This window comes from Onychostoma macrolepis, chromosome 13 (assembly GCF_012432095.1).
Source record: "Onychostoma macrolepis isolate SWU-2019 chromosome 13, ASM1243209v1, whole genome shotgun sequence".
Taxonomy (NCBI): Eukaryota; Metazoa; Chordata; class Actinopteri; order Cypriniformes; family Cyprinidae; genus Onychostoma; species Onychostoma macrolepis.
Genome location: NC_081167.1, coordinates 7,766,326 through 7,838,414, shown reverse-complemented (window position 1 = coordinate 7,838,414; position 72,089 = coordinate 7,766,326). Strand labels below are relative to the sequence as shown.

Genomic DNA, 72,089 nt, shown 5'->3' with positions numbered 1-72,089 from the left:
AAATTTACACTGTCTATTGTCATTACAGTAGTAATGTTGGTCAACGTGGCAAATTTGTGTGACCAACATGAACCCAGTGCTGAATCTGCATGTGGAAATATTTTGTCCTTACGAGAAATTTCCAGTTGTGTGGATACCTATTTAAATGGCTGGGTTTTGCCTGCAACGATAAATGTGACCGTACCTTTGAACAGCCAGTTTAAACTAAACAGGTTTTTGAGCAAAGATAATCTGGGGTTACGCACAGTGTGAAAAGCCACATTCATTTTCACATTCATGTTTCAAAGGACATATGTCCCACAACATGGCATTACTATGGTAAATGTTTAAACTAAATGACTTATCATTCTCAAAATAGCATATGATAATACAATATTTTTGGGGTCTTTTTTTTTGTCATTGCTAGCTGACAGTAATGTGGTATATAGGACTAAAAGTTACATTTCTAGACTGTCAGACTGATCTGTTTGCTGTTTACTTAATAATCCAGTTGAAAGTCAAGTCAAGTCAAGTCACCTTTATTTATATAGCGCTTTTAACAATACAGATTATGTCAAAGCACTTAACAGTATCAAATTGGAGGATAGAGTGTCAGTAATGTATAATGATAAGATTAAACACTCAATTTTCATTTTCAGTTAAAGGCATTTCATTATTGAATTCAGAGATGTCATTGTCTAGCTCAGTTTAGTTTAAATAGTATCTGTGCAATCAAATCGACGATAATCGCTAGAAATTAAGTGTCCCCAACTGAGCAAGCCAGAGGCGACAGCGGCAAGGAACCAAAACTCCCTCTGTGACAGAATGGAGAAAAAAAAAACCTTGGGAGAAACCAGGCTCAGTCGGGGGGCCAGTTCTCCTCTGACCAGACGAAACCCGCAGTTCAAAAGATTATATTTCTATTTGAATTTTGTTGCAATTGCTAACAATAGTAGTATTATGTAGTTAGGTATTTTATTATATTTTTAGTTATTTTGTTATTTTTTTTAGTTTTTATTGTATTTTAATCTAGGTTTTCACTGGGGATATGTCTCTGGGGGTCATCTGGGTGTCCTGGTCTCCGCTGATGATCAGGGCCGTAGACATCATCTCTTGGTGCTGATCCACCATCTGATCGGATACGGACTGAGAAACAGAATAGGAAAGAAACAGACAAATATTAGCATAGATGCCATTCTACTTACGATGTAACGAGTACATCGTGTGTTATGGGGAGTGTTCCCGGGTCCGGTTGATCTAATTAATGCAGCCTAACAATCCTTTAACGGATTTGAATAATAGAAGCGTATTAGTGTGTTATGTGTAAGCCAGGCTAAAGAGATGGGTCTTTAATCTAGATTTAAACTGACAGAGTGTGTCTGCCTCCCGAACAGTGTTAGGTAGATTGTTCCAGAGTTTGGGTGCTAAATAGGAAAAGGATCTGCCGCCCGCAGTCGATTTTGATATTCTAGGTATTCAAACGGCCAGAGTTTTGAGAACGCAGTGGACGTGGAGGACTATATTTTGATAAGAGCTCGCTCAAGTACTGAGGAGCTAAACCATTCAGGGCTTTATAAGTAATTAACAAGATTTTAAAATCTATCCAATGTTTGATAGGGAGCCAGTGCAGTGTTGACAGAACCGGGCTAATATGGTCATATTTCCTGGTTCTAGTAAGGACTCTAGCTGCTGCATTTTGGACCAACTGTAGTTTGTTGATCAAGCGTGCAGAACAACCACCCAATAAAGCATTGCAATAGTCTAACCTTGAGGTCATAAACGCATGAATTAACATTTCTGCATTTGATGTTGAGAGCATAGGTCGCAATTTAGATATGCTTTTGAGATGAAAAAACACAGTTTTACAGATGCTAGAAACATGGCTTTCAAATGAAAGATTGCTATCGAACAGCACACCTAGGTTCCTGACTGATGAAGAAGAATTGACAGAGCAGCCATCAAGTGTTAGACAGTGTTCTAAGTTATTACATGTGGGGTTTTTAGGTCCGATAATTAACACCTCTGTTTTTTCAGAATTTAGCAGTAAAAAAATTACTCGTCATCCAGTTTTTTATATCGACTATGCATTCCGTTAGTTTCTCAATTTGGTGTGTTTCACCGGGCCGCGAAGAAATATAGAGCTGAGTATCATCAGCATAACAGTGAAAGCTAACACCTGATAATATCTCCCAAGGGTAACATGTAAAGCGTGAAAAGTAACGGCCCTAGTACTGAGCCTTGAGGTACTCCATACTGCACTTGTGATCGATATGATACCTCTTCATTCACTGCTACGAACTGATGGCAGTCAGATAAGTACGATTTGAACCATGCTAAGGCGCTTCCACTAATGCCAACAAAGTTTTCTAGTCTATTCAAAAGAATGTTGTGGTCGATAGTATCGAATGCAGCGCTAAGATCCAGCAGAACTAATAAAGAGATACAACCACGATCAGATGATAGAAGCAGGTCATTTGTAACTCTAATGAGAGCAGTTTCAGTACCATGATACGATCTAAATCCTGACTGGAATTCCTCACAGATATCATTTTTCTCTAGGAAGGAATATAATTGTGAGGATACTACCTTTTCTAGTATCTTTGACAGAAAAGGGAGATTTGAGATTGGTCTGTAATTAACTAGATCTTTGGGGTCAAGTTGTGGTTTTTTAATGAGAGGCTTAATAACAGCCAATTTGAAGGTTTTGGGGACATATCCTAATGACAATGATGAATTAATAATAGCCAAAAGAGGATCTATGACTTCTGGAAGCAGCTCTTTTAGAAGTTTAGATGGAATCGGGTCTAACATACATGTTGTTGGTTTAGATGATTTAACAAGTTTATACAATTCTTCCTCTCCTACAGTAGAGAATGAGTGGAATTGTTCCTCAGGGGATCTATAGTGCGCTATCTGATGCGATACTGTAGCTGACGGCTGCAAGGATACAATTTTATCTCTGATGGTATCGATCTTGGAAGTGAAGTAGTTCATAAAGTCATTACTGCTATGCTCTTGGGAAATGCCAACACCTGTTGATGCTTTATTTTTCGTTAATTTAGTCACTGTATTGAATAAATACCAAGGGTTATGTTTGTTTTCTTCTAAAAGAGACGAAAAGTAATCAGATCTAGCAGTTTTTAATGCTTTTCTGTAGGATAGGGTACTTTCCCGCCAAGCTAAACGAAATACCTCTAATTTAGTTTTCCTCTAGCTGCGCTCCATTTTCCGGGCTGCTCTCTTTAGGGTGCGAGTGTGCTCATTATACCACGGTGTTGGACTCTTATCCTTAATCTTCCTTAAGCGTAAAGGAGCAACCGCATCTAAAGTGCTAGAAAAGAGAGAGTCCATAGTTCCTGTTACATCATCAAGTTGTTCTGAGCTATTGGATATGCTGAGGAACTGAGATAAGTCAGGAAGATTATTTATAAAGCATTTTTATTTATAAATACATTTATAAAGTATTTTGCACGTTGTGTATACATATTCACCGGTATTCAGTTCACATAGCAAACAATTGTGCAATAGCAGAGCTTCAGGGTAAGCAGCCACACAAGCTAAACATGAAAATGAAAATTACTATGCATGTCAACAATATGATGTAAAAGTGGAACACGTAACACTTTCTGTAAGACTGCTTAACCCATCAGCTTCCTGTATGTTGGGTGTGGTTGCATATGTGTGAGAGCTTTATTCTCAGGTGCATTAGAGTCAATTTGCTTTTGCAGCACTGCACAGTCACAAGACAGTGGCCTGTCTCAGTAACACACACCCTTGCAAACACACACAGACGGTAAATCAAACAAGCATGACTAACCCCAGCAGAGATACCGCACTATTTGCTGATTCTGCTCCTTTGCGCCTGTGACCGGGGCAGGGGGCTTGCATGTCAGTAGGATGTGGTTGTGTGCGATACGGGCTGAGCATGTCATTAAAACTATGTAGCTCATGTCCTTGAAACTTTGGACATGGTCTCAGTCACAGACCTTTGAAGTCTCTAATCGCTTTTATTATGGGCTGACTGGCCAGAGGTATGAGTAAGAGTCTGTGAAAGTGTGAGACGCTGTCTAGAGCAAGTGGCTAACACACTACCAAATGTAGTCTGGGCAGTTTTGAGCTTACCGTTCGTAGGTTTAATCATGGTTATACGTGTTAGCGTTGGCCTAATTTGGCCCGTTGTAAACTCTCTCATGCTTACCTAACACAGCGTCAGTGCTGAGTCAAAACCGTCCTGCATTCATAATGTCTGAATTTCAGAAATACCCCCTGCTGGCCACACATACAAACACTAAACCATGATTAAACACCACTGTTTGCTCACCATTATGTAAACATTCAGTTATTCCTTTGTTTACTTTGTGTGTGAAAAACCATGAGATCATAAATACATCATGAGTGCATCAATACATTTTCCAAATCACATGAGCAACAAGAACTGCACTTCATGGCTAACATGCTGTAACTATATAGCTTATCATAACTCTTCTCAACCTCTCGATTTGTCATAATATATTTCCATCTATATCTGCAGATTTCTCTCCAAAATCAAAACAGAAAATATGAAAAAGCCGGTAATACTTTAGTATAGGCACCAATTCTCACTACTAACTAGATGCTTATTAGCATGTATATTATAAACATACTGGCTGTTTATTAGTACTTATAAAGCACATATTCTGCATGACCATATTCTACATCCCTAATCCAACCCAATATCTTAATTTAACAACTACCTTATACTAACTATTAATAAGCAGCAAATTAGGAGTTTATTGAGGCAAATCTTGTAGTTATTGGCTTGTTAATAGTCTACAGTTTTCATCTACTCGTGGTTATTAACTGTGGACGTGAAACGTTGAATCGTTTAGTGCAAGCCATTGGAGAGCATGAAGTGGATGTCAAAAATTCAGCATAAATCAGTTTAAACACGGTTTAAATCTCACAAATAAACAGATCCACTATTGTAGATCAAGCTGAACGGTTCAGTTTGAAATCGCAGTCCCACTCATGTTCAATGCTTTTAGCCTTCAAAATAATACTTTGGCTAAAAGTGCAAATGGTGCTAGATGGTTTTAGACTAAATGCAAAGAGTGAAAGATGCTATTTAATTCTATTTTATTCTTTGCACTACGTGTAAATAGTGTTGGATTTGATTTATAATGGCAGATAGGCCTACTATTTGCCCCTCAGTGTATTGTGGTACAGTAAAAAAATAAACAGTATGCAATAATAACATTCTGGGAATATTTATTAAAATCATAAATGGATGCATTGGATCCTTTTTCAATTATAGACCTATTGAATACTGTTAAACACTTTATTCCCATTATTAAATACCTGTTAGACTCCTTATTCCTATATTTTTTGAGCTGATTCTTGCGGTGAGAAAATTGAGAAGAATGGGATCAGAAAAGGTGGATTCGAATGCAGGTTGGTTGTGTCAAAAGCTAAAGCCACTGTCCTTACTTTCCCAGCTACTGACTTTGTTTAATTTGTAATTCTGCCTTACTCAACTAGAGAATGGTGTGGAAGAGTTAGAGTAAATAGATTTTGCTATTAAGACTGGCTATTTGCACTTAATAGAAGTATAGGTCACACTTTAGTTTAGGGACCAATTCTCACTATTAACTATTAACTACAACTCTTGCCTTAATAATCTTCTAATATGCTGCTTATTAATAGTTAGTTAGGTAACTGTTATATGGTTGTGAAGAATAAGGGATTAAATGAGCGGTCACACTTTATTTTAAGGTCAAATTCTTGCTATTGACAAACAATTAACTACGACTTTTGCCTCAATAAACTCTTAAATTGCTAGTTATTAAGTTTAGGTATTGGGTAGGATTAGAGATGTAAAATATGGTCATGCAGAATATGTGCTTTATAAGTACTAATAAACAGCCAATATGCTAGCTAATAAGCAACTAATTCATAGTAAGAATTTGTTCTTAATATAAAGTGTTACTGGAATTTAAACAGACACTCAAATGAAGGAATGTTAATATGTTAATAGTCAATATGACTATTATACAAATCTGTAGGCAGTGTCGTGGTTAATATGACAGCGAATAACAAAACAACTGAAAATGGCAATTTCTGGTAAAGACAACACAAGCACAGTGGGGGGCAATTACGTCAATTTGACATCATTTTATGCCGCCTAGACTAGTTTTCCCACAGCTAGACTTGACAGTCACTGGCCAATATGTAGCCTATGCTGTTCGTGACAAAACATTTAACCCTCTCATGTCTGACTCATAGTGTTTCATGATGCGCCCACGGACAGTGCAACTCTCAATTTCAGTCATTCACATGTCCCTGCTAATTCTGCGATAACCTGTGTGGATGTATATTCTCAGAAGAGTTTTGAATATGCAGTCGCTGCATCAAACACAAGGACGCTTTGGAGGTGTTTTTGAGGAGATGCCAGACTCCTGTTTCACCCACATACCATGTCAAATCACAACTGATGATCTAACTGGATGGAAATGTGAAAAAAATATTTTAACCAAAAAGTCCTACATTTAAAGTAAATGCCTCCTCTTCTTTCTAAATAACAATTTGTCAAGAACGAAATCCCATCAGCTTGTATTAATGGTTAATTCAGTATTAGCCTGTCACGCTAAGCCAGGGCTGGTTCTAGACATTAGGAGGCTCTAGGCAAAAATAATGCTGGAGGCCCCCCACCCACAATAAAAAGCACTTGAAACAAATATGATTCCTAACCTTTTTATTTATACAACATTTAACTTTAAATGGGACTTTTACTATTTTACTATTTTTTTTTTTTGAAAGAAGTCTCTTATGCTCATCAATCCTGGATTTAGCCTATTTGCGAAAAATGCTACCTATCAGATTATGCTTCCAGCATGATATTAATGTAGTGTGAGGCTTTATTAACGTGTACACCTACCCCAACCCTAAACCTACCATTACAGTAGGATAAATACAGTGTTGGTAGCATAATCTGATCAGGTAGCGTTATTTGTTAGAACACCGGCCCTACTCTAAGTTAATCCTTTTAAGCTATATTTCACACTTATAATTATTAAATAATAAAGCCTTAATTCACAACAGGTTTATCATCCCAGGTAACAAATTTAGGTTATAAAAAAGTTGTGGGAACAGAAATGTTTCTAAAACATTGAGTTTTCTCATTTTGATTAGAACGTTGCTTAAAGGTTACAAAAACGTTTCTTACAGTGTTCTACTAACTTTATTTTCACTCCAGCACTATTTGAACGTTTATTTTTTAAATGTTTTCTTGTCATGATTATAACGTTATTTAAAAGTTACAAAAAATATTCCTTAGAATGTTCAAGTAGCCTACAAATAACATCATAAAGACGTTTTAAGAATGTTGGGTAACACTTTAGAATAGGGAACACTTATTCACTATTTACCCTCAATAAATTACTAATTTGCTGTTTATTAAAAGTTAGTAAGGTAGTTGTTATGTTTAGGTATTGGGTAGGATTAGGGATGTAGAATAAGGTCATGTAGAATAAGTCATTAATATGTGCTTAATTACTACTAATAAATGGCTAATATTATAGTAATATGCATGCTAATAAGCAACTAGTTAAGAGACCCTAAAATAAAGTGTTACCGAATGTTGTTCTAAGAACATTTTCTCATGTTTATCAAATTAATAAAGTTATAAGAAAGTTCCATAAACACTGCTTGAAGAACGTTTTGTCCTAACATTTTATAAAACGTTAGTTAAAGTTGTTAGAACATACCCTGTTAGCTGGGATAGCTTTTTGCTACGCTAACACCAAACTGCTGTGCCACGGGTATACATATAAAATGTGGTACTAAAATGTAATGGCTAGTGGTTTAACAAACTGATAAACAATGATAAATACAACAATGTTTGCACCACATTGAACTTTCACAGGCTTTTCACATTTACAGCATTTATCACACACTAGCTGAGTATGAAATACTGCATACTGATACTGTTTACTTGTGTCTGATTAGTTATGTATTTAGTTATTAAAGTAAAGATAAGCAATGATTTCAGTGAGTTTTTTGTACAAATTTATAACCAGCCATACTGAATTTTAACACTAATAAGCATGCATGTAGCTCATCTTGAGATATCTCTGATGTTTGATGGCTTCCTGATCAGTTATTCAACCTCTTGTCTTAGATGTAATGATGTCTGCATACTTGTTGACCCCAATGTATGTGTGTGTTGGCCCACTTCTTAATGTGACACAAACACACACGTTTCAGTCTGCCACTGCCTCTGAGAGCTTCCCAGAAACTGTCTGTGACAATGAGGAAGTTTTGAAGATTTTGTGGTCACAGCAGACAGACAAGAGCATATGAAAACAAAGCCAAGTACATCTTTAGCCAAGGGCTAGACTGCACTGACTGCACACAGTTTTATCTGCTCCTCCAACCATGAAGAAGCGACTCAGAGCAGATACAAACACAAACAAATAGAAGTAATTTTCCTGTGAGCTCATAACTCACTCTGAGTCAGTCCTTTGAGATGGAACTGTTTCTATACATGGAACATTCTCAATCTCAGGTTGTGCAAAACAGGAAATAATTAAGAGCTCACGTTACAGTAAACCGCAAGACATATTTTCCCCCATTTATTCACACTTAATTTCCATTATTGTGAATTGATGAACTGATAAAGTAATAGTGTGTGCTATAACAGGCCTATTATTTCCTCTGTAATCTGCATTTCAGTGACTGTTCTGGTAAACCTCTGTCACAAATTTAGGTTATAAAACATTGTGGGAGCATTGTTTCTAAGACACTAACATGTGCAGTTTTCTTCTCATGATTACAATGCTATTTAAAGGTCACAAAAAGGTTTCTTATAACATTCTACTAGCTTTATTTTCACCCACAATGTAACATTACTTGAACATTTATTTTTAATATTCTAAGAATGTTAAAACATCCGGTGTTCTTATCGTAATTAGAACATTATTTAAAAGTTACTAAAATGTTTCTTAAATTATTCTGAGAACGTTGATCTCAGAATGTTTTCTTTCAATGTTATGAGAATGCTCATGAAATATTAATGATGCTACAAGAACGTCCCATAAACATACAAATATATGCACATACAAATATCTACAAAATACTTTTTAATGTCTAATTACACATGCAAATATGATTGTAGCATGATTAGAGCCATTCCCTGATAGCACACGTACATCTCGGAGACGTCTATTTGACGTCTGCAAGATATATTTTTGAGAGTGTTTGCTCATCTGCAATACGTCTTTAGGACATTTCCTTTTAGATGTCAAATAGACATCTATTAGATGTCTTTAAGATGTTTATGATTTAGAATGTATGTAAAACTGACATACTACAGACGTCTGTCAGACGTTTGTAGACAGCAGATGCTTTCCAGATCAAGAGATCTTTAATAACAACAGGACATTGTTCATAATGGTCCAGTTGTGGATCACACCCACTTTCCCATTCATGAATGTAAGAATACACACATGGGCTAACTATGGGCACTTTTGGCCCCTTAGACTTTTAGAAATTAAACTCTCTTTAACACTTCACTGGGTTATTTAGTTTGTTTATTAACAATGTCAGACATTACAGGAGATTTATGTGATGGGAAAATGACATTTTTTTACATTTTTGGAATTAACATCTATACGTCTTGTAATTTTAATTTCATTTTATGTGTCTAAAATTTACAATTGAAATATATTTTCACAATTTGGCTAATTTTACAGCTTTATCGGAAATAGCTAACAATACAAATATCCCTTATATGAGGCAAACATTTTTTTTTAGTACAGTATGATGGAAATGATGTAACAACTGAGGGACAGCCATAATTTCTGTAAATATTGATGTAAATCATTTTCACACAACAATATTGTTTATAAGTTCATGGATTGTTTTTATTCTTTGTTATGAGTTCTACAAATGTACGTCAAATTGATATTTTCATGTTTTTTTTTTAAATATTTTTATGATTTAAGAAAATCTATGTCTAGGGGAAATCTACAATAAAATATATACATAAAGCATTTGAGAAGTAGCGAGAGTCATGGAAAAAGTTTGCAGGAAAGTATTAATGAGACCTACAAGTAACACAAAAAAAGCTTATTTGAATCATAAAGTTCGAAGAAATCACGTGTAAAACAATGCATAAAAAATGTAAAAGCAGAGGAATGATCAGTTTTCAGCTAAAAACACACACTAGTGGAAGATTTATGAGTAATAACCACAGACACACACACACAGCACTGAATGCACTGCAACTGCAGGCATGCTGCAAATCTGAAGCGATAACCACCACAGTCACGTGAGTAACTGGACACGATCAAAGCTCCAATTAATTCAGAAGAGAACAAAATGTTTTGCTATCTATCACACCCCACATCAGTTTGAGTTGGTTTGAGTCCTTATTTATTTTTATTGTCTTTCTGTCAGCAGATGTGTTGTGAGCTTGCTGTTGACTCATCTGTTCACGTGATTGCAATATTCTTGTGTGGCATTTTCCTGTGCATGATGAAAACAAGAGTGACGCTTCCCTGTGCCTACAGTGCTAAGGTGATGAGATAGTTGCCAGGGTGTTGATGTGTGGTTGCTAAGGTGCACAGAGTGGTTTTAACCACGTTGCTATGCCTTCTCTGCAGTGTTCTAATAATGGATTCTTATTTGCTTAAATCACGTCTCTATGACATTCTGGCTTCTAGATATGGCACAGATTTCCTCTGTCCATGTAAAAGTGTGCCCGCATTAGTGAAATTTCTCTGGCAGAAAAGATTGAAAGGTTACCACTGTTGTGATGTGCCAAAGCACCAGTAATACTGAAGAAAAAAAATGGTGTAGCATTTACTTTGAAACAATTTTCACTCAGAAACTGCTTATAAAGTTCACAGATAATTATAGATATATAGCAAGTAAGACATGGCAAGTAAGGCATTCAATTAAACGTTACATTTTGAAGTAATGACTTTTTTTTTTTTTTTGGTAAAATGTACTCCAATTTTCTTTGTTTTATTTACAACTTGAAAAAGTCAATGAAAAAAAAAATATATATATAATTTTTTTTTTTTTTACAGTGCACACAGAAGTCATCAATCCAAGCAACATTTGTTGGTCAGTGCAGATCATTTCCATGAAAAGCGTTAACCTGATGCAACAACTGCATCAGGAAGTGCGTCGCCGTTACACAAAATTCCAGATCACGTGGATTCTGGTAAATTTGACACCTTAAAGGGATAGTTTACCCTCAAGTTGTTTCAAACCTGTATAGGTTTCTTTATTCTGTTGAATATAAAAGAAGATATTTTGCAGAATGTTGGTAACCAAACAATTTGATGGTACCCAATAGTATAAAAAATACTATGGAAGTCAATGGCTACCATCAACTGTTTGATTACCAACATTTTTCAAAATATCTTTTTTTCTTCAGAATATCTATGGAAGAAGAATAAAGACAATAGTTTTTGAAACATAAAGCATGCTGAATTCCACAAATCGAAAAAAAGATGCATTGCAATTAACAGTGCTTGAATTTTAATGCCTACATATAAGCAGCTTTCTCTACCACAAAGGAGATTATAATGCTCTTTTACCCAACGCTGAAGTACAGAACTAACATTACTTCTGAGGAAGACATATATTGCTTTCGGTTGTTTAGTTTCTGTAACTCTGTATCATGGCTTGTGTGACACTGTGCTGTAATACTGGGGTTCCCCTCATACCTCACACTCCAGGATTCCCTCAGTGAACTAATACAGTGATATAAGACCTCAGATCGCCAGAATACACTTTATTGATGATTATGCAAACTAAATGGACAGTTAAGCAGATGTAGGTTTCACACTGTTTCCCTCAGAAATCGGTTAAAGAAAACATATTGTGGCTCAGTAGTGCACTAACACAATGACAGCTATTAGACTTGTTTGAGATGCGCCTCGCCTGAAATGCAGGCGGCTGCAGTGAGGGGAGGAGTGAAATAAGCGCAGTCAAGACGGACAGTTCTGAGCTCTCGAAGTGGAACAGATACCTACGAGATTAAAGGCGGATATCGCGTTATTCTCACTCATGTGCTGTGCTGCTGATAAATGTGATATAATTTCAGTTCTGTTGCTTTTATATGAATATAAATATGATGAACAGGACACTCAAAGTGCTTGCTATTTAATCCCATACGAAAGGCGTATTTATCATCCATTCTACTTTAATACAAACGTGTATTTTAGATTTTTATAGAAATATGACAACAATCACATATCTCACACAGAGATAGCACTGTCATAGTGTTTGGGAATATTCAAGCATAATTTAAATACACAATCACATGAAATCAGATTTAAAAAAAAAAAACATTTTAGAAGAGAAAGCAGCATCACAGATGTCTGAACCAATGTGCATTAAGCTGTGTCGTCAGTCAGTCGCTTCCCATCATGCTTTTGATCAGCAACTGCGCGCGACTACTCAATCCGACACAGCCGCCTCGCCGTCACGAGAGTCAGCATGACATGACAACAAGGCGGACGTAACTCGGACACTTTTTATTTATTTATTTATTTTAAAAGATGTTTATGGCATCTATTATTTATTTGTTTTTCTCTTTATATTTCTTTTTTGTTATTGCTATTATCGAGGTACTGTTTTGTATTCTGGTTGTGTATGTATTTTATTGCTTTGACTGTATCCCCTGTGAATGTTATATGTTTAACCAAACCATTTTTTCTCCCATAGAAAACCAAGCGCGATATTATAGGTTTTAGGTTTGAGATTCACTCCATATTCGCCTAGGCTGCTTTAGGGACCGTCTGCAAATTTACCTCACAGTACAAAACGAAGTAATAATTTACTAAGTTATTTAAAAGTAATTATTAAATTCAAATAATTTATTCAAATTAATGTTTACAGTAAATTAATAATTTACTCAAACTGACTAAATATATATTGCCAATAACTCACCTTAGACAATAATTTCCCTAAGTATGTACACTACACAAATATTTTTAAGAATTTTTAATTCACCAAAATGGGATTCTTCGTGTTCCAAATGTTGTATGTCATTAGTGACCAGACTGACTTACTACAGTTGAAATTTTGCCAATATCTTCCTCATTGTACATACAGTATATAATTATTCTTAAGAAATTAATTCACAAAGGTTTTTTTTTGGGATTTTTCGTGTTCCAAAAGTTGTAGTACATTCCTAGTGACTAGACTCACTTACTATAGGTGAAATTTTGCTAATACCTCCCTTAATGTACATAAAGTACATCAATATTTTATACTACAACCTTTGGAAAATGAACAATTTTTGTTTTTGTTTTAAAAATGAAAAAAGTGAATTGTACATACAGTAAGGGAGATATTGGCAAAATTTCACAACGTACTACAACCTGTGGCACATGAAAAACCCTTTTGGTGAATTACTGTAGTTTTTTTTACCAACAATTACCAACATCAGTAATAATGATCACACAGTTGTTTTGTATCTAGCAATGTACTACAACCATTGGAACATGAAAAAAACCTTACCAGGGATCTTTTATATGTAAATAATTGTGTACTGTACATACAGTATATATATTGGCAAAATCTCATCTGTAGTAAATCACTATGAGCAATACAAGCTTTACAATTTGACTGTGTTATTTTAAATGTTAAAAGTCATTTTAATTTAAATACATTGGACGTTTTAACCCAGTTGGTGGAATTGTCAGACGGCCCCTTGGGTGCGATAGCGCGACAATGCTTTCTCAGGTTTACATTTGCTGCACAAATACACCTAGGCGGTTTTGAACTCCTTTTTTATGTCGATATAAAGTCGCTTACTGTTAAAACTAATCGTGGTATTGAAATCTTTGTAGGACTGTCGACTATAGATCAGTGGTAAGGGAAAGCAACGAAAATGCAGCGCGTTGCTTTCTTCTGACTTCATTTGCTTGCCTGTATATAGTTTGCATAATCATCAATAAAGTGTATTCTGAGATCTGAGGTCTTATATCACTGTATTAGTTCACTGAGGTGCGTTACACGTCGTTGGGGAATCCTGGAGTGAGAGGTATGAGGGGAACCCCAGTATTATAGCACAGCGTCACACTCACACAAGCCATGATACAGAGTTACAGAAACTAAACAACCGAAAGCAATATATGTCTTCCTCAGATGTAATGTTAGTTCTGTACTTCAGCATTGGGTAAAAGAGCATTATAATCTCCTTTGTGGTAGAGAAAGCTGCTTATATGTAGGCTACGGGAAACAGCGAAGATGTTAAATGAAACATACACACAATCAGCGTTTCCACATGTTTATACTGGCCCCGATAATCAAAACTTCTGCTAGCTCCATTTCTGCAAATCAGTTTTTGTAAATGAGTGACTTGATCCACATATGGCCTTCATCAACAGCCGCTTGCGCCACCTGCTGGTGAGCGGCTGACAGCAGCAGGAGATCATGCATCGGTGCTCTACTGCTATTCTTGCGGTTCCCGGATGTGCAACGCTGAATTTTTTTGCCGAATTTTAACCACTAAATTTGTGACAGCGAATTTGGAAAGTGAAATAAAATGACTGTAATTTGGCTGTCGAATATTATACATCATATTTTTAAACAGATTGAATATTTTGGAAGTGAATTCTGGAAGGTGAATATGAATTATTGAATTTTTAATTATGAAAATGTGTGTGAAATATTTTGAATTGAAATATCCACAGCTTAAATAAACAACTATGCTAAATTTCAGGACCTAAAAATGCAAGCCCTGGAAATACAAGGCATTAAAATGCAAGCACTGTTAATTGCAATGCATCTTTTTTTTTGTGGAATTCAGCATGCTTTATGTTTCAAAAACTATTGTCATTATTCTGCTTCCATAAATATCTTCCTTTGTGTTCAGCAGAAGAAAGAAAGTTCTTTGGAACAGAATGATGAACTATTCCTTTAAACCAATTCAATTTTTCACCTATTGTATCATCCACCAGGCAACATAAGTCATAAGTGCAGATCCACAGAAAAGTCTGCAGGGTTTGAGGAACCATCCATCCGGATGTAACACAAAAGTTGCTGGATGAGTTCAAACCACTAACACGAAGTTAGCACCAGAACGATCGAAGTGACTTTTACAGATAAACAGAGATGAGCAACACATCCTCACCAGCATCCTGGCCCAAAGTGAGACAGGAAATGACACGGGAGAGACTTCTGTCCATGCAGTCTGGTGGCTGGGGGCCAGGCCACAGCAGGCAGACGTGGGAAACATGAGGACAGGGTGATTGACAAGCACAAAAGGCCATAACATAACAGGTTTGGATTTTAAAGTGTGTGTGAGTGTGTGAAAGAGAGGAAAGGGTGAGGGAAAAAAGTGCCTGTTGTGTCTGTCCTTGATTATGCATGGTTGTATAACCACTTATGTCGGTATGTGCATGTGGGGGGTATAGAGTGGGTTTTTTGCTGCATGTCTCTATGCGTTCAGTATGTGTGCAGCTGAAGCATGTGTGTGTGTGTGTTATTGCTGACAGCAGTGCTCTGCTCTGATAGCTGGATGACTGCTAGGTGTTGACAGGTATCTGTTATATCATGACCCCATAGCAAACGAGCATGATAGAACGGGTTGTGTGTGTTTTGTGAGTCTGTACGTGTGCGGTTGTGAGTGAGAGAATCCCGCTGGCAGTGGATAATGGCTGAATATCTACATTTGGGACGGGCTGGCAAGTCAGCGCAGTTTGGAAAAGCGCTTCATTCACACAAACACTATCCCATTAATGGAAAATTCCATTCAGAACTTGACTAAACTGGGTTCAGGGATAAATTGTGGAATAGCACGAAGGATATCCTGTGCGATTGTGAATCTTTCCCATTGTTTTAGCTGTAACATAACATTTTGTGGAACGACGTACTTTCTTTCAGTTCAGTCATTAAATGTGACATACATTGTAAAAAATAAATTCACAGTAAATTACTGGCTACTAGTTGCATTACTTTTACAGTAAATTACTGTATGTAAATTCACAGTGAATTACCGTAAACTAGTTACATTACTTTCACAGTAAGTTACTGTATCATTTTTACAATAAATAATTACGAAATGATAATACTGCGATTTAGCAGTATTATGCTTCTGTAGAATTACTGTATTTAGCTGTGAATTTACAGTTAATGCCATCAGATTACTGCAATTTAGCAGTATTCTGCTGTAGAAGTACAGTGTAAATTGTAATAGTAATGCAACTCAGTAGCCAGTATTGTGTTTTTAATTTACTATAACATTTATTGTTAATTAAAAACTTTTGCTTTAAAATTTACTGTTAATTTATTATAAATTACTGTAATTGTTACATTTTATCTGTTAACTCAGTCAAAAACCTGTAAAGATATGTTGAATTCAAATAAACACAAAAACAATCAATTTTACATATTTATTTTGCAGTTTAATAAATTCTTTCTAAACTTTCCAGCAAAGAGGTTCAGACGGTCAAGCTTCTCTCCATCGAACCAGGACACACTGTAGAACATATTCAGTGATCATCTCACTGCATGACTACATCTAGCTTAACACAAAGCCAGAGTTGGGTTTGTCCATTTTGGCGTTGGAACATTGCTTACACACTAGATTGCCATCCATTCGAACTCAATGAGTTTCCTGATCAGTGTACAGGCTTGCTGGCTGATATGTCCTCTCTGCCTCTTTGAGTTTGTGTCTGTCTCTGGATTGATGCCCAAGAAGTACCTATAAACAAAAAGGCAGAGAGGAAAGCTGTTAGTTTCTTTCAGGTTGGATGAAACCATTTAAATAACAACAGCTTAAAAACATTTCCATCACAAACACACAGTCAAGAACAGTCCTGCAACAAAGTAGAGGTGTCCAATTTATCCAGGCAGAGCATTTGCACACAACAGTGTACATCACTTTATATGTACTGTTTGCAGAGGATGGAGCATCCTTTTAAAATCAGCTTCCTCTCTGGTCTCCAGCACAGCTTGTTTGGCCTCCACACCACTTGTTTGAGGGGGAGAAGGGGGTTGTCACCACTTGGCTGCTGTGGTCCTGCGCGGCTCGCAAAATCCCAACACATCCAAACATTCCTTGTTTAACCCACCAAATAAAAAACTAGCCCTCAATTTGGTAAATTCCAGAGTGCAAGAAGCATCTTCAGCATACTTCAAATTGACCGTCCAATGTCAGCATCCATGCCCTCGTCGTCATTGTGTCACCTGGAACAGAAACAGATATACTGTTACCTACTGTTTAGGGGTGACCCTGAATAGTCGACGATTCAATGCTTTGAAAGGAGGATCCTGATTCGAATCCCAATCTCACAGTCGAATATTCGCAGAGGTGTTATGATCATGCTATTTTGGCTATATGGAGGTGCTCAAATGTCTCGATTTTACATAGAACTACCGGTTTTCTCCCAATAAGTTAATATACAGCCTATTAAGATAATGCTGTAAATAAGAATCTGAAAAGAAGGAAGCTTTAAATAAATATTTTAACGTGCGTGAATGAATCCAACCACCCCTATAGACAACATTAATAACTTCTGTCATATACATAACGTTATAATGAGAGCTCTATTGTAAAAAATGTTGTGAATTCTTAGGGTTTCGCTGACGTTTAATGCTCTTTTAATCAAAACATAAAACATTATTTTGTATCTGTGAGGCGTCCGTAACACATTTTCCCTGTGTGTTAACGTCGTAATTATGACTGACCAATGTATGACTTGACTCTTGGTAATGTATCCCCCCCCCCACACACACACACCACACCAAACATATAATTCGACTATCAGTCGACTATCAGCAAGATTCTAAAATTTAGATTTGACTATGAAAATCCTTAGTCGGGGACACCCCTACTACTGCTCAGAAAAGAAATCAAGATTTATTTATTTAAGAAATTAGAGTGAAAAGAGTAGTGTGGCGGTACACTATAACTACTACTGAGTTTTAGATGACTAATTTTAAAAGAAAATAATTGAAATTCACCTTATTTTTCAACGCAGACGGTAAGCCGTTTTCTGTGAATGTGTGAGACTTCCGGTTCATTAGCCGCTGTAGGGAAATAACAAGAATAACAAGTAAATGGTAAAACTGTTTGCACTACAAACCAGTGTGTTCATTATTAAAATAATACATAACTAATACTTAACATAACTAATATTTAACAGTTTTGATATTACAAATCTGTCATTTTCATAATAGATTATAATTTTTTTGTTTTGAAACCAAGACAGTTGCAAATATAGACCTTTTAAAACATTTTTTCAAGACCAAATGATTCAATTCAGAAATGATAGCAGGTTTGAACCGTTTATGCTGACTTCAGGGAGTAATGCAACCTTTTTGTTTACATTTAGATCCTTTAAATGAAATGAATACATCATTAGTATCATAGTCAGAACCATTCTCACTCTACAGCTATGTAATTTTCCAGAAATCATGACCCGGTTACTCAAGATAATCCACAGACCTTATTTTGAGTAGTTTCATGTAGAAATTATCTGTAGAAACACAATAGTTCCAACATGAAACTGCTCACAACAAATTTAGTAACGTTATTGTTGTTGTTGTTTTTTTGGCTAAATACGTTTTAGATAGGATGTCAACAACAGCTTAAAAATAACTGCATTTACTATGTACAGATAAGTGCAACGGTAATATATATATATATATATTATGTTTATTGTTCTTTAATTTTAACATTATAACATGAATTGTAGTGAAACTGTTATACAGTTGATCTTATTTATACCATAATCCCACAGATTTACACTATTTGTGGCGGCATATAGACCTTTTTCTGAACGCGGAAGTTTCCCCCGATTAGAAAGGTGCTTTAATTTTCCGGTTTCTAGTCACATTTACATATTTTCAGAGCCAATAATATAATGTGAAAAATCATGTGGCGCCATTGTTTCATCACTTTACAGTGTCGTAATGACCGTCTTTTTGCAGTAATAGCAAATAGTTAGTAATAGTCATTTAACCAGTCATAGTTCAATGAGTGGGAAGATGACATGAAGCGACGCGAGGCTAGCTGCATTGAAAACAGTTAAGTGCACATACAGCTCCCTATCGGGGTGAAGTTCATGGGATTTTGTACACAGAATGATAAGAGCAAACATTATTTTAACATATATTATCATTTCACACTCAGTATTTTAACTTAAGCGCTGCAAGCCATATATACAGTGCCTGACAAGACAGATATTCTGATACGCAAAACAAGTACTTCCTTAGCTTTCTGCCGTTACTGTGGCAGCCAACAACAGCAGAGCAACCCTCCGCACATTTTTATATGTAGTTATATTGAAAAAGTTTCAGCTCAGTCTTTTTTTTTTTTTTACCCCGTTTTAACGGATTTCTATGGAGACCGGAACACGAGAGCACCCAAACGGAAGTTAGAATCCATCATGGCGCTGCTCATCGGTTATTCAGGAAAAAGGTCTATATATATGCAAATTAACTCCTGTTGGAGCAGGAGAGAGACAGGTTTCCCCGGTAACGCTGTACACAAAGTAGCGCTACTTTATCGCAAACGCTGCTTTATCAGACATTACATGCAAGATGAAATGAAAATGGCATCCAAAATTTTCTGAAGAGAGTCGGTTTCCTTCAGAAATACAGTGATCAAGTAAACACCCTCATCAGGTTTCGATTTTGAAACGTGCAGTGCTCAACCAAGCGTTCTCGTAGGAGGGATTTATTTTAATGATATTCTAATGAGTCGCTTTGTGATGTCACAAACACCAGAAAACAACACGAGCCGTTCGTTGTATTTCTTGAAAAGGGATTTAAAAAAAGGAAATATCTCCCTTTGGAGTGGAATTTGAGATTTGTTCTTGTAGATCGTTTTATGACCAAACATACACACTACACACTGACTAAAATTCAAAAAGTGAAAAAGCATAATAGGACCCCTTTAAGAATAAGCGTGCACAATGCACAAATTAGTTAGATTGTGTAAACTTACATGGTCGTTTATAACAGCATTAGCCCCGATTGATTTGTTAAGTTATTTCAAGTCAGGTTTTGGACTTTAATCCCTGCTTTTCCTTGGGTCTCCATAGTGTGATTCATCATATTCACACGCAGCGGTGATGAGAGAACGCACTTGAGACACAGTTTCGAGAGGAAAAATCAATCTATAGATATACATATAAACTATTGGTCACAGATTATTGGTCACTTTCTAAACAATAAAAGTGTAGCGCATCCACTAGTAATTATATATAAATAAATCGTTTTTTTGCCAACTTGTATCCGATGCACACTTTTTAAACCGATGCATCGCATCGTTAACGTTTTTTGCCAATGCACCGAGCGAATCGGGGAATCTTCCCATCCCTAGTAAGTGGACATTCTAGCTGGCAAAGGCTGTTTACACTAACTTCACCACAACCATTGTCTGTTTGAGCCAGACAAAATTTCAAAATAAACCAAGGCAGTAATTGGGACAACCACAACCATTTGAATCCACTATTTTCCCATCCCATTCTTCTCCCTTTTTGCATATCAACCCGTAGATTAGTTTATTTTAAATGTGAAATAAAGAAAATATTTGAAAAGTGGCCAACAGGTAGGCTATTTAACAGTGGGAATAAAGTGCCTAATATGGGTATTTAATAGGCCGATAGTTGATGTGATGTTCTTGGGTTGATCAGACAGCTCATTTATACACCAGTTCATGTAACTCATACTGTTATTGTGCTTTGACTTCCTTCCTGGAACATTATGATTTTAATAAATATACCCAGAATATGTTGTTATTATTGCATACTGTTTTAAAATGTACTACAATATATTGATGAGCAAATAGCATCTACCAGTATTTGCACTAAGTATAAATAGCATCTGACACTATTGACACTTAATGCTAATAAAAAAACTTAAAAAAAACAATTTACACTTGGACTAAATGGAATCAATTACTATTTGCACTTAGTGTAGCCTCTGCCAAAAAATAAATAAATAAAAATATTAAAAATAAAGATCTTTTATGAGTCTGTCCTTCTCTTTTTATATACAAGATGGGAAAAGATGGAAAGACGGGACAACCTAATGACTCGTTAGCATAACAGGCCTTGGAAAAGGAATACTTTCGTTCTTGATGGTCATGATATAAATTTGCAGAAGGCCTGACGAGTCGCTTAGCCACCAGTGGTCATTTTATTGCCTTTTTCGGCCCAACTTGTAATTCCATTGACATCTATCATGCGCTTCTGAGAATTTCATGACAGAAGACACACACACACACACACACACACACAAACGCTTTACAGAAGAGTGAAGGCTGCTCTCCGCACCAAGTGTCTCCACCACCCTTGCAGATTTGGCATCTCATGATAAGTGATAGTCCCTAAATATAGAGTGCTATCAAGGCCAGCGGCTATTTTCTTCTACTAACGTAGGGCGCAGAATTGAGGCCGAATTTAAAAATGTTCTGTCAGCAAACAGATACTCTGCATTTCAGGATCAAATCAACAGATAATGCTGTTATCTGAAGTTTTATCAAGGTCAGTTGAAACTGTAAGATCAAAGGCTAACAGTTTGTGTATGTTTAGTTCGGTTATACTAGATTATCTCTTGTCCTGTTCCTGTCACCACACATTTTCAACAGCCTACAGTTAGGCTAAAGAACAAAATATTATGTAACGGAATAAATGTTTATTGTTTTGATAAATTTGAACTGTTTATTGAGTATTGGTGATCATATTGCTGTTGTCGCAGTTTTATGAAAGATTTATAACCCATTTACCACAGTTGAGGGGGATTAAGTCACTTCACTTCATGTTGAACTTAAAGGCCCCAATATATTTCACTTGATAGTTTCTCCAGCTGGTAAATGCTGTGAAACTATCATTGGCCTGCAGTGATTATGTAATAGGTGGGTGTGGCTCTTGAACTCCGCCTTCTTTGACATGGAACTCGTCTCCGGTTAATTTCTTCTGTTCTGTTTGTCGAGGTCAGATGTGAAATACCTGTAATAAATGTTATCAAGATTTTTTACATCCCAAAACAATCATAATTTAGAAGTTATAAGCTATTTTCTGTCCTGTTTTGACCCCCCTCATCAGAACGCTCTGTTTGAATAGGCGTGGCAGATTGTAGACTCAGAAGTAAACACCCACTGCTATGATTGGCTAATAGTTGTGTATGTTTGACAGTCTACGTCCTTCACAGATGGACACTGCTGTGATTTAAGTTAAAAACGCATAAATACTCGTAATAAAACATAATAAAAACATTTACTCAAATTGTGTGTTGCGACATTACTGTCAAATCCAATATAGTCGGCACTCGGCACAGCATCATCTTTTAAGTTTCAATCTTTCTGAAAATTCTGCGTCAAACTGTACCTTGTTTGTAAACAAATCCATGGTAAAATAAAGTGAACAAAGGACCAAGCTCTTACTGACGTGGTCTGCTTGCCTCTCTCGTTATTTACCTACTACATACATGAATCGGTGGGCGGGGCTAAACAGGCAGCGATGTAGAAGCAGGCGTTGATCTCCTTCTGCGGAGGTAGTGTTAGCCACACTAATATGTCATAAAGTGTCACATTCCACAGCCTGTATTTTGGCAGATTGGCTTCAATTTAAGCTGTTTTTATATTAACAAGAATTATTTGAATTCTGAAACGTACAGGATGTTTTTATAGTACGATTACCTCTTAAATTTTGATTTCTCAGTTCATGACCCCTTTAAAGCAATCTATTGTATAAAGAGCTACATAAATAAACGTGATATGACGTGACTTGACTGCAGTGTCGAAATGTAGATCTGGTGCAAATATATTGCTATGATCAGATGCTTTCTTAACTGCTGTTTTCTCACCGCTGTCATTTTTGTTGTGTGTTTATTTTGTTATTAGAGGAAAGCGTGCAACTCGCATTCACATGTTTACATATAAACGCCAATCTCAGCAGTGTGGGTGGCTTTAGGAAACTTCGCCAACAAGTTACTGCTGCTTAGGTATTTCCAACTTCTTTTTACTCCTAAGCGAAGAACGAAAAAAAACTTTGCCATGAGTATACATGGGCCTTGAAAACACCTTCTTCTGTTGTAAAATCTCTATAACATGAAACTCTTTTGGCTTATGCTACTGAATCTGAAACTGTTTGGGTATCACCTCAATATGGACTGTTGGCGAGCCTGTGTAGACAGCTTGTCCGATAACCTCCGAACCCACAAACCTTAAAGCAACATTCCCATTCTTCATCCAGCCATCACCGCCTGCTACAGACGAGACAACACATGCCTTCTTCTCAAAGCAACATCTGCTTGTCGAGAAATGACACATTGCCATGTCTTTATTATTTGCGAATGATGTCCAGGCCACTGAAAATGAAGGTGCTCGTGTGTGTGTGTGTGTGTAAACGAACGCTCTTGGCTTTCCGAGCGTTGCGCACACCCTTCTGAGGTTTGGATAAGTTTATCCATCATCACTCTATGCTAAATCAACAAAGTTTTCTGAAGGAACAGGGTGGAGTAAAGCTTCAGCAGAAATCTGACGAAGAATGAAAGAGAAAGCAAGGAATAGACATACTAAACTAAGATGAAGACCTACATGACCAACAGTGTGACCACAATGAAATGGCAAGAAAAAAAGAGTGAGTAAATTGGCTTGAAAGATGTAAGACGGTTACTGTTTCAGGAATGCAAACATGCACTGGGGTTTCACAGACTCCCCTCAGACTGCACACTTTGGGGTCAGGAGTGTCGGCGTTAGGTCATAGTCCTCCATCACATAACACTGTCCTCCAGGACACTAAGCTCTGTGGGAAGAAACAAAATGGCCATCCCTTGGGCCTGGAACAGATGAATCTGCTCATTCACTGACCATTAACTCAAATGTTAAATGTGGCGTTCTTGGTTAGGAGTTACTTTTTGTATTGTGGTGTTAACACAGGTGATAACAAAAAAATAGTAGTGTTTATATGGATTATTCATTAAACTACTATACAAGAAAATACAAGCAAAGCTGATGAATCATGCACATAAATATAAATAAACTGTACATAATTGAATTCTCTGGAGTTCATTGGAGCCTTAATTGAGTTATGCTTAATTTAAGTATCTCAGATGATTCTCCTCAAATTCCGTAGGACAAATAAAAATAGACACCAATTAAACAATCGTTGAGAAACAGCATAGAGCATTAAATGAAAATGGGTATAATAAAATAAAGAAAGAAGTAAATAAAATGTTCTTCAAAGTGAAAAATAAGGGGGGGGGGGTCTCAGTAACACTTTATTTCAAGATCCATTTCTCACTATTAACTAGTTGCTTATTAGCTTGCTTATTACTAGCATATTGACTGTTTATTAGTACTTATTAGGCACATATTAATGTGTTATTCTGCATGACCATGTTCTAGATCCCTTAACCCCACCCAATACCTAAACTTAACAACTACCTTACTAACTATTAATAAGCTGCAAAGTAGGAGTTCATTGAATGAAAACTCTTAGTTAATAGTGAATATGTGTTCCCTAATCTAAAGTGTTACCAAAAAGTACTGTTCATGGAAAAGTCAGAGGAGAGGTCAATGGTTCACCTCTATGGCATTGCTTCAGAAACATTTTGCAACCTTTATTTAAAAAAATTTAGAAAAACTACTGCTACAATAAACTACAATAAACGTGTTCTAAATTTTGACAGCCAGAAAGTGTCCAGGGTTTTTTTTCAGCATTTTGAACAATATAGTTATTTATTTATTCATTAAATTTTGTGACATTTATCGATTGAAAAGTGTGTTTGTGCTGTATTTACTCACTCTCAGAACAAAAGGTACAAAAGCTGTCACTGGGACAGTACCCTTTGAAAAGGTAACTTTGCATTTACCCCTAAAGGGTGCATATTAGTAACTTAAAGGTACATATTACTACATAAGTGGTGCATAATAGTACCTTTTGAAAGAGTATAGCCTCAGTGACAGCTTTTGTACCTTTTTTTCTGTTTGTGCATGTTTTGTTTATTAAAGGGGTCACAAACTGCCTTTATTTTAATTTTGTACTGTTCTCTGAGGTCCGCTTATAATGTTATCAAGAGTTTTACAGCAAAAACATAATTTAGAAGTAATAAGCTATTTTCTGTCCTGTTTTAACCCCCTCATCAGAACGCTCTGTTTGCACAGGCATGGTGGATTGTAGACTCAGAAGTAAACACCCACTGCTATGATTGGCTAGTTGTGTATGTTTGACAGCATACATTCCACATAGATGGAGGCTGCTGTGATTTAGCTTAAAAACACATAAATAACTCAATACATATCAAGCGATCTGTAGAAAGAAACAATGCAATAGTGACCATGTAATGAAAACAGTTAGTCACACTTGTGTTGCGACATTACTGTCAGATCTAATAAAGTCGGCACAGCATCGTCTTTTAGTTTCAATCTTTTTGAAAATCCCACATTGAATTGTGCCTTGTTTGTAAACAAATCTGCGGTAAAATGAAGTGAACAAAGGACCGAGTTCTTAATGACGCGGTCTGGATCTTCATTAAAAAGTTCATTACTCTTTCCTAACATTGGGATCAGAAGGAAGGCAATGCAAAGACTGTTTTTCCACATCTTGACACTGCACAGCGTCTTGTTGTCTTCAGAGCCATCTTTATCGTTTGGTTTTTGCGTAGACCTGCGTGTTCATCTCTCTCGTAAAACTACATGCACAAATTGGTGGGTGGGGCTAAACAGGCAGTGACGTCGAAGAAGGTGTTGATCTAAAGCTGTGGAGGCAGTGCTTATCCACACTATTACATCATAGAGTAGAACATTCCACAAGCTATCATTTTGGCAAACTGCCTTCAATATAAGCTGTTTTTAGACTAACAAGAAAGTTTTGAGTTCTGAAACTTACAGAATGTTTTTATAATACAATGACCTCTTACATGTCAAAAGATCAAGGGAATTTTGGTCTCTCAGTTCATGACCCATTTCATGCAATTATCTTTATATATTTTTAAATGTGGTAGTTGTGTCCAAATACTTGTTTGGGGCAACTTTATACAAGCCTAAATGAGGTTCTTATGTCTATGCATGCCAATAAATAACATCATCTTTTGATTCAGACTTAGCATGCACTTTATGCACACACAGTATGCCAGAAACACAAATGACTGATATAAAAAGACAGATATGAAGCATACAGTCATTAGCCAACACTTTTTTTTTTTTTTAATCCAACACAACTTATTACAGGAACAGTGAGCTGGGCATCTATGTGTGTTCTCCTGGAAACTGAGCCCAAACTGGTCATGATCTTGAAATAAGTGCTAAGTCTTAGTGCTCGTAAGCAATGTGTTAATATTTAAAAGTGGAGACCAACGTGTCAGTTGTTTTCATCTCTCCATCTGCAGTCATCCATCAGCGGGACTGTCACTCGGGGCGGCTGGGATGGCCAGAGGATGTGAGTAATCCTCTGAGTGACTCCACAGAACGACTTGGCTGAACTTTCATTCAGCAGTCACCCTGAACCCTGCACACGCTGCCAATACCGCAGCCAGGCTGCCATTATTGGTCAGGCTCTACCTGACTGAGTGGAAGGAAATAGGATGAGGAAAAAAAGGCTTTTGACTCAATGGTAGTGAGGAGGGCCAGGTGCATTCTGGGAACTGCGGTGCCCTAAGGGGGCCCCTGAAGGAGAGCTGAAGGGCGTGGCCCCCTCCTGCTGTGGTTTACAGCTCACTTGTCATTTCTGCAGACACGTTGGCAGGGCAACCGGCACTTTTCCTCAGGGCTGGTGTTCGCACACAACATAATCCTGGCGGAGGCTGTCATTTCAGCAACCTCCGTCTTTTTTAAGCACTTTTTTTAAGTTGTCATTTGGGCTGTTTGTGTGACTTTATGCATGCCTGTTCAGTTTCAAGGGCAGCCCAAAAACCGTAGCGGCTTTTTTTAGCCTGTAGTGTTTGTGTGTGTGTGTGTGTGTGTGTATGTGCGAGCGTTTGTGCGTTTGCTCAACTATACCCACACGATACCCTCTGGTGTGTCCTTGGGAGTCTGAAAAGTCTTTGGTCTGGCCTGATTGGCTCTCTCTGCCAGAGGCCTGTAATGAATCATTCGGAAAGAGGATTCCACAGTGTTTTTCTCCGGCTCGGATAAACACATGTTTTTTCCATTCACCCTCTCAAGGAAGCACCGAGCTTGTGAGTAACTTGACCTGCATTTCAAAGACGCTGTTCATCATATTGTAGTTGGCTTGGAAAGTATGGCTAAACTTCCTCGGGCAACCTCAGAACTATTGAAGAGATAACAAGAGGGGAGAGTGTTTGGAGCAATAAATCCTGACACGATAATAAATGGTAATCAAGTTAGCAACTTTCAGAATCTCTTGTGCCAACAACCACAGATGTTTGTTGATGTCTGTCTCGAAGCTTTCATCAGTGTTACACGAGGACATGTCTTTGTCAACATGAATTGTGCCCGACGTTCTCAGTGCCGATGGCTATTAAGTTATGTAATGTGTGCATGCCAAAATGATCTGATTAATGAGGAGGAAAGTTGCATTAACTTTTTTACAGTTATGTTCAAAAATGGCCTGAGCTACGCACAGTGGGTTTTTCTACAGTGTTCAAATATATTTGGACCTAACATAGAAATGTAATTGATATATAAAGAGTTCAGATGCAAAAGCCTCTAAGTGCCGTTTGAAATTTTCTTCTAAAATGAGCATTTTTCTCAGGCTCCTATATGCTTATGTTCAGTTATTTCATGTTAATGGCAATGAAAATAACCTATTCACTGCTTGGAGATGAACTAGATCTTAAATAACTTAAATAATTAAAAAAAAAATGTTAATTAATTTACTCCATTGTATGTGAGTAGGGCACACTTTTAAATTCAAAATTCTAAATCAGTAAAAAAAAATCCAAAATATGCTTAAGAGGTTAAATTAATTCCACCCAGTGAATTTTAAAATTATATGGTTTAGTCTTGGGTAAAGTGAGGGAAATCTTTGACATGAGTTCTTTTCATTAATTAAGTTAATTATAATCATCTATTTATTTCAATGAGTTCAATATTCTATGAACTTTAAAAGATTTGCAAATGTTTATACATCTCTAAAGTTGTTCATATGTAAAATGTTTTAGATTCTGTTAATAATGCACCTTTTTTGTGTCTATGCAAAAATGTATATGTGCTAGAAACAAAATTTACATATGAGTACCTATGATTGCTAATGAGATCATGCTAGTTGTCCACATGCTCACAGCATAGGAGTTGTTTGTTCATGGCCCAAATTACTTCGGAAATGATTTATTTTGTTCTTGGTTGCTACCATACTGGTTTGATCATATGAGACTTTCTGCCTCTTCTTGTGTGATCTGTTGGTCTATAGCTTAAAATGATTTACTTATCCATATAAAAGAGAAATGTGCTTTTCATTTTCATCTTTGTCAGTCTCCATTCATTATTTCCTGTTATCATTATTCCATTCTATCTCTTTGTATTTCTTGTTCCTGCATTCTGATTTCACCCTCTTTCTTTCAGAGGTTCTCCCTGCTGTTCTTTTTGTCACCCATTTTCATTCAAAGACTGAGAAAAATGAGAATCTGTCAATCAAATCAGGTAACCCTTCCTGTCTGGGGAAACTCCCTCCTCCAAACCCTGTCCATCAAGGTTAAAATAGTTGATGAAGAGTTAATGAAGAGATAATAAAACATTTCTGTCAATAAAATTTGTCTACCATTTTGAATTTCGGGACAGTCTGTTTTACACAAGATTTGGTATCATATCATATCATATCATATCATATCATATCATATCATATCATATCATATCATCATATCATATCAGTGTTGTTATTGTTAAAACTGAAACTATTAAAAGTTGTTTTCGGTAACTGAAATTAAGCTAATATATATATATATATATACATACAGTCATGGCCAAAAATTTCGGCACCCTTGGTAAATATGAACAAAGAAGGCTGTGAAAATTAATCTGCATTGTTAATCCTTTTGATCTTTTATTTTAAAAATTCACAAAAATCTAACCTTTCATTGGATAATAAGAATTTAAAATGGGGGGAAATATCATTATGAAATAAATGTTTTTTCTCTAATACATATTGGCCACAATTAACGGTACCCTTTCCCTGTTCACCAAACCCATCTTGAGTGTTTGCTGTTAAAAAGCTCATTTTGTAGTTTCATCTGACCATAGACCATAGTCCCATTTGAAATTCCAGTCGTGTCTGACAACTGAATATACTGTAGTTTGTTTTTGGATGAGCGAGGAGAATTTTTCTTGAAACCCTCCCAAACAACATGTGGTGATGTAGGTGCTGTTTGACAATTTTTTTTTTAAGGTTTTCTGACCCCGAAACTCTACTATTTTCTGCAGTTCTCCAGCCGTGGTCCTTGGAGAGTCTTTAGCCACTCAAACTCTCCTTCTCACCGTGCATTAGGACGATATAGACACACGTCCTCTTCCAGGCAGTTTCATAACATTTTATGTTGATTGGAAATTCTTAATTATTGCCCTGATGGTGGAAATGGGAACTTTTCTTAAAGCCACTTCACTCATTTCTGAAGCTCAATTATCTTTTGCTGCACATCAGAAATATATTCTTTGTTTTTTCTCGTTGTGATGGATGATTAAGGGAATTTGGGCTTTTTTTCCCCCTCCTATTTATATTTCTGTGAAACTGGAAGCCATGGCTGGATAATTTTATGTGTATAATCACCCTGGAGTGCTCAAAATTGTGAATATGAATTTGAATATACTTCAGAGATATTTTACTCGTAATAATTTCTAGGGGTGCCAATAATTGTGTCCAATGCGTATTTGAGAAAAACACTTATTTCATAATGATATTTTCCCCCGTTTTAAATTCTTAATATCCAATGAAAGGTTAGATTTTTGTGAATTTTTTTAATAAAAGATCAAAAGGATTGACAATGCAGATTAATTTTCACAGCCTTCTTTGGTCATATTTACCGAGGGTGCCGATATTTTTGGCTATGACTGTGTGTGTATATATAGCCTATATATATATATATATATATATATATATATATATATATATAATATAAATAAATATAAAAAATAAATATTAGATGAAAAATGTTAACAAAGATGAGAAATACTGAAATAAGTTACTAAAATTACTAAAACTTAAAAACAAATTAAATCTAAATAGAAATTTTTAAAAAGTGAACAGTAATAAAAATGACACAAGCATATGACAACATTTCTTAAACTAAATATCAAAATTAAAAACTGAAAATATAACAAGTAAAGCTAAATCAAAAACTGAATAAACACTATAATAGTATATAAATAATACTAAAATAATATTGAACTGGATATGTTAATATTAATGTTCTTTCCATAGAGATCCATATATTCTGAGAATACATGCCAAATTTTGTGCAATTATACTCAAAGGAACATTGCAACTACACAGCCTTTTTCTTGTGACACAGCATTTTCTTGTGACACACTGTATTTTAAACTTGAGGGAGAAGCCCATTTTGCATCGGTCAGAGACAAAAAGAAAAAAAAAAGCCATGTATGCTATTAATTGTGTGACATAAATAATGGATAATTTATAGAAAGAATGCACTCTCACTTATACAATCAACATTTGAAGTACAGCTAGATGCAATTCCCTCACATAGAGTGTCTGCACTGTACATCACGGCCTGCACTCTGAGCTTCCTCATTATGTGAAGTAAATCAGTTCCTCCCTAGTGGAGAGGAGACAGTAGGGAGTTTCTGTTGATTCAAGGTTTGTTTGCTCTGGCTGAAGTTATGAGCGTCTGAGCGCCCCATGCCATTCAGAGTGGATGCCAGTGCACTCATGTAGAGAGCTACCTTCAGATTCCTGCAGCCTTTCCGAATCACAGCCCTGTCTTGATTAATGCTCGCTCTCTGACTAATGGGACGGTCTACACATTAGTCATAGGTAGAAACTCTGCAGTCGAGAGCTCTCGTTACCTCCGGTCATGGACCAGATACCTCCAGAAGTGCTCTTTGGACTAATGCAGCGACTTTGATGGATTAGAAGCTAATTCCAAGACACTGCTGTCTCTTGAATACTGTGTAATATTTCTGTCTCTTTCCTGAAAGCATGCAAGCCACAAACATAAACACACAGCTCATTGTTCCTACTCAGTGTTCCATGCCAGTGGGGACAATAGAGGACATTTGGAGCAGTATGAATGCCCGCTTCTGCTGTTGATGACATAAGCAGGTGCAGCAGTGAGCTATCAGATTTCCTTAGTAATCATTAACCACCTAAAGCTGCATCATGCCAGCGACTGACTCGGCCAGACAGCTCTCTTTCTCTCGTTCTCTCCTCCTGGGCTTGAGCTAATCGGCCGGTAGTCACACCTTACATAACACACAGGCTTCTTTTGTTGCCTTTGAGTAATGATTCTGTCATAGCTGACAGCTATGTTGCACACCTATGAATAGTGATGTCACTCTGCAGGTGTCTGAGTGTGTGTGTATCTGGTATTTATTATGTTACACTCTTAAAAATAAAGGTGCTTCAAAAGGTTCTATAAAGCGATGCAAGAACCATTTTTAGTTCCACAAAGAACCATTCAGTCAAATGTTCTTTAAAGAACCATCTCTTTCTAAACATCTTTTTATTCAGATGTTTATGGTTCTTTATGGAATCATTTAGATAAAAAGGTTCTTCTGTGGCATCATGAAGCACCTTTATTTTTAAGAGTGCATGGGGACCAAACGTCAAGTAATACAAGTAAATTTGGACTTTGTGGGGACATTTTGGTCCTCATGAAACAAGCTTATAAATCATACAGAGTGAAGTGTTTTGAAAATCTGAAATAGCAGAAAGTTTTGTGTGTAGAGTTAGGGTAAAGAGACAGAAAATACTATTTGTACAGTATAAAAACCATTATGTCAATGGAATGTCCACACAGAAATGGAAACCAGTATGTGCTACACATCTAGTCATTTGAATGTGAAATTGGTGGTCACACTTTATTTTAAGGTCCAATTCTTGCTATTAAAAAATCATTAACTACGATTTTTGCCTCAATAAACTAATTTACTGCTTATTAATAGTAAGTAAGGTAGTTGTTAAGTTAAGGCATTTTGTAGGATTAGGGATGCAGAATTTGGTCATGCAGAATATGTGCTTTATAAGTATTAATAAACAGCCAATATGTTATTAATAGGCATGCTAATAAGCAACTATGGTTAATACTAGGAATTGGTCCCTATACTAAAGTGTTAATTGGTTCTAAAATAAAGATTCTAATATCTAAGATACATAAAAGAAGCTTTAAATGAATAGTCCTTTTGTTTAAGAACACTGATACAACTTAGAACATAAATCATGGTCATTTTCAAGCTAGTTGCCTCCAGTATTTTAAAGGTTTTTTTTTCAAATATGTTCTCCTATCCCAGCTTAACGTGTAAAGACAAGTAAGCCATTCATGATTCCCTTGAAAAGTGTAAACACATCAGTATCTTTACATGTGAAGTTATAATCAAGCTGCAGTGTTTTTGCACAGTCAAGCTCCTATATGCAAAATTTGGATTGTAAAATGCCATGTGAGCGCTTTAGTGAGACTGAAATCATAGCAAAGACATATCATTGTTTTAGTCAGACTAAAATTGAACTGTTAAAGCGAATGTAAACTGTAGTAATGTAGTACTTAACACAGCACATCAACATTGTCTCAACCAATGGTGTAAATTTGGGGCGCAGGCCACATTTTCCAACCAACGTAAAAAAGGGGATGTTTTTGGAAACCTGTTTGATAACAGTTATAGTTTTTGTAATAAGTTTTGTGTCACAGAAATCACAGACTTCACCTTTAAAATGGATTAACATTGGAACTGGTTTATGGTTTTTGTGAAACTATATAACTGAGATAATGTTTAGTGAAAACTGGGTTTAAGGGGTTGTTTCCTTGCATATCTTCAGGGCAAACATTAAAACAAGGTTTTTAGTATTCCCTCACAGCGTCCAAGGCACTTTAGCTTAATGCACTGAGAGTGAGTCAATAAGGAAGGGCTCTTACTTACTCTTCCCCTGCCACTTAGCCCTTTACTAAACCAGCTTTAAGCTGCCAAAACATTCCTATCAAATTGAACAAAACGGGTAATTACCTGTGACAAGTACCTTCCCACATCTCTCTCCCTTTCTTTATCTTCTCTCATTCCACTATTTGATGGATGCTTGGCCTCCACTGGAGGGTTATGTAAGAGAAAGAACCAGAGAACAAGCAGCTTGTGCAAACAGGCATGTACGCCACAGCAGATACGACCTGCAGTCTGACCAGAGCCAAACTACACTTCACTTGAACTCAGCAGGATGGGGGAACTGACCTGGAGTTTGCCCTAAAATGCTCGTGTCATGTTTGAGGTCCAACCCCGTGATTGATTACCAACCCCACAAGAGAACGTCACTGAGAGATAAGGAGGTGGTTTGAGCGGTAAAAAAAGAGAAGTTACAGAGTAATGAAAGAGTTCTTAGTTTTATCAAGATTTCAGACTGTTCACAAGATGAATTGATCTTTGATTATTCTAATCCATTTACAACAATGTTTCACCTGGAATGGAGACTTAATGAAATTGTTATTAAATCCTTATCTTAAACCAGCATGAAGATAAAGTATAAATACTTGGATTGCAAAGTAACATTCCAAATTATGTACGTATGTATTTTCAAGGTTCTGAGATTCCCCTTTTGTAAGTCATTTGTTGGACAAGATGTAATCTGCAGGGAGATTTGGATAAAAAACTGCGAATTGATTTAAACCAGATAAAATTAGATAAACAAAACTGATTGGTAATTATCATCCAATTAGTAAAAATTATTTAATAAATAAATATGAGGGGCACTAGTCAGGATACTGTATGTATTTAAAAATGTGTTTCCAAAAAAAAAAAAAAAAAAGGGCACACATTGCAAAAATATTTACATATTGACATATTTACATATGTCACATTTGAAGAAAATCTAGTTTTGTTCTCAAGTAGGCCATCCACATTTGTATTTAGCCTAAATGTAGGCTACTGTAAGACTGGAAATGTATTTTCTTTTCCCTAAAATACATTTCGAAATATATATTTGGTATATGAACTAAATTTGTTTTCTATGTCAAAAATATATTTAATTGAGCTTTACTGTTTGCAACATATATTTAGCATATATTTCAAATATATTTTAGCCACAAAATTTACATTTTTTGTAATATGCGGTAGATGCCATATTTAATTTTATGAGGATGAAAATAAGGCTGTGACCTACAGTCTTCATCATGGCATGCACTGATTAAATATCCTAGATCACATGTCATTTTACAAACTCTTTTTTATTTATCAGAAGTTTAATCAGCTGAACTACTGGCAACAATACAGACTTTTGAACACACTGTACTTCTATCCCTCATATGCTCATTTTCATTCCTGTCAAAAATTAAATATGACAGTATACCGTGACTAAGTCTATTCTGTGAAAACCTTCTGGACGTTCTGCTGAGTTCTATGCTGGGCCATTTATCACGTGATCTATTTAAATTTTGCTAATTCATCTATCCACACTAGCTCTACAGATTTCTAGAAAGGGGCCCTCAGCAGCTCACAATAGCAGTGTCCTTGACCGTTGAGACGTGATGCACACATTGCGCCAATTCAATACCCAAACCCCCTCTGCTCACTGTACAGTCACCATGTGCCCATCGGCGTATCCACAGTGACACACTGGTGAACACTGAGCACTCCAAAGCAATAACATCAATCACATTTACAGGTCTACCCGACACGGCAGGATGGCTGTTTGCGCTTGCAACTCTCGCGCACAGACACGCTCCCCAAACTCATGTGGCTTGGCCCATATATAGTTGTCTGTGTGACACTGGGCCACAAAAATCGGCTACTGATTGCATTGAATATTCCATTCTCTGTTTGTTTCTACACACAAGTGTAAAAAACACAATGGCAGGAAAAAGAGTAGTGTGACAATGTCGGGGATGGGTGTGGCACACCATCAGATGCTCTCCATGGCCTGTGTGTAAGTGCATGGAGAACGTGCATGCAAATGTGAAGACGATGTTAATGTGTGAAGTGTGAATAATATATTTTCAATTCTGATAAATGTCTGGGGAATCCCAAAGTTTATATCTGATCATAATGAATTCTAATTTTTAGCCAGCAACTGATTCAGTTTTCACTTTTTGTGACCTGCACAAACTGTCGTTTGAAACTTCTCTTTAAGTCTGTGGTGTGAACACGTGTGTGCTCTTCAGCGTTCAGTGGAGCTGTCAGTGTTTATTGGGAAAGAATGACTCAAAAGGCTGGTGTTTCACACCCCAGACCACAGCAAAACCTCAGAACATCATCACCAAACTACAGACTGACTCATTGACCCTTCATTGTTATTCAGATGTCTTCCCATCTCTCCAACCCTCACCTTTGCTCTGATTTCCCTTCACGACTCGAAATGGGAGTTTTTAAACGATCTCCGAGAAGATCTTAAAGAGTCCTAAGAGAGGTTGTCCACTTTTATCTTTGTGTCTGCTCTTTCCTGTGCTGCCCTTTGAGGCACAATAGGAGGAACCACAGTCAGAGGCCGTCCAAAACAACCCCTGACCTGCTCTCTGGAGAGGGTCGAGGAGGCCAGCGGACAGCAGGAAGAGCAGGTTCCTGTTCGGACTGGCTTCTACATGCAGACCCTTCAAATCAGAGAAAAGAGGAGCTTTTGTGTTTCCTTCAGACACCGGCTGTTTTTGCAAGCAGTCTGTTCCCAGTCATAGTGACTTTGCAAGTTTGATTGCTCTCAGACTGTGAGATGGAGGTGGTTTCTGTCTTGGTGAAGAGTAGATGTCAACTGACTCTTCGTGGGGAGTTTGATTGACAGGCGAACTGACTAATCGTAATGCCAGATCTGACTGGAGAGTAGATTGACGTTAGTGGACTTGAACTTGAAAAACAGTGTGTATTGACATCTTTCCGCAGCTAAAACAAGACACCTTCTGGTGTTCATTCATGTTTATTTCATGCTATAACTACTAAAGACGAAGAGATGATCAGTTCAGGTGCCGCTTGAACTGAGGTGCTACATCGATCTGTCTCAACACATTAAAGAGCCACAAAATGGTATTTATTGTTTGAATTTCTTAAAAATTACAAAATTTGAAAGCGGAGACTTTGTTTCATAAGTAAAGTAACCTGCTCTGTCTTGTCTGTCAGCAAGTTGTCAATGTTCTCTTTGCTCCACAATGTATTCTTCACTGCGTGAGAACATGATGTGTATCATTAGAGCACCATGTCTTGTCGGACATAGCAACAGTAACGAAGGGTGGGGGGGTGTCTTTGCGGAGATTCAGTTGAACAGAATTGGCTTTGGAGCTGATGCAGCTGATCTATTTCTACTAATGCTTGTTGACCAAGAAAGAATCAGTAGTTTTCAGTAGGGCTATGTCTAAACAGAGGAAAGACTTCAACTCCAAGAGTGTGAGAAAAAGTTTTCAGATACTCTGCCGACCTCAGCTGGACAGCACTCCAAATCCTCCCTCACTCTTTCTTTTACACGCATGCACTGGAAAACCAGGAATTCATTTTTAATTTGACAACAAAACGACTTTGACGGGTAGACGGCGGGACGCAGGCCTCGGCTCTGCAGGCAGCTCACAGGAGATTTGATGAGTGACAGGCCTTTTAAACAGCCCAGATTAACTCTAATCTCCAAGAGCCCTACCTGGAGCTCCATCTCAACCCCCCATAACCCTGCATGCTCAATACCAAACCATTCATATGCTGTGCATCCTTTGAATAAAACCCAGATGCTCCAGAATTACCAAATCAGCACCCCGCCAGCCTCAGAAAACCGAAAAGTTTTACCCCCGTGGCTAGTTCTGAAATGCAACTGTCTCTTTGCCGATGAAGACATTCATTTCCCCCCCATAGACGGGCAGTGGAATTTCAGAGTGTTGCTTCTCATGTCTTTCTGAAAGGCTCGGGACAGGCCTCAAAGGGAAAGCACCCTGGAAAGAGCTCTTGAGGCTTTTCACTAAAGGAGGACCCAGAGAGGGAACAGGGGTTCTTCTTGCGCTTGCTCTCGCTGGGCACATTGAGAGTTTCACAATGCCAGGAGCCAGTGCATTACAGTAAAGGGGGGCGCCTCTGAAATAGAGGGGCCGAGAGGGAGGGCTGCTTTCTCTGGACTCCAATAGAGGCATCTGCAATCTGCCACCCTACAGTCAGCCTCTACTCCATCTTGCCATTGACAGCTAACTGTTCCATAAACAAGGACAAATCCAGCATGAATTCCACAGCGCCTGGCAGACGTTGCCCTCTCTCTGGTCTTTTCATGATTTCGCTCTCTCTCTCTGTCTCGGTCTCCCTCCTTTCACTTTGTCTTTTGTTGCAGGGATCCCTGAAAGGCTGTTTTTCCCTCGTTTTTCTCTCTCTCTCACTAGCCTTCTGTCCATCTTTCAATCATCTCCTCTCTCTCTCTGATCTCTGTCATTCCAGGAGAGGGAACAAAACTCAATGGGCGCACGCTAACGAACAGCATTCCAATAAAGGCTCTTTAGCGTGGCTTCTGAATGAAACTCTGGGATTACAGCCATCCTTAGGGCCCCTGAAACACACAACCTGTTCTCTTCCACAAAACAACACACAGATCCACACTTTCGCCTTGATTTAGTGACCTTTTCTAATAGAACACATGAGCACAGAAGAGGAGTTAGTGTGGGCAGCTGCAAGGCTGAGCTACAGGGTTTAAATCCCCACAACAGAGAGATGCCACCCAACCTCACAAATCCATTTCGGTTAGCAACAGATGCTAGCCGTTATTGGGCCCAGTGTGACGTCAGGTGGTGATCATTGGTGAAAATCTGGATTTTGATTGTACGTGGAGTTCAGAGCATACTTTATTCCGAAGAGTGATGCTGCGTACACATCATGATGAAATTCCCCAAATCACCAATCACATTGTTGTAGTACTGGTAGTTACAGGATAAAAATCGTTGTGGCATCAAATATAAAGGGTATTTAGATACATATTTGGCTTAGTTTATCTCATTTTACTGTTTATTATGTCTTAATAATAAAGCATAGTATAGACATAAAACATACCTCAACAGCAGAGTTTTGCATGGATCCATTTTGCTATTATATAAGAGTTGATATTTAAACTGAGTGTGTTATATATTTTATTATATTTGTACATACTGTAATCACATTTATTCCTACATGGTGTGAAAATAACATAACTTTAGAAGCTATAATTGAATCATTTTCCAACTCATTTGCAAAACATTCATATTATAGTCATGTTTTGTAAATATTCTTATATTTTACAATGTATATCATATACTTTTTTACACACATCTCACAAATATATATCACAGTATGTAAAATATCAGACAATATTCTTTATCAGTATTACAATCCTATAATAATTTGTTCTATTTATTAAGAACAGCATCTAGAATATTATTATATATTGTAGTATATATAATTATGGTCACACTTTATTTTAAGGTCCGATTCTTGCTATTAACAAACCATTAATTACAACTTTTGCCTCAATAAACTCTACTTACTAATAGTTAGTATAAGGTAGTTTTAAGTTTACATATTGGGTAGGTTTAGGGGTGTAGAATATGGTCATGCAGAATATGTACTATGCAACCCTAACCCAAGGAAGCAGAATATGTGCATAATAACCCTAACCATAACAGTTAGGGCCTAATAGTGAGAATTTCCTTGGCTTCTTAATATTACTTTCCATTGGTAATCCAGGCCTAGAAATGTTACAAATTTTTCGGGTGTTTCGTGCAGGTGCCTCAAATAACTGCAATAATGTTTTCATTTTTGTATAGCAGTGATTTATTTCAGCTGAACCTCTGAAGATCAAGTTCACACATGCTTTCACATGTTTTATTTAAAAAATAAACTTTTTATAAAAAGCTTTTACAGTTTAACAAAACAGCATTGAAATTTAACATACTGTACAACAAACTGAAATGTGAAGAGTGGACAGTTATTGTGAACCACCTGTTTTCCGTATCGCCCACTCACCCTTTTTTACTCTCTCTCCCTCAGTGTGTTTGGGGCTGCTTTGGAAACAGCTAAGGAGTCAGATCACAGACTTTGGTTACACAATGTCGTTCCAAGGGCACCATGGGCCCCTGTCACAAACACACTCACACACACACACACACACTGGCCCCCTTAAACCCAGGCAATCACTCATGCAAGACCAGGGCGCTCTTATGTACACATCTGCCATGCTGGGCAGTGTGGGCAGAGAGACAGAGTTAGAGAGAATAGGAGAGGGCACTGGCTTTAGGAGGCCAGGCAGATGCCTGCTAATACTGCCGTGGCTGCCATGGTAATAGCCTTACAGTGTTTACTGCCCCCCAGTAGAGGGCTCGGGACCCCCATCCCCTCCTCCGTGTCATTCTCTGTCTTCCTCTCCTTCTAATGTAAATGACTTGCTGTGTTAAAAAAGGAGGGAGGTGTTTTGTGCTTGCTGTTTTTCTCTTTCTCTCTAGATGTGTGTAGGTTGAGTTCTCTGTGTGTGTAGGGTCAGGTTTATGGTGACAGTCTTTTGGAAATAGCCTTTGGCTGTGAGGGTTTGGCGGGCTCATTTCGATGCCTATAGAACTCATTAAAGCCAGAAACATACTCTACGGTATTATGCAAATGCAGGTCAACGAACTCCAAGTATGTGGTCCCATTATGAAGTGTCTACTAGTGTCACCAAACATAAATACAAAAGTAATGACTGTATCAAACAGGTTTCTTGAACAATCCCCCCATCTGCCATTGGTTTGTTGGATTCTGTACTGTGCTTGATTAAAGGAATAGTTTCTTTCCGATGTTGGACATAAAAGAAGACATTCTGAAGAATGCTGGTAACCGAACAGTTGACGGTATCCATTGACTTCCATAGTATAGAAAAACATACTATAGATGCCAATGGCTACCGTCAGTTGTTTGGTTACCAATATTCTTCAGAATATTCAGTAAATATTTGGGTGAACTAATCCCTTTAATATTAGATTTTGCATGATTGAAAAACCTACAAATTTGTTATATATGATATACGTGGTGCCACAGGTGCTACATGGTTTAAAAAAAATAATAATAATTTTATATATATATATATATATATATATATATATTAAATTATGTGTTATGCCACACAATTAAAGTTATAAATAGTCAAATGAAACATTCCTATTTCCATGCCTTTTATAAAATTTGGGGAAAAAATAAAATGTAGAAAAGTTGGGAAAGAATATTTAACCTGCAAGCTTAGCTAACTGCTAACTGATTGGCCATCTTGTTTAGCTAGTCATTTGGCCTGCTATAGCACTGCTAAAAATATAACAAAAATACTTTTCTGAAGATATCTTATTAACATAATACATTTTGAACATACATTACAGGTGGCTTCCTCTTGGGGTGATTGGATTCTGGATACAAATCTTGCACAAAACCACAACCACAATCGAGTGATTGCGAATGATGCCAAATTTGTGTCAAGATAAGACATTTCCTGACATACTTGTCTGATGTTTTCCTTTTCTGAGAAATGAAAGGTAGAGGGAGGAAAGACTAAGAGAAGACTAAAGTAAACTTGCTTTGGTGTGGTTGTACCACGTGAAACTCGTTTCAAATGATACAGAAAATATCAGCTGCAGATTTGACATATTTCTTAGAATAAAGATTGCAACATATCACAGAGGAGATATATGCAAGGGATGCAAAAAACACTTTCATATATCCATCAGTTTTGAGATGCACAGAATAATCAGTAAATATCAGTATGGAAGAAACTCTAAGCTATTTTTATGGAATAGCACATAGAAAAATGCTAATAATACCTGACAGGCATCACTGGAATAGGTGTCATGAGATTTCACGTCTATACCTGTGACATCTTGTCACATATTTTGAACTTTCCATACTGGAAAATCCATCTAAACCTAGTAGGTGGTAGTTAGTTTCTTGCTGACCCAAGATGGCAAGGCTCAGCTTCCAGATGGTCCCACCAGTTCTGGTTTTTGGAAAATGGTAGGCAGCTCGTCAAACAGCCAATGACAGATTTGGCTAACTGGTTTGGACCAGCTAGAAACCAGTTACCAGGGTTCAGGATTGCAGTTTTTTGTTTGCTGACCTGGTTTTGGAAAGCAAGAGAGCAATTTGGTGGTTACATCTGGTGGACATTAGGAAATCTTCAGCTGACAGCTTTTTTAACTCTACAGAAATATCACATACATATTGCATAAGCTAGTTTTTATAACAGGGTGGTCCATGGTAGCATCACAGTACTCTTTTGTGAGTATGAGATGGAATTGCATGCGTGGGTGTATGTGTGTGCATGTATGTCAGCATTTGAGGGGATGTGTGCTAAAAAGCATATGCCTTGGTCTATAAAAAAGCAGGTGTAAGGTCCACGTAAAGAGTGCCTCTCTTTATCTCCACTTCCGGACCCCATCAAACAGCTTTTCCATGGTCTTCACCCTTTAGCTGGCCCTAAATCCTCACCCTTACACACACACACACACACACACCTTTCACCCACCCAAGCCCATATACTATAGGCCCATATCCTCTGCCCACTGTTGCATCAAAGCCACACACACTACACCAGACGATCCTTCACTTTAAGACAGGAGGAAGCTTAGTGCCGGAGCTTTTGTCATGTCACTTTTCTCTTTAAAGAGCCATTCTGGAGAGCGCCTACCTATCTCATTCATTTAAGACTCGTAAAGGGAGATTGTTGAGTTTATAAAGGGCTGCTTAGGCAGGGAAGCATTGTGTGGAAGGGGCCGTAAAAATCGATATTCCTGCTGGACAGGACAATAGAGGGCTCTATGGGTGCTTGGCAGGGAATAGTGGGGAGGACGGGGAACAAAGGTGTTTGGGTGAGAGGGAAAGTGATTGTGTGTTACAGGCAGAGGATTGTGATGGATGGGGGTTGAAGGTGTTTGCATGAGAGGAAAAGGGATTGAGTGTGTGTGTGTATGCCTGTTCAAGATTGGATCGAACAGAATGAGAGCAAACATAAAAGTTCTAATGCTTACAATGCCAAGTATCAAGATTAATGTTGTTCTTACTTAGGGTTAAGGATTTGAAGAAACCTTAAAGTATTGATATTCAGAGCATTACCTAGTGTTTATGCTAATCTATGCTCATACCATTTATGTTGAATTTTAAGGCTGGAATACACTCAGTTTACAGTCTGGAATGTCTTCAATGCTAGTTCCCCAAAGATACAGTTTATACAACCGCAAATACTGGCCAGTCAGAGTTGACAGATTTGATAGTGTACTAGATACAGACTTTATTTTTTAGCTTCAGATTATGATTCCATCTGTTTGGAGGATATCAAGCATGCTTGGTAATTTGAGCCAATTGTAGCATTTGTCATGCATCTCCTATCAATGAGACACATGGTTCTCTGTGAATTTGTGTATTCGGTACAACTTGAAAGTATAGTAGTGTGTGAGAAACAGTTGTTTATTGTATGATGCCCAGTTTTTCTCTGTAACCATTTACAAAGTTGGCAAGTGTCTGATTCTTAGTGTTTTAAAATCTGAACAGATGTGTAGTGTATACCAGCATTGTAGCAGCAAGTTCTGTTATTATTTTATCAAACAACCTAAACCAGCCTAAGCTGGTTTCTGGTCTCACAGCTGGTGTTCAGATGGTTTAGATGGACGCCAAGCTTCCCAGCCTGACTAAACTGGGACAACAAGTAAAACCAGCAGACCAGCTTAGACTGGATTTATTTATTTAAGCAGAAATTCACCATTATATTTGTCGATGGACAAAACGCTGTGCTTGATTCATAAGAGCATGCAGAAATGTTGTCACAAAGGCAATCGAAATTTCTTAGAAGCTTTAAGAAACGACTAAAAGAGACGTCCTTTTCAAAACAAGCCGAAACCTCTTCAAAGCATAATTCTGCACAGCTTTTACTGTGAACCACATGCTACATTCTGACAAACACTTGAAGAGTGTGCAAACCGCAGATCTGATCCCAGAGACAATGATAGCATCAGAACACCTCGTTCTTATTTGTTCCCTGTTAAACGTCACACATCAGGTTTAGTCAACCGCACTGGTGACAGTTAGTGGCATTTGCCTTTGTTTTGCTGCGAGTGTGTGAACATGCTCATTAGAATATACTGTAACATTTGCTCTGTTGCAAAAGCTAGCATAGCGGAAGCATATGTGTGCTCCTACTGACTATTTGGTAAAAATATTTTATTTACCATAAATGTTACGCGGATCTGTGGTTGTGGCGTTGATAAATTAAAGAAAGAACGATGAGAGAACTAATGGCTTCAACACACTATTCCATTTATTTAACGTAATTACCGACAACCAAAAAGGGAGAACTCAGGACTTTTAAAGGGGAGAGAACAAAAGAGCAAACATAATCAAACTCAGGTGGAGACAATCACAGATAATGGGTTAACTAGGAACGGAACCAAACCAAATAAGGACAACGGGGATCACAGACAGGCAGACATGTAACAGTATCTCCCCCTCCCGGTAGGCGCGTCCCGCGCCGTAACAGTTCCAACGGGGAGGGGGGGTGGGCGCCCTGGATGCCGGAGCAGGACGGAGATACACGAACACTTGAGGCGTCCAGGGGTCTCCGGCGGCCTTGGCGGGTTAGGAGGTTTGGAGCACACTCTGTCGGCGGGATGGCCGCACTCTCTGTCGGCGGGATGGCCGCACTCTCTGTCGGCGGGATGGCCGCACTCTCTGTCGGCGGGATGGCCGCACTCTCTGTCGGCGGGGTAGCTGCACTTCTTGGCGGGTTTGCCTTGGCCGCGGACGGCGGTTGGAATCCGTGGATCGCGACTGTTACGATCTTTAAAGATCTAGGGATTGGAACGCAACATTATTCAATATTGCTGGGAGAGTAGAGATGGTAGAAAAAAAACAGGCAGGAAGAACGCTTGAATTCAATTAAATGTTTTAATTTCTTTAAGCCTGATCCACTAAACAATGTGTGAGCTATATACAATGCATAATATATAAAGGAATAGGAAATAATAGGAAAAACTGAGGAACGAAGGAGGCGTCAAATCAACAAAAATAATAAAACATAAATATTCTAAACTGAGTCCCCAAAACCCTCTTAACCTAACTAACCAAAGAAAAATGTAGAAGACAAACTTGATATCTTCGGCGTATGCGACGCCACAACTGAACTACACTAACTACAAACAAAAATACAAAAGAGACGCTCACCTCTCACCTAGTGTGTCTAACACTTGTTAACTGCGGGCGGAATGTGTCCTAGGGCATGCAATACGCTAACCTGTTCCTCATTTCCCCAATCAAAGAAAGAACAGTAAGCCTTATCGACACTCCACTCAGAGTCGCGATAACACAGCCACAAGTATAAAGCGCACACACATCCACAACCAAAAATACTACAAACTCCAAAACAAACTAACTCAAAACACCTGAACACACACACTGAGCTACCAGAGTAACACGCCGGGAGATCTTTAAACAGCAGGGTGACTTCGGATTGGCCGCAGAGACGACGCCCTTAATGATGATTGACAGCCATCTCCTCCAACCAGCAGAGACCTAAGAGCAATGATGACAGACTAGAGAACAGATTGATAGAAATAAGAGAAAAGAAACAAAACACACCCGGCACGTAACAGCGGCTGACGAGTGGGCTCCGGCTTGGGCCCGGACGCTTCCCAGACACCGAAGAATGGCCTCTCTCCAACATAATCCCGCGGTGTCTGGGAGGTCCACGGGACAGTGGTAAGTGGCCCCGACCCGGAACATCTCTATGATGACGGAGTCCGCCAGCGTCATCTTCTCGGCGAGCTCACAGAACTTGCTCGCGAATTTAAAGAAGGGGAGATCCAGGAGGGCTAGGGCGGCGACCGCTTCCACGAATTCCATCTTGTTCTTAGGTTCGGTAATTCTGTTACGCGGATCTGTGGTTGTGGCGTTGATAAATTAAAGAAGAAAGAACGATGAGAGAACTAATAGCTTCAACACACTATTCCATTTATTTAACGTAATTACCGACAACCAAAAGGGGAGAACTCAGGACTTTTAAAGGCGAGAGAACAAAAGAGCAAACAACATAATCAAACTCAGGTGGAGACAATCACAGATAATGGGTTAACTAGGAACGGAACCAAACCAAATAAGGACAATGGGGATCAGGCAGACATGTAACAATAAATGCTTGTCAGTATATTCGACAGTAACCATATTTTAAAGACAATAAAAGTAATTATGAACTAAAGATGCACTTAAGTTGGTCCAATAAGCACTCTAAAGTTCAAATGCATTTAACATATATTAACTATAATACATTTTTTATTTAATTGTAAATAACATTCAACATTCAATATATATTAACATAAATAATATTATTCCAATAACCACTCTTTTTATAAGTATGCTAAAGTGTACACAAGGGTATATAATAGCAAGTGTTTGTGGTATCTCGGTGTAACGCAAAAAAAAATGGCCTGGTATTTGTGTGTGCTTTGAATTTTGTTAGAGTAAGATTAAGACACATGCAGTTAGCTTAGCAACATGGTAATGCCAAAGGTAACACTAGTAGTTTTGGAATGCTATTTGTATTCCGCTGCCTATTTACAGCATTCTAGTCAGTTCCAAGATGCTGCCTAAGAAGGCAGCTATCTTTGTAGACACCGCTAGTCCCCAGTTGCAACAGAGCTTGTGTGTTTCTTTGTGAACACTGCACTCATCTGAAGATCTCTGTTACTCATGTTAATACATGTTGTTGAGAGCATGTGTGAATTCAGGGACAAATGCATTTGTTTAAGTTAGCAAATTCACAGGCTGTATCTACGTCAGGATGACAAGTACCTGTGTTTGTTTGAATTTACAGTTTCCTTCTGACCTTTTGTATAAAGAAACAAACCACAGACAATAGCATACTTCTGTCAGAGAGTGTGTGTGTGTGCAGGCAAACAGCATTGTGGGTGCTGGACTACGATGAAACCGACAGCCCCACTTACGTGTGTGAGGTTAACCCTTGACCCTGAAATATAGGCCAGCAGATAGCACAAAGCAGGTCTGTGTATTAACTTGTCAAGCGCACCATCCAGGACATCACATTGTGCAAACAGAGCAGGGAGTGAGGAAGAAAATATATCAAACACACACACACACACATACACAACCACACACACACACACACTCTCTTTTTGGTTACTTTAATCATGCAATTGACAGCACCAACAATAAAGCTTCTAATGCTTTAAGAACACTAAACAGTAAAATGTGTGTTTTTTAGTGTCCAAGTGAGCGAAAGTTTGAGATAAATTAACGGTTATGTTTTTATTAACATATAAATGCACTAGTCTGCACATGTGTGCATGCTAAAGTGAGTATTCGCTGGCATACTTGTGTTTTTTTCACAAAAGGAAGTCAGTGCGGTAAGACAAAGTGAGTTGCTATGTCGCCACGTGTGTTGCTGAGCCGAGAAACCTCAATGTGCGTAATTGATATCAGGTGCACAAAAAACTTCACTAGTGTGTACAGATGAGAATGCAGATTAACTACCAGCTGCACACACACAACAACACATTCTGTTGGTGTGTACGCTTTCTGCAGTGGCTGGAGACGAAAGGTTTAGTGCGTATGAACTTCCTGTACTTATAGGTCTCTCTGAATTGCAACAAGGAAGCGTTGAGCATCACCAATGTCCAAAATTAAAAGCAAGATGCAGAAGTTGCTTCTAGAACATCATGTTCTGTATGACTGCATGTGCTGGCATACGATTGGTGCAGAAAGGAAGTACATGTACTATACGTAGCACATGTACCTCAGGCAGCAAGTATTTGTTTATGCATGCGCACACTTTATTTGTACAATATGCAGCATTGTTTGTATTACCAAGCTCATGGAACAAGTTAAGCAGGGCAATAATGCATTTACTTGCAAAAAATAAAATAAAAAAATAAATAAAAAATAACAAATAAGAAAATAAAAAATTAAAATTATATATAAAATTATTTTATTTTATTTTATTTTATTTTATTTTATTTTATTTTATTTTATTTTATTTTATTTTATTTTGTTTTGTTTTGTTTTGTTTTGTTTGGGCCATTAAAGTTGAAAAAACAAAAAAAACAAAGCCCCATCACAATTAGTGTTAGACACAATGAGAAATTATGAGAAATAAAGTTGCAATTCTGTAAAATAAAGTCAAAATTAAACTTTTGTCACACTAGCTTCTGATACTGTTCATAATGCATGTGAGCTGCATGATGCAAAATAAATAAATAAATTGATAATAAAAAAAATCAAAATCAAAGAGGAACCATTATAATGATCGATACTCTCTTCACTGTACCACACTGCACTGAGACAGCGGCAGTAATCTCAAACTAATGCCCCATTCTATTTCTGACATATTGCACAAACTTGCTGTTCTTACAGTACAAATCGATTTGCCCGCAACTGAATCAAACATCTGGAAATAAAGCAAAATAAAAGTTATCCTCAGATGTCCTTCATTATTTATAATAATATGACATTATTTCAATCTCAAATGGATTAATTAACAGAAGTTGTCACTCCACCACCTGCATGACGCTTATGATGTTAATGTCATAATTAACGTCAGCTCTATATTGATGAACCAACATGATGGTTTGAATGATGAATGTGTGACAAAGTTACTATGGTGTTGGTAAGCACTTGTGATTTAGATTTTTTGAACAGTACATAAGCAGCGAGTTACCATTTACAGGAATCGCATTTAACAGCACACCGACCAGAACCGGTTATACTGTGTGTGTAGTTCCAGTATCTACCAATAGGGCATTGCTAACAGGTCAATGCTAGACAGCCAAATCTAGACCGCTTGACTTAAATAAACAGAGTAATGTTTTTATAGGACCACAGAACCACCGTGTTTACACTTTTAAAAGAGATCAGTTTATGAATGGCTTATTTTATAGTTGTCTGTGCATATTAAGCTCGGATAGGAGAAAGTATTTCAACAGAAAATATTGCGTCACCTTTTAGTAATCTATTAATTGATGATTTAGTTATGTAGCTTAGCATAAAAAACACTTCATATGCATTCATTATTCATCCACATTCCATCACTTTGATTAAAAGCTTTGATAAATGAATCAATGTATATTTACTTATTGTTTATTCCACAAAATTGCACACACTTAAAATGAAAATCATCTCTCCGTGACCTTATGGCCCAGCGTCTCAACTCCGAAACCCCAGACACTCGGAGCGGGCGGGGGGCTTCAGCAGTGGTTTTGGAGGGGGTGGGGGGAATGCTGGCATGAGAATGCACCTGTCCCACAGAGAGGGAAATGCTGTTGCGCTTAACCAGAGTTGGCAGTACTTCGGCTCGATCTGCTCTCCGTTAACGCTATAGTGGCCCGATGATCCCATTAGCGGCTGGACCGTGTTAGAAACAGAAGGAGGGGCCCCACATCCTTAATACAGCATTGACAACATCTCTGATTCAACTTTACCCCGACACGGCTGACTAACGCTTATAGATGGTATCATACACACGCTTTACAGATGAGTCTAACAGCGTTTCAGTTCAATTGACGTAATGCAGAATATGCAAAAACAAGCCTGAAGACATGCTAAGAAAACATTAAGTGTAAAATGCGACACTCTTTTGACAGGCCTCCAGCTAAGAGGGGCCAGACACCTGGAAACAAGCCGCTGCAGATGTAAAATCTAGATAGACAAACAGAGCTTCAAAATGTGTCATTGACTGCCACATTGAGAAAAAAACATACCGTTTCTGGTGTCTAGTCAGCACTATGAGTGGCTTCTGAACACCTTATTGCAGCTTTGATGAATACTTGTACCATTCAGAAGTTTGGGGTCAGTAAGAGCTTGTGTGTGTATTTATTTATTTGTTTTTGATATACATTAATACTTTATTCAGATTGATCAAAAGTTCAGACTAAAAATCTAAACATTAGACTTAAAAGTCTTTCGAGTGACAATCCCATGATCTCAAGACAATGCATGAGTGTGTGTTTGCATGCAAGCTGTTTTGTACTGATGTGCATGTACATGTAGTATACTGTAAGAATGTATGTGTGTGGACAGGGCGCTGGTCGACCTCGAGGATCAGAGCCACAGCTGCAGACACAGTAACCCAAGCTCTGTCTGGAGGCACCAGTCATCCAATCCACAATCCATCCATCTCTCTCATTCCCTCGCTTTCACCCTCCTCCATCTCTCTGACAGGCTGTGACCTGCATCCGTCCCACGCAGCACTCCTCTCCCCCAGGTCACCATCCACCCCCCTTATGGAACACTTAATTCTTACGGTAACAAAACATGCTGTAGCCTGCAATGTACTCCATGACACACACACACACACACACACACACACACATACACATATACACACTCATTTCCCATCGCATGTCCTTTCAAGAACACTGCTGAACAACTATTTGCAGACTGGGGGATTTTATAGGGTGTGGCAGGAATAAACTGGCATTATCTACAAATGAACCGATGGAAATTATTATATTTACATAATTAGCAAGTCCACATGTAATGTGTCTGCAGAACTCCAGAAAAAGCTCTGCAGAATTCCAGAAATGGCACACCGATCATTTGCTGCATGTTTGTTTATGAAATATTTTGGCTAATTTAATTATGCTTTCAGCTACTTACTAACTTTTCAGCTAGTAAGACTTTTCTTCAAACTGACACATTTTCTCATGCTTAAATCCATTCCACAGACTTCAGCAGATTTTCCTCCTAAAATCAGCTCAGCAAATTCAGAATATTTGACACATTCTGTCTGGGCCTCAAGATGAGAGGAGGAAATCGAAAGATATTTGTGCAGTTGACTTTACCTCCCCCAACAGGCCATCTTATACCTTCACATCCTGATTCCTGTGACCAGTTGAGAAAGAAGACCAATCCATATTCAGTTTGTCCACCCATATACACAGAAAAACTTTTTTTGTGTGTGTTCAAAACTGCTCTATAAGACTGATGTTTTGCTAAACATCATTTTGAAATCTGATCCATTTGTTCAGACAATAAAGTGCGTAGTTAATATTGTTTGCTCTTATGCTCATCAAGGCTGCATTTATTTGATAAAAATACAGTAATATTGTGAAATATTATTACATTTTAAAATATCTGTTTTATAGTTTAATATATTTTTAAATGTAATTTATTCCTGTGATGCAAAGCTGAATTTCCAGCATCATTACTCCAGTCTTGTCACATGATCCTTCAGAAATCATTCTAATATGCTGATTTGCTGCTCAAGACACATTTCTGATTATTATCAATGTTGAAAAAGTTGTGCTGCTTAATTTTTTTGTTGAATCCATAATATATATGTTATTCTTTGATGTATAGAAGACATTATACTGCCACTTGATCAATCAGAACCTTGCTGAATAAAAGTGTTAATTTATTTATTTATTTATTTTTTATTTTTAAATCTTTACAAAAAGCAAAGTGAATTGTTGTCTGAAAAGTAACCAAAAGTTTTGATGGAAATCTGGAAACTTTGCCTTAGCTCATGCTCATCGTGCCACATCGCTGTCTTGAACTTGAGTTGCATGAGAAATATAAAAATCTAATTATATTTCGATTTCAAGCCACCTATGAATGCGGTTTAGGATCGAGTTTGTTACATTTGTTTAGAAAAATGAACAAGATTCTAAACGAATATGCAGAATGTCTGTTTTTTTTTTTTTTTTGCTGAGTGGCTGAGACTAAAGAGAGTGTTTGGATACAGCAGCAGAGCTGAGGTGCTGTGAGTGTGTGTGGCTTCCATGTCATTCCTCAGGGTCTATTTTTGCCTCCGTCGCTCTAAAACAGGCCTACTGGTCTATGTGGCTTCAGTGTCTATTGCCATGACCCTAGTCATGACTGCATGTGTGTGTGACCCCTAGGTTGTCTGGTAGGCTGACTCACTGTGAGTCTATGCTGTCTGCTGTTTCAACACCTGTCCATCTGCCCTGATGTCTAAAAACAGAAACAGTGTGCATGGATGTGTGTTTGTGATGTCTGCCTCTCACCTAGCTAGGCTAGTATACAGACACTCAAGGAATCTGTTGTGTGGACAAACAGCATGGCCAAGGCCATAGTTACACACACACACACACACACACACACACACACATTACTCTAACCAAAACGCTATTAGCAGAGATGCCATCCTGTTTCCATGGTCTCGACAAAGAGTCCGTAAAGGTCAGAATTTGTGCTGGTTTACTTTTCTTCGGCGAAGAAATGAGGAGCGAAGACAGTGTGTTTGTGTTAAACCTCATGCTGTGTGTGCCAAGAAAAGCTTTCCAAGTAAAACAGATGCATCACAAGAAAAACTGGCCCAGTTACTTTGCGAATACAAAAGCCTGAACCACACCAAACTAACAGTGCATTGGTCTGACTATAAAAGAGAGATAGATAGATAAGATAGAGGGAAAGAAGGACAGAGAGAGTAGAAATATGTGACAGACTTTCCATGGCCCACTTTCACACACAGACGACCACAGCGCCCCCTAGTGACAGTAAAGCCACACATGCAACAGGTCATTCAACAAATCGGGATCTCTTTAATATCTGTTGTTTTTCCTAGACAGCATTGAGATTAAATAGAGAGAAAGGTCTCTTGCTTATATTTCTCTTCCCAGAAAAAGACCAGGTGATTCTCTAAAATGGCATCTCTACGTCTCAATATGTGTTCAGATTAACCTAAATTTGAACGCAGTGGTTATTTTTTTCTTCTTCTGAGCTATGCTATTTTTTTTTTCCTACTAAGAATCCATTCAAAACTTTAAGGTTAGTAAGATTTAAGATAAATTGCTACTTTTACTTTTACTCAAAAATGCTTTTATGTAGCAAGGACACATTAAATTGATCAAAAGTTACATTAAAGATATTTATAATATATTTCTATTTGAAATAAATGCTGTTCTTTTAAACTTTCTATTGATTGTAAAAAATAATAATATACAAAGCACAAATGCTTTCAATGATAATAAGCAATGTTTCTTGAGCAGCAAATCAGCATATTTGATATATATATACATTTTAGTTTCTTCTTTAGAGTATCATTTCATTTATTAAAAAATTATTAATTAATTAATTAAATAAATAAATAAATAAATTCTGTCATCATTTAGGCTACTCACTCTCATGTTGTTTCAAACCTGAATGACTTACTTTCTTTTGCACAATATAAAATAAGGTAGGCCTATTTTGAAAACTGTTGGTAAAAAAGCTGTTTTGGTTACCATTGACTTTCATTGCATGAACAAAAAATACTGAGAGGTTTCTCAAATTATCTTCTTTTATGTTGCATACTTTATTTTAGGCCATTGTAGCTTCAAACATTTAACACAATAATAGCTTTACATTATGATTTTCACAGCCAAATTTTAATCGACTAACAGCCCTAATATATTGTTTTTTTGTTTTTGTGTGTGTGTGTGTGTAAGGAAATATATTCCAAATTAAGGGATTCTTTTCATTCTACAAAACAGTAGAGTTCAGTACAGTAGAGTTAGTGTAAGGAAATAGCAACGTTTGTGAATAAGCTCTCTGAATGGCATCCCCCCTAAGTGGTCAATGACGGGATACTGGCTTGGCAGGAGATGCTGTCGCAAAGATTACTGTCGGCCCACTGGGCCATTTGAAAGAGCAGCCCCCTCCAGACAGACAGACAGACAGACAGACAGACAGACACACACACACACACACACACACATGCATGCACACACACACACTGCTTCACTGGGCAGGCAGCCTGGTGTGGCTGAAACTCAGCTCAGTCAAGATTATTCACTCTGCTCTCTTTCTTTCTCTCTAACTATCTCTTTTCATCTTTTTGTCTATCCGTCTGTCTGCTTTCCCCCTTTTGTCTCAGTTTTTTGTCTGTTGCATTAATCTTACAACCAAAAACATGCTCTCCTAAAGTACAAATCCCTAGCATGGGGTTTGGCCGTATGAATTTAATGAAACCCAAATATCAATAGCTCATCTTGCTCATTAACTTTGAATTTGCCTCAGTGACATCCAAAGACAAGTCTGTTCCTCTAAAAACTCCAGCTAACTTTGCGGCTACGACCGCTAGCTTGATGAGTTTTATTCAGTTCACCCCCTCCTCCTCCTCCATCTCCCTCTCACTTTCTCTCTTTTTTTTCTCTGCCATTCTTTTTGAGCTCTTCTAATCCAATTTGGTAGGCGCAGGGCGGTTTTTAGGCTGTGGTCTCTCTTGCCCCCGCTGGGCCGAGTTTCCCTCGCTTACCCAGCTGTCAGGAGTTATGGAGGGGGCAACAATGTGGCCCGAGGAGCCGTTCCCTACGACACTGAAAGGGCCTCATTGTCCAGAATCTCTATCAGAGCCATTAATTATGGGCCGGAGAGCATGTCTCTGACTTAGAAATGAATTCTCTCTCTCTCACACACATAAACCAGTCTGACCACTAGCCAGAATCTTCACACTTCAGAACGCCTCTACACACAAACTCACCCAAACAAAGGCACAAACAAGGATGGTGGACATCATTAAAGTCTTTTCCAATCTTTTTATGAGTTTTTTTGCTTTTAATCAGCTAGCAAAGCAGTGAAGTGACAGGAAATGATGAGGAGGGTAGGATCGGGCGATACGGAATCGCACTCAGATCACTCGCACATACGAGTCTCTAATGGAATTCTCCATTCTTAGAATAAATTTTCAGATGCATTCTGTTTACATGGGCATATTCACTGAACAACTCACCCAAAACACAATGGGAGGCCTGATACTGTGATAAGTCAAAAACAGCTTGGGATCTGGAAATAATACAGGACAGAAATGTGACTAAATTAGCCTGGTGATTCGCCTCTTGATTTTAACAAGCACAGCATAAAAAAACATTTTAATCGGCCCGTGAAACGCAACAGCGGTTTAAATTCAGACAAAACAATCCCTCTCCAAAATCTGACGTACATTACAAATAATATACAGCATTTTAGCGCAAATCATCTGAATGGTTCACTGGCATATAAAAACCATGGGAAAGCAGTCTAGCACATATTCATTAGCGAAGAATCTGAATGATAGAGATAAAGTTGAATGAAAGTTTATCGCAGTGGTGCTTTTGATGGAACCAGATATATTATGAAAATATGTAAATGAAGTGCTTTTTCATTCTTCCCTTACGAAAATTAACCAAGTTTTTACTGCAAAAAAAAACAACAACAACAACAACAAAAAAACATGATTTCTATAGTGCTACACTAACCATAATTTAACCATGGTACTTGTAGTAAAACTGTGGTTATACAAATGGTAATTAACACGGCAAAAAACATGGTTACTACACTTTTACTATAATAAAACCATGGTTAATTTTCAAAAAGGTTGGCTGAGAAGTGGAGAGAAATATTGCATCTATATGCTGTTAACAACCATACAGACGTCGTCCACGCTAATACGATTGACGTTTTGGTGACTATGTAATTATATTATACATATTTTGCTCTTAATAACAAAATAAACAAAACAAAAATGACAGTGGTGATAAAACAGTAGTTAAGAAAGCATCTGATCATAGCGATGTGGCAATTCAACGGCATCATGTTGACAGATGAGGTAATCAAAATTTCATTATTTTCATTACTGATTATAAAGTATATTTGAAACTCTAGACTATATAGATCAAGCTAGGAAGCTGATTGAGATGCACCCTTACTTTAAATGTAATACTGAATAACACACTAAATTTTGAATTATTATCACTTTCCATGTCCTTTCAGGTATACATAAAATAAGTGCATGTGTTTAAACCATGACAAAAGATTATTAAAAAAAGTGTTCCTTTAAAATGTGCTTAAATGTAAAACTTTGAATTTGACATTATTACAAAGTGCACTTATTTTGCTCGTTATTGTGTCGTATAGACAGCTTTATTGATATTAATGTGAGTGATGTAGTTTGTAGTGTCACACTGTAGTATGTGACCTAATGCGAACACTTATCTGCTTTGCAGCATGCAAGTTTGTAGCATAAAGTGAAATACATGTACAGTAAACATAAACATTAAAAAATTGTTATGAAAGAGAAAGAGAAACAAAAAGAGACACAGACGGGGAAAAAATCCCTGCTTGATTACAGGAAACTTTTCTTTCCCTCATTTTTCCCTTGCTTTCTTTCCCTAATTCTGCTGTTGGCCGTCCTTTCCCTCTGAGAGTTTGTTACATAACTTATTTCCACCTCTCTCCCTGGTCTGGCCATCAATGTGGCCCTCACTCCCTCCCTTTTCCCTCTGAGCCTTCAACAGCTCGTCAGCTGTGAAATATTTTCAGCCTCGGATCTGCGCTGGAGAGGAGAGAACAGGTCTCGTAACTGAGCACGGCCTGCTTTTCCTTGGCCTGGTTCTTTGTGCTATCCATTGCCTCTCTCTCATCTTCCACCTCTTTCCTTTCATCTCTGCGGCCAACAGGCCAATGCATTAATCAGGTCACTCTGTCAGCGTGACAATGCTCTGGTTTACATCACCGATTGAGATGCCCTGCCCCCCATTCCCACTTGGTGGTGAATTGGAGGGGGGTGCAGGGGAAGGGCTCCTCACCCCTGGCATGTAAGTGCTGCTCCGCGGGGTAGGACTCAGGGCAGTTATGTCAGCTTGGTGCTCTCATGGACAAAACATCTTTTAAAGGACAGAGAGAAAAGAGGCACCAGAGGGCACAGTGATATAATGTGGAATTAATGTATTATTCATGTGGCAAAGCCACTTTTGAATTCCAATAATTCTAATCACGGATGCAACCATTGATTCAGAATTAGGGGGGGACCAAATGTAATAATTAAAGACGATTGAAAAACCTATATTGGTTGAATATTGGGAGGCGTACATGTCCACTTCATATACCTTTGAAAAGTTTGTGGTTGGTAAAACATTGCTGGTTTTTGAATTAAGTTTCTGATGCTGAACCAAGGTTGCATTTATTTGATCAAAAATCAAAAAAGTTAAATATTATTACAATTTATTATTACAAACTGTTTTCTATTCAGTATTTTAAAATATAATTTATTCCTGTGAATTTTCAGCATAATTACTCCAGTGTTCGGTGTCACATGATCCTTCAGAAATCATTCTAATATGCTAATCATTCTAAGAAGCATTTATTATTATTATGAATGTTGAAAACAGTGGTACTCAATATTTTTGTGGAAAGTGGTGATTTTTAATAGAAAGAACAGCACTTATTTGAAGTGCTTTTGTAACATTATGTTTTTACTGTAATGTTTGATCAATTTAACACATCCTTTAATACATTTAATACATCCTTGCTAAATAAAAATATTATTTGTTTACTAATCACTAAGAATATATATATATATATATATATATATATATATATATATATATATACAGGTGCATCTAAAAAACATTAGAATATCGTGAAAAAGTTCATTTTTTCTTGTAACGTATTTCAAAAAGTGAAACTTTCATATAATTTAGATTCATTACATGTAAAGTAAAACATTTCAAAAGTTTTTTGTTTTTGTTTTAATTTTGATGATTAGAGCTTACAGCTAATGAAAGTCAAAAATCCAGTATCTCAAAATATTAGAATATTTCCTAAGATCAATCAAAAAAAGGATTTGCAAAACAGAAAAGTTCAAGTTCTTTAAAGTATGTTGATTTATTCACTCAATACTTGGTCGGGGCTCCTTTAGCACAAACTCCAGCATCAGTGAGGTGTGGCATGGAAGCGATCAGCCTGTGGCACTGCTGAGGCACTATTGAGCCTTCAGCTCGTCTGTATTGTTGAATCAACTGTTTCTCTTGAAAATATCCCATAGATTCCATATGGGGTTCAGGTCAGGCATGTTGGCTGGCCAATCAAGCACAGTAATATCATGGTCAGCAAACCACTTGGAAGTGGTTTTGGCACTGTGGGCAGGTGCTAAAGTCCTGCTGAAAAAGGAAATCAGCATCTCCATAAAGCTTGTCAGCAGGTGGAAGCATAAAGTACTCAAGAATCTCTTGGTAAACGACTACATTGACTTTGGACTTGATAAAACACAATAGACCAACACCAGCAGACGTCACGGCACCCCAAATCATCACTGACTGCGGAAACTTCACACTGGACTTCAAGCAGCTTGGATTCTGTGCCTCTCCAGTCTTCCTCCAGACTCCAGACCTTGATTTCTAAATGAAATGCAAAATTTACTTTTATCTGAAAAGAGGACTTTGGACCACTGAGCAACAGTCCAGTTCTTTTTCTCCTTAGCCCAGGTAAGATGCTTCTGACGTTTCTGTTTCAGAAGTGGCTTGGTCTCCCTTGTCCTGAAGACGTCTTGAGCGTGGTGACTCTTGATGCACTGACTCCAGCTTCAGTCCACTCCTTGTGAAGCTCTCACAAGTGTTTGAATCAGATGTGCTTGACAGTATTCTCAAGCTTGCAGTCATCCCTGTTGCTTGTGCACCTTTTCCTACCCAATTTCTTCCTTCCAGTCAACTTTGCATTTAATATGCTTTGATACAGCACTCTGTGAACAGCTACACCTTTCAGTAATAACCTTCTGTGACTTACCCTCTTTGTGGAGGGTGTCAATGTTCGTCTTCTGGACCATTGCCAAGTCAGCAGTCTTGCCCATTATTGTGGTTTCAAAGAAAAAGAGATACCCGGAATTTATACTGTAGGGATGGACATTTATTCAAACTCAAATGTAAACACTGCAAAAATGCTTTTCTTACTTAGATTTTTTTGTCTTGTTTCCAGCCAAAATATCTAGAAATTCTTAAATCAAGAAGGATTTTCTAGAAAAGTAAAAATTATTGTCTTGTTTTCAGAAAAAAACATGTCAAAATTAAGTGAGTTTTTGCTTGAAACAAGCTAAATAATCTGCCAATGGGTAAGCAAAATAATCTTATTTCAAACAAAAAACAAGATTATTTTGCTTACCCCATCGGCAGATTATTTTTTGCATTGAATATTCTAATATTTTGAGATACTGGATTTTTGACTTTCATTAGCTGTAAGCTCTAATCATCAAAATTAAAACAAACAAACAAACAAAAAAAAATGTTTTACTTTACATGTAATGAATCTAAAACTTATGAAAATTTCACTTTTTGAAATGTTACAAGAAAAAAATGAGCTTTTTCACGATATTCAAATTTTTTGAGATGCACCTGTATATATATATATATATATATATATATATATATATATTTATCAGCAGTACATATTTCAATATACTGTACAATAATACCATATCCCAACATGCACTTGTCCATCTATTTACAGTGTGAAAAAAAAATTAACTAAAATGCTATCTGTGATTTTGATTTTCTAGACTCATTATGTGATTGAAATGCCAAAAGTTTTTTAAAAATATTTTTTACACAGATGTTTACACTACATTTAATTGCTAAATAAATGTTTACTAAATGTTTGTTGTTACTTTGAAGTAACAACCAGACACTGATGTAATGAGGTGATGTGACAAAAATGTAACATGCTTATTAGTGTGTAATGTTTATTATGGATTAATGCAGACAGTTTCACTATTAAATAATAGTATGTAACATATAGTGTGTACAGTGCAGGATTCAGTAAGTACAGTAGCAAGTTAGCATTGCATTCTGAACAGGTGGTTACATTTTTGCGAAATGTGAACCAAATGGTGATGAACCAAATGGTCAGAGTAATGTCTAGTGAGTATAACAAACATATGAGAACATTTCAAACAAGAAGAAGAAGAGAAAAAAAAAACATTGTTCTCATGTTTGCACATGTCTTTTTAATTTTAACAAAATATTTCTTAACAAATCACTCAGGTCAGATGAAGGAAGAACCATTTATCTGTGATTGTTGCTTAGATTCTGCATCTTTCGTGTCAACTGTAAGCCGTACATACCTGAATTCAAGCCATTATTCAGTGTGTGTTGCGTCTGTCGATGTCGTGTCATAAGGTCACACTGTAGGGGAGGTGTGAAATACTGAGTGATGATTTTAATGTGGCTCTGAATTCTCACGCAGCTATTTTAATAACATGAACGGATTTATGATATGAGTTACTGCGTCATTGGCAGGCTATTAAATTTAATTACAAAATAATATTTACATAACACAGTGTTTTATTATCATTCATGACCTGGAGGTTGAGGAAATCGCCCAGTTGACTTGCAGAGGTGCAGTCTGGGATGGAAAGCTATGTGAAAGTGTGTTGGGAGGTTTCTTTGGAACTTTCTTTTTTATGTCTTTCTTCCTGTCTTTCTCCCTCTCTCAGAAAAAAAAATAAATAACACCATGACTTAGTTTTAAAGCAAGAAATGTTGCAACCAAACAACTCCCACACCAATGCTGATAATTGAAATCATGTTTAAGCAGTAAATGAGTTCACAGTCTTACAGAAAACAAGTGAAAATTAAATCCTGCAAGTGCGGATGTGGAACAGATGGAGTTTGGGTGAGACTTCAAACCGAGATCTCAAACAGACAAAATACGTCAGACATGCACAGTCAGTCTAAAGGCCTTAGTGTTGGTGAAAAGGCACAAATCTAGCTTAAGTTTGGACAAAGCATTGGATTCACCTAGACCAGTCCTTATTAGTAGGCCCAAAGAGAATACGCAGCTTTTTTCCACATTTTCAGCTGTGATTTAGTGGAAAAACTCAATGAAAGGGATTTATACATGGTAAAACTGAGCTGAGATGACAAGGCTGGATTTAGCATGGCGCTGGGGTGGGCACACTTGCTCGTATAATGGGTTTTATAGCACTGTCCAGTTTATGCGTCAGGGAAGAGCTGCTGGACTTGTAGCATTAAAGGAGGATTTCAATTGTATAAAACTTTGCATTTTAAAAGCGCAGGACAAAAGCGAAGCGTCCTCTCTCCTGCCTGACCCTTTAATACATGGCAGGACCAAATCCACAGCCCAATGCAAATGAGTGCGTGCGATGTTAGTGCTAGCAAACAGACACAGGCACTGACTGCTAATGAGATGAGTATGCTTCCCACTGCTGCCTGTTTTGGGAGGTTTGAGGCACGGAATTAATGACTGCCACATTCCTACAGGCAGGGTGCAGGCAGCTATGGAAAAGACAAAGTGAGCCGAGCGACACACTAATTCACCCTTGGGTGGAAGGGGTAGAGGAGCCTTTTCAGCTCCAGAGAGTTCTGGAAATCTTTTGTGTGTGTCTAAATGCTGTGTGTTTGTGTGTCATAGTGCATAATGGGATATTTCAAAGTGCCATGAATATCCATGAATGCAACTACAAGACATCTATAATATATATTTTTAGGCTGTTTGTTAGATATTTACAACAACACAAAATAACAATCTACATAAATGGTCTACATAAATTAAATAATATTATCAATTTAACTGCACTGACACTATCAGATGAGAACAAGATTGGTAGTGAATTGAGCTGGATGGTGAATCTATTGTCCTAATCAAATTCTTTTCATAATTGATGAATTTCGCAACATTGAAACTGCTGTTGAACTGATTAAAATCAACACTGAACTAACGTGTGATGAATAAGATACTATTTCCTTCTGTAGCACTGCTTATCTCTGAATTGAACCCATTTCATAACTGATGAACTTCACACAGTTATTGAATTTAACTGAACCAACACTGAACTGTCTTTAATTGCATAACGACACAATAATGACAACTTTTTAGAGTTGCTTTACAGCAGAATTTGAATTTGTTTCATAGTTGAAGTTTGCGTCACTGATTTTGTTATTTTCCTATTTATTACTATAAAGCTGCTTTGAAAACATCTGTATTGTATAAAGCACTATATAAATAAAGGTGACTTCACTGGCTTTGACTGTTCAAAAGTTTGCATCTCCTTGGTTCTTAATATTGTGTAGTGCCTCGTAAAAAACTAATAGCTCAGTGCAGATAAAAACCTCCTAGTCCTGTAAGGTATTTGTTTTCCCAGCATGCTCAGCAAGTTCTCAACCACAGTGGTTTAGTGATGTTGATTGTTTTATGCATCTCAGCAGTTCAGAAATTAAATGTGAGTTGCACTAAAAAGTTTAAAGATAATGTACTACCAGCTACACTAAACTGTATGCTAAACCCAACCAATAGAGTTAAGAAAAATACATTTTCTGTAAATATGCCATTTAACTTGATTAGACGAGTGTTTGAGTTTCTTTATTGAGTGTTTACTCATTTCACGGGACTCATACAACTAATGATCTGTGCACTGCAAGTGCAATATAGTATCAGGTGAGCTAATGAGCAAGTTTACTACATTAGAAAATCCATACATATGGAGCTGATTACCCTGTGATCATAATTTGAGTGAAAAGGAATCAAATTTGTTGGTGTTTTACTGCCACTAGTGTTCATTTCAGGTGTAAACTGCAGCAGCAGCTGGTTTTTGTAATGAGCCTATGTTGAAATCTCATACAACCCTATAACAAAATGAATCAAACAGCAAGACGAATTTCCATTTGTGGGTGAACTTTTTGAACAGGATAATTTTGCACAGTTTTACTTATTATTTTATCTTGTGGAATACAGTTTAATATAAATTAAAAAAAAAAAGAAAGAAAGATATGATTTATAGGAGCTCCCTAAAATGCAAAACATGTTCTGCAATTATCTATGTAAACTTATGAGAAAAGGGGTATGTAAACTCACGAGCACAACTGTATGTGGTTTGTGTGAGTGTTCCTAGGAGTTGATGTGGGACTGTTTGAAATAGGAGGGGGCTCTTTATGAAACCAAATGCAAAAGCACACTCAATCATTTGGCATGATGAATGTGAAAAGCACTGAGACCAACAGCGGCCTGAAAAACAAATCTCTCCCGGAGGAATGGGGAGTGCTTTCAGATTGACTTGTCTCAGGTGTTTCCATGTGGTTTGCGTTGACCCATTTCCCCGTCTCTGCACTGAATAATGCCGTGGTTTGGGAGGACAGTGCGTTTGTGACTAAAAGAAAGTTATAGTCCACCTACAGTATAGTCTCACATAAAACATTTGTTACCCAGCTACAAATCCATATTTCTTATATATACGTATAACTACACTATGTAGAAAACCCCCTTCTAATTCACTATTCCAGTAATTCCGGTGAAAACTAATTTTGCACTTCCAATTTTGTTGCAACAGTTTGGGGTGTCCCTGTGCACAAAGGAATGTCCAAAAAGACATGATTTACTGAGTCTGGTGTAAAATAACTTAATAACAGGCCTACAAATCCCAGACTCGAATAACACTGAACACATTTAGAAAGACTAAAACACTGCAGTTTGACTCCTCCTCATCAGTATACTAGCATTCAAAACACACCAGCTTATGCATATCTTTTATTGTTTGCAGAATATTGTTTGCATCTGTAACAAGATGAATTGCTATAATGCTGTGTTCTTCATTTCTGTGTTGCTTTTGGTAAACATGTCTTCTAAATAAACATAGTAGTTCATTAATTTCCCTATTCTGTAGCTAACACTAGTGTTAGTTACTGCTAATAAGCATGAAGCAAGCTAAATAGATAGTTAGCTATCTGATATGGTTACATGTTTACATTGCCTTAAAAGTGCTGTAAGCTAGTTGATTCTACTAAATAGTCATGGGCATTAACCTTTATTAAAAGTAGCAAAAGCTACTAAATTTCACAGTAGCAAGGTGGTGGTGTTGCTGTTTTCTAATGTGGCTTTTCAGTAGCAGAGTTTTTTCATTAAATAGCGAAGGTTGTGAAATACTACCATGTTACATTTTCTCGTTGAATTTAAGAAATGAAAACTTGTGTGTACATTATTCTTTCAGCTATTAAGAATCAGAACAATATATCCACTTTGAGAATAAATTACTCTCTGATTGGTCTCTTTGCAACCAGTCTGAAACATCAAAGCCACATTATCAGTTTGAGTTTGAATCGGTTTCCCATTAAACCTTTCCAATTTAATCAAAACGAGAACAGGTTGAATTCACCACATTTGTGGAGTACTGCAGAACAAAAGGGCTATATAATAAAAACCAATGAGAGAGAAAGAAAGAACACTTTTTAAAGGTCAGCAGCACAATCCATCCAAAGCCTGACTCAGTTGAAGTATATCCAGTAACTTGGTCCAGATTGTTGACAGGGTGCTTGATTTAAAAGAAAAAGATCCCATAATTACACTCTCCAAGCAGCATTTGTACAAATCTCACTATCATGAACAGTGGTTCTAGTGTGTGGGAGATGCATGTGAGTGTGTATCTGATACTCCCCAGTCAATAAGGAGATAGCTGATCTTTACTAAAGCCAGTCAGTGCCTTGGGTGCTTGTCTCAACATCTACAGCGCCCTTCCAATGTCCCAGTATGTGTGTGTGCATCCAGAATTGAACTAGTTAGCAATGTCCGGTCTCATTAACAGAGAAAGATCAACAAATGTCATCATCAAAACTGAATCTGTTACACGATACTGAAGCCCACCCCGATGAAAACTTTGTGCATTGTGGGCGTAATTCATGGAACACGAGCAGAACAAATTTCTCTGTAAATTGTTTGTAAAGGAATTCCTACCAAAATTATTGCACTAAATTGAATGCAGCAATTTATGTAATTTATGGATTTACAGATGATTTACAATTCGCTCTGCTTGAGTTTTATGAATGAGGCCCAGTCTTTTGTAGTTCTCCAAGTTTTGACTTGCCTTTTAGTGTGTGGCACAAAAATAATTTTACTGATGCATCAAGACTTTGAGGAGGCCTCAGGCCCCTTTTGGCAGTATGGGATGAACGTTCCCTGAGAAGACTTTATGGATGTTTTAGATTGGTTTGAAGCTCGATGGCTGAGATTTTCAAATGGGCGTAGACTGGCAGTCATCTCAGATTTATGTCCTTTGAGAACGAAAACACTGGATTTATTATTAATCCTTACGGTTACACAATGACTGAAGCAAAGAACTGTTCTTTTAGAGGGTTATTTGGTTAAGGAGTGGAACATGGTTTGGCCTGGTTAGGTATTAGTTAATGAGATGACAGCTTTCCATATTGAGCCAAATTTAGAACTGATCATAGCCAAGGCTCATGCTCAATGTCCAATCAATTTATGGAGTGAGTAGCAAAGCATTAGACTGCTGTTTGTCCCATAGGTCCATTCATCATCATCATCATCATCATCATATTCAATGTTTGTGGATTCTTCAGGTGCCACTGAATTCCTGGCCTCCGGCTGAGAACAGCTCATTTCTATTTAGAAATAATCTACCCACAATGTCTGGCAGGGTGTGAAAGGCCAGCACACATTCAGTTCCTTTCTGCACTATTTGGAAATTGCAAAGTACAAGTATCCATGCTAATATTTTACAATCAGTTCGTACTTAAAGGGATAGTTCACACAAAAATGAAAATTCTGTCGTTAACTACTCAACCTCACATCGTTCCAAACCTGTAAGACATTCGTTCAATTCCGTAACAAAATTTAAGATTTTTATTTTTTAAAATCTGAGTACTTTCTGACCCTGCAAGACATAAAGGTGTTAACGACATCGAACAAATAGTCCACGTGACTTTAGTTGTTCAACTGTAATGTTATGAAGCTATAAGAACACTTTTTGTGCGCAAATGAGTAATTAATGATAAAATTTTCATTTGAACTAACCCTTTAAGTGTATTTATTATTTTTAAAGTATATTATAGCCATAATAAGTACTAAAGGTATGTTCAAGTGTATTTCTTTTTATTTATTTTTTTAACATAGTGGTTTAGTGTGACAAAACGCTACCCCAGCTAACAAGCTTTTGTTCCAAGAATGTTTTTTTTCTAACGTTCCCAAGAAGCTATAAAACATTTTTTTTTCTTGATTATGTGAACATTAAGGTGTAAGTTTCATTTTATAATTTTGTAAACATTATGGGAATGCACTTTTGAATGTTCTTTGTACCATCTTGGACGAGGGAACTAAATTGTTTCAGAAGAAAATCCCATAAACAATGTTTAAATAATGTTTTTGTGCTAAGGTTTTGAGAATGTTATTAACCGGATAACTGTGAATGAATGTTCTATTAAAGAATGTTTGTTCCTAACTTCGAGCAAACCTTGCCAGAACGTTCTGAAAAGTTCTGAGAGAACTAACCCTGTTAGCTGGGACATTTCTGTTTTTATGTCACATGTTGTTTGCTGGCTATTTGTATTCTGATAATTACAAGACTGTTCTCTAAAGATCTCTGTCATTTTCTCTCTTGATGGACTCAGTAAGTTTACAAGCACAGTTATAATTGAGCTAGAATGTTTTTTGCATAGTTGACCTTCACACCTTCACTATGATTGCCCATGTATACATAACGCAATGTGTATATGAAGGATTAAAACACATCATGTATGTATTTTATAGCAAGTACACTACGTTGAGACCAATTATAGTTCCTTTAGTGTGTATACAAAAGTTTGTAAAGCTGATGTAAACATATATAATGAAACCTGTTCAAGGCTAACTGAAACTTCCAAACCTTAGCTCGGCCTGAGTTTCTTTGGCTCTTCATTCTGTTGCCCCATTTTGGGTATAAAAGAGACTAATGGCTGAAACCATAAATACTATTTTCATTTTGAGGTTTATGTGTAAACCATGCGCATCTCACATGACATTATCATAACCAACAGGATTCATTCTTAAAGGTTGTTTAGAAGTTCAAGTTCATGCCAAACCGTGTGTATAAAAAATCAAAACAATCTGCAGTGCCATCTCCGTTTTCTCACAGTAATACAACGGCAAGTATCCGGGCTCTTCGAAACAGGCTGGTTTTACTACAGGCTTCGTGGGAGCCAAAGGCGGGCAGGCTGCGAGCACAAATATATCACCAAAACACATTTCTTCAGTGTGGTTGAAATAAATACATAGGGGCTCTGAACAGAGTTCAACTACTGATTTGAGCTTGTGGCCTTGACTCTTTCTTTCCACGGTCACAATTCTCTAGTGGCATACTCATCAAAACACTGGTGAAATATGACTGTGTGCCGGGGTTATTAAAACTGTTATTATCATGGGTGATTGGGGTTTAACAGGACCTGACTGTCACTGTAATAACAGGGTGGTTCGGTTCTAGGATACTTGGACTGAAAGAGTGACCAAAAGCGGTCATGAAGCCCCTCTATGTGGTGTGTCAATAGTTCCCCTACTCCTTCTGCATGCACAGAAATACCCTCATCTTCCTGCATGCATGTGAATTCTCATGCAAAAAGGCATGACTGGATATAGACATGCACAAATGAACGCTTTCTGTGTCTTAGATACCTGAAAACTCAAATATACTGTATTAACCCAACCGTCCTACCCAAAATTTCCATCACCAAAACGTGTATTTTAGGCTTAGTCAGTGTGGTGTGGCTAAGAAGGCCTCATTATCCAAAACATCATTTCAATATTCCTGCCCTATCGTTTCTCCAAAAAGCCTGTCAAAGAAGTCTTAAAAAAGAGATTTTCCACCTAAACTCCTGCTGTAGATCAGCACCGCCAGAGTGGTCTGTACCAACAAACAAGGAGTCTGACCCGTGAAATACGAGTATAAAAACAAGGGTTTCCCTTCACGAGTCGCCTTTTAGCCTGGTCCCTGCCCCCCACTTCTTCATTAATCACCCCCACATGCAAAAAAACATGCCCGGCCAGAGTGAATTGTGACTCTTTTGGTCACTGAAGGGGTTGTGTGTGTCCCTGAGCTACCCACAAGCCCTTGCTGTTCTTGGTGGCCTGTTTATTTGGCCCCTGTAATGGTCTCTGTCACAGGCGATTGACGAGAGGAGACCCTGATTTACTCCAGGTGCCTGTTTACTTATTGTCCGGTCGCTGGCGCTGCCCTGACCTCCGACCCCTGGCTCTGAGGTTGACCCATGGCTTAATGAGTGAGAGGGTCAGTGTTTGTGCTCCAGAGTGGGGCAGCATGGGGATTTAGGGTGGACTGTGTGAGAATGTGTTTGTGTTTGAAGAAACAAATAGAAACAGATAGCAACTTTTCACACCCACTTTTGTCATGAGAGCACATACATTTGTAACAATCAAACACGCTACAATCTCATTGATCTGAATGATCGTCAAAAAGCAGAACAAGAAACTGACAAGTTCTCTTTCTGCATTTCCGCAAGGAGTATTATGTTTGAGAAAGTTAGTCCTAAGTCTCTAAGACTGTACATGTGAACAATAGAATAAAGTGCCACTCTGTTCCAATTTCCCTTTTACACCTGGAACTAACATGTATTTCGTATCCTGACAATATCTGGATATTTTTGTAGCTGCATTTCATATTTACCTTAATTCCAACACATTTTCAGTGTGATCCAATCGCACTTACCTACGCAAAATGCAAATCATCAGCACCTGCATATTTTAGGAGAGGTTGCAATAAATGGAAATATTTCAATATATATCTGGAATATGAAATGTTACATGAAATTCCTTAGGTAAAGAATGTTACCGTTGTTTAAAAGTTAAGAAAATGAGAAAATAAGTTTTAAAGTGTTAGAATAATAACACAAAATAAAATAAATAAAATAATTATAATAAAAATTGGTGATTGAAATAAAGCTAAAATAAAATATAAATATTATATGAAAATGTACATAAAAATGCAAATCACAATTACAAATGTTCGTCTGAGTAATTAACTAAAATAAATATGTCACGCCCCTGGACTGTCTTTTGTGTTTTCATTCCCCATGTGCTCTGTGTGACCTAGTTTCTGCCTTTGTCTAATTAGTTAATCACCTTCATTGTGTTCACCTGTCTGCCCCTCGTTATCTGCCCTATATTAGTTGCCGTCCTTTGAGTTCTTACCCTGTGTGTGAACCTCCTCATCTCAAGTCACATTAAATACCTGATTCCCTTTTCACCTTCACCTTTGTTTTCGCGTGACTTGTGTGTGCACTGCACAGAACCGTGACGGAATAACCGACCAAAACGAAAGTTAAGTTTAGCAGCGTGTTTCCCCTCATTTTGTTTTTCGTTTTTGTCAATTTTTATTTTCTGTTTTGTCATGAATGACCCTGCCTGCCTCCTCCTCATGCTGGAGCAGAGGAGCCTTTCCCTCGAGGACCATACAAGACTATTCGTGGAAATCTCCAACTATACCCGCTACCCGGACTACTGCCTCTGCACGTTCTACCGAACGAGCCTGAACGACGAGTGCAGAGCGCGGTTGTCCGGAGATGGTCCTCGGGGAGATTTTGCCACCTTTGTGGAGTGGGTGCTGGTGTCCTGTGGATCCCCACTGACCGTGGTCTTCGAGGACGATGACACCAGCCCCATTCCTGACCCAGAGCCCAGCCCACCATCACCCCGAGCCGCAGAGCGTCAGCCCGAGCCCACCACTGACGGAGGGCCAGAGCCCATAGCAATCTACGAGCCATCGCAAGAAGGAGCGACTGAGCTGGAGATTGCCCCGGAGCCAGAGCCTCATGGACCGTCCGATCAGGTGCGAGAGGCGGCTACATCGCACGCGACAGTGGAAGTTACAGTGGTGCGTGGGGGTGCTGAAGAAAGCCCCGCCCACTGCACCGCCGCTGAGGGTGAGCAGTTGCAGGACTCTGAGGATCTAATAGATTGGGAAACTCATGCAGACATGCCCTCTCTGCTTCCGCCTTCATCTGAAGTCTCTAACTACCCTGAATTGCCTACCTACCCGAATTTCCCACCCACCCTCCCTCTCCTGCCTCCTCCTATCATCACTGCCACTTCAGCCCTGCCACCGCTGCATCCTGGCAGTCCCTCTGCTCACCCTCAGCCCACCATCTGTGCGGTGGGATCGCCGCGGGTCTGCCTGTCTCCATCGGCGTTGTGGCTGGGGGATCCCTCGTCTCCGCCCCCAGCCTCTGAGTCCTGGACTCCACCTCGGCCCTCCGACCCAGCGGCTCCACCTCGGCTCCTAGCTCCCTCATCTCCACCGTCGCCTATCGCTCCACCGAGCTCCTTCGTCCCTCCGGCTCCTGCTCTGCCGCCGTCGGTCGGCCCCTTGGAGTCGGCGGCCATTCTTCCTCCATGGCTCCTCCCTCCATCGGCTCCACCATGGGCCGTCATCATGGCTGTGGCCTGGGTCCTGCTGGGCTCCTCCTGCTCCGGGTCCCTCCTGTCTCCTCCCTGGCTCCTCCCTCCTTTGTCGCCTCCCTGGTCTCTGTCTGCCGGCCCCCTCCCGGTTGTCCGTCCTCCTCCTGAGCCTCCGCCATTATCCCCCCACCCTGTTGTTCCACGGTGCGAGGATGCACCTTCCGGGAGGGGGGAGTAATGTCACGCCCCTGGACTGTCTTTTGTGTTTTCATTCCCCATGTGCTCTGTGTGACCTAGTTTCTGCCTTTTGTCTAATTAGTTAATCACCTTCATTGTGTTCACCTGTCTGCCCCTCGTTATCTGCCCTATATTAGTTGCCGTCCTTTGAGTTCTTACCCTGTGTGTGAACCTCCTCATCTCAAGTCACATTAAATACCTGATCCCCTTTTCACCTTCACCTTCGTCTTCGTGTGACTTGTGTGTGCACTGCACAGAACCGTGACAAAATAAGTATAGGGCTGATGTACAAACATTTCTAAAACTGAAGTAAAAATTACTTAAAGATATATAGAAATATTAAACAGAAACAAATTAAAATGACAAAAGCACATACTGTACAATTACTATTAACAAACTAAAATTAAAACTCAAAATAAAAGCTAATTCAAAATATTAATAATTACATTGATAGTATGTTAATAATTCTAAAATAGCAGTGTGGATTTTAAGTACTTTCTTTGGAGAGAGAAATAACTGTCCACGTGTAATTCAGTGAGATCATTTGATACATTTATTTAAGGCTTTCACATATTTTATCATGTTTGAATCCATTCCACAGATTCACCCCCCATATCAGAACAGAAAATGTGAAAAAGTCTGCTGATTCAAATCACCTGTGGCACAGGAAAGCAATGTTTGCTAATGGCTTGCTCTACACTGACTGTGGCAGTTGATGCTGTCTAGACATGCACTATATTACTCTCCATGCTAATCCTGCTTTCCCTGCACTCTGAATACACACTTATGTGTAAACAAAGCCACCCACTTCACTTCACTACCTAAAATATGCAGGCATGTTTAAATATAGCATGACTGGATACATGCTAATACCCTGCATACGCTAGCAGGGCCCTGTTCTCGTTCCCTGACGTTGGCTTCCATGCCAGAACATGCTCACAAACTCAGAGAAGGTGGGCGGCAGCTGCCAGTCATTGCTTTGTCCATAGACTTGTTCATGTTAGCTAAGCTTAAACTTTCACTAAAGCTAAAACTAGCAGCAACAGCTTCTTCACTTCTGCACCAGACTGTTCATACAATGGAGGCCTTTCAGGTTGAGGCTCCCGAGACAATACAGTATACCTTCGTTTACTCTACACTGAGCTTGTAGATTTCCTTTGGAGTTCAGTGAAAGATTTGCTCAATATCAGTCATGCAGAGGACAAATGTCTGATGATTGTCTTACTCATGGCTTTATATATATACAGTTGTGCTCAAAATTATTCATACCCTTGGTAAATATGATCAAAGAAGGCTGTGAAAATAACTCAGCATTGTTTATCCATTTGATCTTTCATTCAAAAAAAAAAAAAAAAAAAATCTAACCTTTAATTTAAGCAAAAAAAAAAAAGTAAAAGTGAGGGAAAGTCACATTATGAAATTCTTATGATTGAAATATCTCTGAAGTATATTCCCATTCATATTTGCACTTTTTTTTTTTTTTTTTATCACACCAGGGTGATTATGAACATGAAATTATCCAGCCATGGCTTCCTGGAACATAAATATGAGGGGAAACAAATTCCCTTAATCGTTGATCACAATGAGTAAAATCAAAGAATGTATTTCTGTTGTGCAGCAAAAGATTGTTAAGTTTCACAAATTAGAAAGTGGCTGCAAGAAAAGAGCTAAAGCATTAAAAATTCCCATTTCCACCATCAGCACTGTTAGATATTTCAAAGGGTTTTTACAGTAACTTACTGGTAACAGTTACTGTAATTAAGATTTACAGTAGCAAACTGTATTTGATTTATCAGTATACTACTGTAATTCATTCATTTTAATATAGATTTCATTAGATTTTAGCATTTTTCTATAGAATTCATTTTATTTTTACTCTACATAGGTACTACTGGCAGTTTGATTTCATGATTGATATGATTTCATTCACATTTAAACATTTAAATATTTAAACCAAAATGCTTTAGGTATGTAAGTTTTCCTCATTTGAAGCCATCCTATTTGCTGCTATGTCAGAGAAATTGCAGACTGTTCTTTCAATGTTAATTCAAATGGTCAATGTATTCCTCAAAACTATGTTCTAGATGAGCAAATCTTTATCAATATATGAAAATGGTGAATTGTGGGAAATGCACTTATAAAAATATCTGGGGAAGGGCTTACATTTGGACCCCCTCCCCCCCACTCCCCAATATCTATACCATGGTTACGCCCTTGCTAACACCTAAACGAAATTTCACATTAGTTAACCTAATGTTAATATAAGATAAGCGTTGCTTGTTAAAAACAATTTTAATTCGGTAACTTAACTTAATTCAATAAGCTGACAAAAGTCGTTTGAAACAACAGTGCAGTTTACCATGGTAAAGTTCTGTAACCACCATGTTGACGAGTAAATGTTACTAGGTTAAACTGGTGTGCAAAAATCTGACACAAACACACAGACAAACGTACATATAGTTTTACCTTGCTTGCTGGTCTTATTCTCTCGTATAAACTCTTCCACTCTCGCGGGTTAATCCCCGCGGTGCTGCCCCGCTGGATGCGTGTCTTCCTCGGATGCTAGTGGCGCGGCGAGACTCGATAAAAAACAATATAGAACCCATATATTATCTACAGTGGATGCGGACAGTAAACTGATGCCCCGGTATATTTCTGACGTGCAGATGTACTCCAAGCGCTTCTGACATTAAGTACAAACGGATTTTCCAGTCATTAGAAGCGATGTAACACGTCCTGTAGTCAGTCCCAAGCTGTTGCGGCGTTGTAGACACGGTGTAGGGCAAATTGTGTCAATCCAAATGTAAGAAATGAGGAAGATAAAACGACCTCAGTATAATGGCGCCAAAGAGACCGTTACAGTAGTATACAGCAATTTTAAAAATACAGTAAGTCTCTGTATGTGGGGTCTGACGTCACAGAAAATTCCCATGATGCAAAGGGT

General features: G+C 37.9%; 1 protein-coding gene and 2 long non-coding RNA genes across 6 annotated transcripts; 1 reads left to right on the top strand and 2 right to left on the bottom strand.

The window, feature by feature from the left end:
- Window positions 1–16,386: 16,386 nt before the first annotated feature.
- Window positions 16,387–33,282, bottom strand: LOC131552721 (uncharacterized). Of its 2 annotated transcripts, XR_009274040.1 has the most exons (4): window positions 33,062–33,282; window positions 17,947–18,012; window positions 16,786–17,169; window positions 16,387–16,684 (listed from the first exon to the last, which is right to left on the bottom strand). It is a non-coding gene; the product is annotated as an uncharacterized LOC131552721 (long non-coding RNA). The 2 variants fall into 2 exon arrangements; XR_009274039.1 differs by having other exon boundaries at window positions 16,387–17,169; window positions 33,062–33,281.
- On the top strand, window positions 26,127–50,355 carry LOC131552722 (uncharacterized). Of its 3 annotated transcripts, none has more exons than XR_009274043.1 (4): window positions 26,127–27,111; window positions 28,457–28,534; window positions 49,049–49,272; window positions 49,696–50,355. It is a non-coding gene; the product is annotated as an uncharacterized LOC131552722 (long non-coding RNA). The 3 variants fall into 3 exon arrangements; XR_009274042.1 differs by having other exon boundaries at window positions 26,127–27,267; XR_009274041.1 differs by having other exon boundaries at window positions 26,127–28,534.
- On the bottom strand, window positions 40,780–47,081 carry LOC131552720 (uncharacterized). The gene is made up of 2 exons (XM_058796694.1): window positions 44,600–47,081; window positions 40,780–43,812 (listed from the first exon to the last, which is right to left on the bottom strand). Exons 1-2 carry the CDS (start codon window positions 44,861–44,863, stop codon window positions 43,438–43,440), a joined length of 639 nt encoding a protein of 212 aa, XP_058652677.1. The 5' UTR covers window positions 44,864–47,081; the 3' UTR covers window positions 40,780–43,437.
- Window positions 50,356–72,089: the final 21,734 nt, after the last annotated feature.

Coding starts and splice junctions, on each gene's coding strand:
- LOC131552720 (XM_058796694.1), bottom strand. CDS start 44,863: ATGGAATTCGTGGAAGCGGTCGCCGCCCTAGCCCTCCTGGATCTCCCC. Junction 43,813..44,599: donor CAGCCGCTGTTACGTGCCGG/GTGTGTTTTGTT, acceptor TCCAATCCCTAG/ATCTTTAAAGATCGTAACAG.